Below are 72,089 nucleotides of genomic sequence, written 5' to 3' on the forward strand. Positions count from 1 at the left end.
GTTTGAACGCGAGAGAGAGAGGGAAAAATGGGGGGGAAAGGGAGAGGGGATCACGGGGAGTAATTCCCCCCACTTTATTGCACGCGGGGACGGCGAGAGGCGGCGGGATTCGCGGCAGCGGCAGCGCTAGGGCGCGGGGGAGGCGGCGGGAGCGGCTGGAGGAAGGGGATGACGGGTGGGCCCCACCTGTCAGCGAGGGTGGCGGGCGGGCCCGCCCGTCAGCGGCGTGCGCGCGGGGAGAGGCCGGATGGGCCGCGGGGAGAGGAGAGAGAGAGGGGGGGGAGGAGAGATGGGCCGGGCCGGCCCAAGGGAGGGAAGGGGGACTTTTAGGGTTTTTCTTTTTATAAAATCATTTTAACTTTGTTTATTTCTTAACAATTATTATTTGTGCTCTGAAAATTCCACTAAAATTTATTTACGCATTTTAGGCTTTTAGGAAATGTACAAAAATCCTCTAAGCCTTATTTGACTTTTAACTTTGCACATTTTAATTGTTGGAGGCTTTCACACGGATTTTAATTATTCTAGGCATAATTTAGAGGATATATTTTAGGGTCGTTTTGGGACGTGACAAACCTACCCCCTTAAACGGAATCTCGACCCCGAGATTCGGAAGAACTGGCGAAGAGATCGGGATGGGCTGCCTTCAGCTCGTCTTCACGCTCCCAAGTAGCTTCTTCCTCGGCGTGGTTGCTTCATTGGACCTTGCAAAAACGGATTACCTGGTTCCTGGTCCTGCGCTCCATGGTGTCCAGGATTTTCACTGGTCTCTCCACGTAGGTCAAGTCTTCGCGAACTTCAATCTTCTCTGAGTCGGCCTGCTCGGACGGCACTCGAAGGCATTTCTTGAGTTGCGACACATGGAACACATCATGCACGTTGCCCAAGGAGGCGGGCAGCTCTAACTGGTAAGCGACTTCTCCGCGTCGAGCAATGATACGGAAAGGACCCACAAACCGAGGTGCGAGCTTCCCTTTCGTCTGAAACCAGTGTACGCCTCGCAACGGCGTGACCCGGAGAAACACAAAGTCATCCACTGCGAATTCCAGGTCACGGCGTCGGTTGTCTGCATAACTCTTCTGCCGAGACTGGGCTACCTTTAGATTCTCCCGAATGGTCCTGACCTTCGCTTCAGCTTCTCTCAAGATGTCGGTCCCGAACACTTGGCTTTCCCCGACTTGGTCCCACAATAGTGGTGTCCGGCATTTGCGGCCATACAACGCTTCGTACTGTGCCATCTGTATGCTGGCTTGGTAGCTGTTATTGTAGGAGAACTCGGCGTAGGGGAGACTCTTATCCCATGTCTTCCCAAAATCTAGGACACATGCGCGAAGCATATCTTCTAGGATCTGATTTAGACGCTCGGTCTATCCATCTGTCTGCGGGTGATACGCGGTGCTGAAATTTAAGCGGGTACCCAACTCTTCTTGGAGCTTCTTCCAGAAATGAGAGGTGAATTGGCTTCCCCTATCAGATACAATTTTCTTAGGAACGCCATGGAGACTCACGATCCTAGCGAAGTAGAGTTCAGCTAGTTTGTTCCCTCCATAGGTGGTCTTCACGGGAATGAACCGAGCTACCTTGGTTAGTCGGTCCACGACTACCCATATAGAGTCATAACAGCCTTGGGTTTTTGGAAGTCCGGTGATGAAATTCATCCCAATTTCAACCCATTTCCATTCTGGTACCTGTAGAGGTTGGAGAAGTCCGGCCGGTCGTTGGTGCTCTGCCTTGACACGCTGGCACACATCACAAAGGGCCACGAACTCTGCAATTTCCCGCTTTATACTAACCCACCAATATTTTTCTTTCAAGTCTAAGCACATCTTCGTACTGCCAGGGTGGATGGAATAGGGACTTTCGTGAGCTTCCTGAAGTATCAACTGTTTAAGTTCCTTGTCGTTCGGAACGCATACCCGATTTCCGTTCCATAGGGTTCCGTGTTCATCTTCTGTGAAACCAGCGGCTTTACCCTATTTCATATTCTTGAGGATCCCATGCATATCTGGATCATTCTTCTGAGCCTCGCCAATTTGATCGAGCAAGGTAGGCTTGGCTTCCAGCGTAGCCAAGAATCCACGACCAACTATGCTTAGGTTCAGGGCTTCCATCTGTTGATGAAGTTCCGGTGGAATGCCACGGACGCCAAGAGTGTTGCAATAGCTTTTTCGACTTAGAGCGTCGGCGACCACGTTGGCCTTACCAGGGTGATAGTGGATTCCCACATCATAATCCTTGATGAGCTCTAACCATCTTCTCTACCGAAGATTCAGATCCGACTGGGTAAAGATGTATTTCAAACTCTTATGATCGGTATATATTTTGCAGCGATTCCCAATGAGATAATGCCGCTAGATTTTTAGAGCATGAACCACAGCGGCCAACTCCAAATCATGGGTAGGGTAGTTGCCTTCATGAGGCCATAGCTGACATGAGGCATAGGCTACCACATGACCTTCCTGCATAAGCACGCACCCCAATCCTTGGCGCGAAGCATCACAGTACACCATGAAGTCCTTGCGAGTATCCGGTAAGATTAAAACTGGCGGGGAAACCAGCTTTTCCTTGAAAGTTTGGAACGCCTTCTCGCATTGCGGGCTCCACACAAATTTTTCTTCTTTCTTCAACAACTGTGTCATGGGTCGAGCGATTTTGGAGAAGTTCTCGATGAACCTCCGGTAGTATCCTGCCAAACCCAAAAAGTTGCGAACCTGGGTAACTGTCTTGGGTTGCTTCCAATCTGTGACGGCGGTCACTGTTTCGGGGTCCACAGCAACTCCTTTAGCAGATATCACGTGCCCTAAGAATTTGACTTTGGACAACCAGAACTCACACTTGCTAAGCTTGGCATACAATTGATGTTCCCGCAACTTTCCCAACACCAGACGGAGATGTTGCTGATGGTCTTCCTCTGATTGTGAGTACACCAGAATGTCGTCAATGAAAACCACAACAAACTTATCCAAGTATACCATGAACACTTTGTTCATTAAGTTCATGAAGAAGGCAGGAGCATTGGTTAGCCCGAACGACATCACCGTGAATTCATACAGTCCATAACGCGTGGTGAATACGGTCTTCGGGATATCTTCTTCACGGATACGCAATTGGTGATATCCGGAGCGAAGATCAATCTTGGAGAATACCGTGGCACCTTTAAGCTGATCGAACAGATCATCGATCCGGGGAAGAGGGTACTTGTTTTTTGATAGTAACTTCATTGAGAGCTCTGTAGTCAACGCACATCCTCTTTGTCTTGTCTTTCTTCTCCACAAAAATCACAGGAGCACCCCAGGGGGAAGTGCTCGGCCATATGTACCCCTTTTCTTTTAACTCTTCCAACTGTTTCTTGACTTCGGCCAGTTCATTTGCTGCCATACGGTAGGGTCGCTTGTACAGAGGAGTGGTTCCTGGAGCAAGATCTATCCAGAACTCAATCTCTCGCTTGGGCGGCATACCGGGTAGTTCTTCCGGAAACACATCTCCGAACTCACTGACGATGGGGATTTCTGACAGTCCTATCTGATGAAGTTCTGAACTGCCGACAGAGGTTGGGGGTGCAAAGAAAACAACCGGTTGTTCCGGCCCTCGGTACAGAGTGACAGTGCGTCTTGCGCAATCCACTACTCCTTGGAATTGAGCCAACCAATTCATCCCAACGATCACATCCAAGTTCTTGGTGTCTAGAAGAATCAGATCCGAGGGAAAAGGAATTCCCTGGATTTCTATAGGAACGGCAGGGCTATAATACTTTGCTGTCATAACCCCTCCAGGGGTGGTGATGAGCAGAGAGTTCCTAAGCCTTTCTACCCCAACTGATTTCTCCCCACGACTGGCACAAATATAAACAAGTGGGAAGCTCCAGAGTCGAACAAAATGGTAGCAGGGATGGAATGAATGAGGAACGTACCAACGATGACGTCTGGAGTTGTCAGCACATCCTCGGCAGTCACGTGGTTCACACGACCCCGAATGACATCCTTACCACCGTTGTTGGGGCGGGGAGGCGCTTGGCCTTGCTGGCGCCTCGGCTTTGGGCATTTATCCGCAAAGTGCCCGGGCTCGAAGCAGTTGAAGCACAGACGCTGCTGACCTTGAACGTCTCTGCGGCCTTGACCAGGCTGCACAACGGGCGCAGGAGGACGGGGTGCACGGGTCCCTTGCTAACTCTACTGTTGCTGCGGCTGTGGGACGCTCACCAAGAATTGAGGTCGGGGCGCGGAGCGTGGTTGCTGCTGCTTCTGCTGCTGCGAGGAGGATCCCCCTGGATAGGGATTGGCGTAGCGGACCCTTTGGTTAGCCCCCTTGACCCTAGGACGAGCCTTAGATCCAAAGCCTTAGCAATATTTTCGAAATAAAAATCCTTTCTTATTTGTGAAAATCCTCTAGTCTCTCTCTATCCTGCTGCTTCATTTATCGTCAAAATCTGACCTTTAAAATGTTGCTTTTCTCTTTTGTTTTTGTTTGTAGATGGCCGGCAGCATCAACCGTCGTGGTCTGGACTTGACTGGTAGCACAAATAATAATTGTTAAGAAATAAACAAAGTTAAAATGATTTTATAAAAAGAAAAACCCTAAAAGTCCCCCTTCCCTCCCTTGGGCCGGCCCGGCCCATCTCTCCTCGCTGACGGGTGGGGCCCACCCGTCATCCCCTTCCTCCAGCCGCTCCCGCCGCCTCCCCCGCGCCCTAGCGCCGCCGCCGCCGTGAATCCCGCCGCCTCCTGCCGTCCCCGCGTGCAATAAAGTGGGGGGAATTACTCCCCGTGATCCCCTCTCCCTTTCCCCCCATTTTTCCCTCTCTCTCTCGCGTTCAAACGGGCGGATTTGCCCCCGCAAATCTCGCCGGCGCCATTGATGGCGGCCGGACCTCCCGCGCCGGTTTCCTTCCCCTCCGGCCACTCTCTCTCCCTTCCAACCCTATTTAAAACCTCCTCGCACCTCCTCCGTCCGTTTCCGCCTCTCGCCGCCCTTCCTCCTCGCCGGATTCGAGCTCGCGACGTCACTCTCTCTCTCCGCCGTCGCCGCCGAGCTCCGGTCCGCCGCTGTCGTTGCCCCGGACCACCTCCCACCTCGGCGCCGCCTCCTTCGGGTTCGCCGCATCCTCGCCAACCTCGTCCACCTCTCCGTGTCGGTCGCCGACCGCCGGAACGTCGTCGACCCCATCGACCCGAGCCGCGCCGCCGCCTCCCTCCGCTCCGGCCGCCACCTCCGTCGCCGCCGTCGCCCCGGGGTGAGCCGTGGACCGTTGCCTCCTTTCCCCCTTCCCTCCCCTCTCTCGGCCGCCGCTCCGCCGCGCCGGTGGTCGCCGGCGGCGACGCGCCGGCGTGGCCGCCCTTGGGCGCGCCGAGTGGCTGCCGCGTGGGGCCCGGCCGTCAGCCGCCCGCGCCCTCGGGTGCGGCTGACGCGTGGGACCCACGGCGCCGGCCGGTTTGAGCCCGGGTGCACCCGGTCCACCGTGGACCGTGAGGCTGCCGCGTGGGCCCCACTCCCGTGGACCCGGTCCCCGCGGCCCCTCCCCTCGGCTGACGCAATAAACCCTTTTTAAATTAAATTTTAAATGAAGAAATTCGCAAATATTCATTTAAAGAGCATATAAACTTCAAATGACCATAACTTGGCCATTTGAACTCGGAATTGGACCGTTCAAGTCTCTAATTTTTCCTTATGAAGTCAAGAACCCATTTTTGTGCTTTGTTCCTGCTTGTTATATGGAGTTTATTAGAGTAAAAGCCTTTTCTTTTCCGTTGGTCGTGTAGACGCTGCAGCTTCGGAAGATCCGCTCTTCGTGGAGGTTGAAGCCGACGTTTGGGAAAGCGAGCAAGGCAAGTCACATCACCCTTGAACATATTGAATCCCAGTTTATAAAATTATTTTGATTTAAATTATTGCATTATCGCTTTATTTAAATTCCCGCGTTATCACTGTTTTATCTAGCCATGCCTATTTACCTTTGGTATGACCTTATTATTGTTATTGTTATTATTTCCTTGTTCACCCTAGAATAAACAAAACCCCAACTAGTGGACACTCTACTCATGGTACCACTAGTATGATTTTAGGTAGATGCTTCGCTGGTTAATTAGGCAACATTAGGTGGTTTTACAACTCTAGACTTTGGGAATACTCTTATCACCTGGACACTATGGAATGGTTGGATTATTGTGGAATTGGATTCACACCTCCCCCTCTATTCAAAACCCTCAAAATGGTTTTAGGCTGGGCTCGGGGTGCATGGTTTTGACAGTAGCACCTCGGCCATATAAGGACCGGTCTTTGGGCCTCTGTTGCAAAGCACTACTGTACTTCCACATGTCTAGTGGGTAAGGCTTAGTTTGTGGCTCAGTCTGGTTATAAACAAAAGTACACGGATGGAGATGGACGAAGTCGGGGGTCGATGGACATCTCTAGGGCAAATGAAGGCTACACGAGCTGCGGCCCGGTAGTCGAGATGTCATGGCACAGGGCCGGTATCCTGCTGCTAGGGGCTCAGTCCTGCCTACCTGTCCCGGGGGTTCCGGCCGTAGGTGGGGTTGGGTCGGTACTCTTGTTTATGGCTAGGATAGGTTGGAAACTATGTCATGTCTTCCGTCCGTATACCGTGGTGGTATGTGGCACGTGGTTACACGTGAGGAAGATGTGTCTTGTGGGTAAAGATGTACACCTCTGATCAGAGTATAATCTATTCGAATAGCCGCGCCCTCGGTTATGGGCAAGCCGAGCAATGTACCCAAGTTAGTGTTTTTAATTCTTAAAACCTGCTTAACAACTAAAATGTGGAATGGTAGGCCTGGGTTGGCTTGGGACGAGCTGAGACCCAGGGTCGGGTTGCCAGTTCGGTCTGAATCATCGTAGGCCTTGAGTTAAGGCAGGTTCGTGTGGGTTTACGGCCTTGGTTAATAATATTGTATAGCTCTAGGACCGTGTTCACAAAATAGCTTTGAGCAAATAAGTTTCTTTTAATGCTGTTTACTGCAAACCCTAACCCTTATATTATAACTCCCTTGTACTCCCTTGCATTTATTCTGCACTTGTGGGTGTGTCTTGTTGAGTACGGTGGTTGTACTCAGTCTTGCTCAATTTTTCTCAAACCCAGAAGAGGAGTTCCTGGAAGATGAAGGCTTTGGTGTCTAGCTCGTGCCTGCCGTCAAGCGCCTGTGGTCGTCGCCCTAGTCTTCCGCTGTTTTTCGTTTGTCTTTGTGTGTGCTGGGTCTTCGCCGCCCATGTAATAAATTAATTAATTACGCTTCCGCTTGTTAAACTCTGAATTGTATCAACTTTGGTCTACCTTGCCTCCTGGGACAAGGAATAATGCACCCACGTAAGGAACGCCCATTGGGTTATTTCCGGTCGTGGCATAATTCTTAAATAAAATAAAACATGCAAATGCTATGTTTAGTTCACCGATTGAAATCGCAAGACTACAACCAAGTTTGATCACCGATTCACAAGATATGCAAAGCAAACGCTTATTTAGATGCTTAGCTTCGACTTGGGCTTTTGCAAGGCCCAACGAGATGGATAATCACAACGGAACACGAATAGATCACGTCGCTTACGTCGCATACGCCGTGGTCGTATGACAGTCAGACATCGTAGTCGTGTGTGTAGCATTTTCCAAAAAAATATTCACTGGCTATAACAATGAAGGCGCGCCAATTTTCTAGTGTGTTCCGAATCGGACGTGGTGTTTGTGTAAAGGGAAGGAGACAAATTCGAGTCTGCCCATGCGAACGTGTGGGCGGCAGCAATAAAAAGGAAACTCACTGTGGAGATTATGGGTACCTCCACCCATACCCACATGGCATGGTTATCCGACTAGTTATAGAGGATAGTTTATATCTATGAAATATGTAACATATCATGACTTGTATATTATGGAATGGCCTAAAGTATTGGTTAAGGTTTCTATCTTGTAATCTTGCCCCCCATCCTATATAAGGTGGGCAGGAGGCCCTCTAGGGGGCATATGAGCACACATGATCGTCAGATCTATACTACACCCGGTGGATTCAAATCCTCAAAAAGGAGTAGGGTATTACCTCTCATTGAGAGGGACTGAACCTGTCTAAATCCTTGTCTCCGCATCCATCCACTTTTAGGTCTCGTGCGCTACCCCCTTTTATTATTACCGAATTCATGTTTCGACAGTTGGCGCGCCAGGTAGGGGATGCGCTGAGTTTTCTGTCGACGAGTGTGATGGAACCAATCTTCAAATCGCTGGGTTGGTCGTTCCAATCTATTGCTGTTAGATTAATTTTTTGCATCAGATTGATCCGTTTTATTGTCTTTTGGCGTGCATATACTGGTGCCTGATGCTTTTGTCGATCCAATGAATGACACTATCATCTACAATCTTCACGCACGATTCTGCGCCTGTGTGATCTCGCGTCGGCCTCGTGCATGTGTAGATGCATCTTGTGTTCATGCATGCCTGGGATTGATCAGCAGAGAAGCGGGCATGCGTGCATTGCTATATGCATCTAATCTTCATGCTACGTGCTAATTAGATTGATTTTGGATTATAGATTATTAATCCTAATTTTGCTGGTTATTTTTGCCTGCATGTCTACGCTGGTTGACGAGGACTGATGATCATGATCACTGTCGCATCACCTTGCCGATCGCAGGAACCGCTGCGAGCCGCTGTACGTCAAGAAGCCGTCCACGCAGAGGACGCGCGAGACCACCGGCCGACAGCCGCCGCACACGACCTCGCGCGATTTCGCGTGGTCTGGCATGATCAGGCCGTCCGTCTTGGTTGCATGCAATGCAAGGCATTCAGCTAACGATTGGTCTACATGCATGACATGACCAGTGATAATCTGGGAGCAAGCAAACACTCCAAGCATTCTTTGACTTTGCATCTACGTATATACATATGTATTTAATTCATTGATGCTGCTGAAATTGTTTCCCCTTTTTTGTTTGCACATATACTCGGGGAACGGCGCCGCATGCCCGGGGGTTCATCCTTTGCGTGGCTGACGCGGCCCGACTACACCCGTGGCGCATGAGTCCGGGGCATCCCGCCGCATGCTCGGGGGGTCTCACCAACCGGCCGCCTCGCTGCCGCCGACTGGTGTCTCCACCTGCACGGCTGGCCTATTATGCTGCCGTTGTTGGGCGTCTACGCCTTCACCGACCGGCCGCCTCGTCCGCCGCCGACTGGTGTTCTCGCCTACACGGTTTGATGGTCACACCACTGTTGTTGGGCATCTACATCTTCACCGCTGGCCTGTCTCCGTCGCTGCCGACTGGTGTCCTCGCCTATATGGTTGGTTGGACACACCACCATTCATGGGCGTTCACGTCTTCACCAACCGGCTTGCCTTCACCGCCGCCGACTAGTGTCTCCGCCTATACGGCTGCCTCCGTTGCTGCCGACTGGTGTCTCCGCCTGCACGGTTGGTCGGTCACACCATCGAAGTTGGGCATCTACACTTTCACCGCCGGCCGCTGTCATCACTGCCGTTTGGTTTCTTCGCCTCCATGGTTGGTGTTCTCCGCCGCCATTGCTGTTGGCGACCATGTCTTCACTACCGGCTATAGTCATCGCTGCCGACTGGTGTTTTCGTCACCATTGATGGACGATTTTGTTTCCACATCGGTCACCTTTATCGTCACCGAGGAAAATATCAAAAAGCTAAGTCATCACTAATTTTCTTTTTTTATATGATATTTTCCTTTTCCTCTGCCTCACTACGTCAACTGGTTCGCCGTTGCCTAGTGAGTCGGGGGGCTACAGATGTTATATCATATTTTTTCAACAAATTTCATAATATTTATCTTGATTGCTCGCGACATAATCTGAGTACAAAAGTGCCTATCGAGTTATGGAGTTCCATCTTCCTATGCTTTCCGTTTGGTTTGCTAATGGATAGTTGCCTTTGGGCCGATTCCTAGCACCCGGGTGCTCGTTGGATGGACCGAATAATACAAGGTGCTAAGTATTATTCGGATAAATCAAAAGCATAGAGATAAGATAATTTATTTTATGCTCTTAATAATTGCAAAAGTACCAGAGTAGTAAACTCCGATCTGTGAAACTTTGTTCCATTAATGACGAACTCATGTCACTTGTATGCATGTTTGGGAAGTGCCTATGCTGACTCCCGGTGCGCGGGGGCTATGATTAGTCAGGTAGAGTGTTTAAACGTAAGGAGTCATCTGCTCGGGGAAATCAAAATTGACAAGAGGAGAATACATATTTATAAACATTTTAAAATACTTGAATTTTCCTTGAGTATTATATTTACATCAGGTACTACTCATCCTATATGTTTGTTCTGCAAGATTCAGATCCGGATATGCATAATAGGGATTCATGGCTTTAAGCTTATCTCCTACGCTTCAGGAATAGATCAGTCAGAACACCATCACCGGCTCACCGTCGTCGCCGCCGACTGGTGTCTTCGCCTATACGGTTGGATGGTCACATCACCGTTGTTGGGCGTCTATGTCTTCACAGCCGACTTGCCTTCGCCGCCGCCAACTGGTGCTCTCGCCTATACGGATGGATGGTCACACCACCGTTGTTGGGCGTCTACGCTTTCACCGCCGGCTTGCCTTCACCGCCACCGACTGGTGTCTCCGCCTGCACGGTTGGCCTATTATGCCGCCGTTGTTGGGCCTCTACGTCTTCACCGCCGGCTGCCTTCGCCGTTGCCGACTGGTATCTCCGCCTGCATGGCTGGCCTATTATGCCGCCGTTGGTGGGTGTCTACGTCTTGACAGCCGGCTACCTTCGCCACCGCCGACTGGTATCTCCGCCTGCATGGCTGGCCTATTATGCTGCTGTTGATGGGCGTCTACGACTTCACCACCGGCCTGCCTCCGTCGCCGCCGACTGGTGTCCTCGCCTATACGGTTGGTTGGTCACACCACTGTTCATGGGCATTCACGTCTTCACCGACCGGCTTGCCTTCACCGCCGCCGACTGGTGTCTCCGCCTACACGGCTGGCCTATTATGCCGCCGTTTTTGGGCATCCACGTCTTCACCGATCGGCCGCCACGTCTGTCGCCGACTGGTGTCTCCGCCTGCACGGCTGGCCTATTATACCGCTGTTGTTGGGCGTCTACGTCTTCACCGACCGGCCACCTCGTATGACGCCAATTGATGATATAGTCTTCATGGCTGGCCACGTCGCCGTCACCGCTAATAGGCGTCATCATCTTCAACTCAAGCTATCTACGTTTGTTGCCGACTGGTTTCTTCACTTCCATGGCCGCATGATTCTACTAGTGTTGATTGGCCTTATCGTCTTCATCGCCGGTCGTCTCGTCTGGTGCTGACTAGTGCCCTCACCACTACGGCTATTTTATACTGCAACCACTACTGATGGATGTCATCATCTTCATTGCTGGCCGCCTTGTTTGACACCAACTGGTTTTTTCTGGAGCTGACCGGAGTATCTATCTTCACAACTACATGTCTTTGCCACCGGTTCGTTTCTGTCGCCGCCGACTCGTGTTCACTTCATCACGGCTATGCAACTTTGTCACCATGGTGGAGCTACTTCATCTTCATTGTCTTCGGCACCGACAAACTTTATTGCTGCTACTTCGCAAGTTTTGCTACTTTACCAGCCATGACGTCTACAGGAGCTTCGACATCTCAGAATATGATGCCGTAATATTTTACTACAACAAGTGGTGTTCCAATATTCAAGATTTATACCTGGACATCCTCAATACATATATTCACTCAAGTGATGGCTACTCGACGATGAGAAGCTACAGTTCTCGACTCTATGATCAATTGCTTTCCAATTAACCAAAGAGTCGGGGGCTACACAAATACAAGACTCAAAATTTGACAAGTTTTTTTTTTGTCAAGATGAAGCAATCAATCAATCAACGAGTCAACTTTGGGAGTTATTATCTCCGTCTGCGCTTCAGAGCCGGCATTTTACTTCAGCGACTCCAATTATTACATCGGCAGGTCAAGATTAAATTTACATGTCTGGGAGTTTGGAGTCATCAACCAATCAACTCAGATCAGATTCAATGAGTTGAACAACAGCATATACTTTCCTCTAAGTGAACCATCTGCAAGAGCTATAGCACCAAGTTCTACTGCCATCTTCATAAATCAAGAGGCGTTGCATCAATCTTCGTCGCACACATGCCAACATTAAGAAAATACTTGAGCATGGATTTCTTCTCAACAGTTTGATGGATTGTTGTTACTGACATCATCACCTGCACATCTACTTCAACGGCCCTGATGTCTCCGCCATTGCTAAGGGATGACTACGTCCTCACCGTCGGTTGCTTTTGTCATCACCGACTTTCATCACTGACTTGTTATTTCGTCTTCACGATTGGCCTACTACGCAACTGCCAATAGAGGATCTCATCGTTATCATCGGCTGCTACACCGCTATTGACTGGATCACCAACATCATCATCTTCATCAACATCCTGTCAAACCTCTTCAACATAGCCCACTCTACTGCTATTGATGGGCAACTTCGTCAACATATTTGATCATATCTATTGCTGCCAATCGTCATTACCATCGGTTGCATTTGTCGTCGTCGACTATTTCATGCATTTTCATGATTGGAGGATTTCGCTATCGTTGTTGATCTGTCTCGTCTGTCTCCGACTGATTATTTCGTCACCATGGCTACAAAACTCTGTCGCTATTGCTGGGTGCCTTCATCTTCACTGCTAGTTGATCTGACTGTTGCCAACTGATTTCTTTGCTTCCATGCCGATTGCATCAACTATCACCGATGGACAATTTGAACTACTCCAAAAGGATAAGCTATATGCTTAGGGGCTTATGAGCTCAAGCACAAGGATCATACCTTCAAGTTGGATTTTGTTCTAGATACAGGCAACATGCACTCGTAGTCCTGAAATTATTTTCTATGCTCGAAGACTGGACCAATCATTATTCCCCGTAAGGGCTATCAACCGAATACTTGCGCCAGTCGGGATTCAATTTTTATATCTATTTTTGAGTATCCCATAAGGGATAATCACTCAGATCAGAAGCTATTCATATGAGCTACACTTGGTCTATATCACCCGGAAGATTTATTACTCGGGAGCATGTTACATGCGTCATCCTTTAAAGGGTGTCGAAGGCCTAGGCCTAATATGTCTGCAGCCCATATGTTCAGGTGTGGCCTATCACGTTCTTTTAAGGACTTAGACACTTTTTGATTAGGCCAAAGTGCGCGTGATCAAGTGCCCAATACCTTAAAATCATTTTATACCGCAGTTACTCAACTTTTTAGGAGTTGGTACAATGCATTTTAAAAGGTGCCCAACAGTGAAGTTTTTCATAGCTGTCCCGCTGACTTTTTTATATAGTCAAGGCGCTGTTTGGGTTTATCAAGCAATTGATTGGATACAATATCGTTACTTTTTGCCACGTAAGTGTGCATTTTTATTGACCAATATTATGGCTTAGGCTGATTATATATTTTGGTCATTTTCTAGGCGGTTGGTAAATCCTTTATGAGTTTATTTACTCGGATTTTATACCACATATGCCATATATTTTCAGGTGTGGTGAAACCATGTGTCTTTTAGGGACTCAAGCACATTTGTTAAATCAGTGTGTGCATGGTGTATGCCCAATACTTTGGAAATTTCTTTATTCACAACATTCAAGCTTCTTTTTAGCTATTTTGCTATGTGAATTTTCAATGATGTAGTCAACTTTAGGTTGCAAGCATCATATTTTACAAAACAGTCGGTATATCACTCGGATCATATTATTCAGGGATTCACACCACATATGCTATGTATTGATATCAAGTCACTTGGTTGACTACAATTATCAAAACCGCTCGGTTGGTTGGATTATTTACTCCTTGACTATATGTTTAGTTTATTCGACTAATCACATAGTCGAGGGCTACACCTATTAGGTGCATCTAGTCGATGCACCTAAGTTTACATTCAATTATTTTTTAGCCCTCCACAATCTTCAGATTTGGTAAAAGTACTCGGGAGACCATGGCAAAGATGATTGAAGCACTCGGCTTTGGAGTAATCTAGTTCGAGAGAAGATTATCTTTTCGACTGTGAAGGTCTCAGGGGCTACTGTGGAGATTATGGGTACCCCATACCCACATGGCATCGTTATCCAACTAGTTATAGGGGATAGCTTATATCTATGAAATATGTAACAGATTATGACTTGAGTATTACGTTTCCTTGTATATTATGGAACGGCCTAAAGTCCTGGTTTGATAATATTGTAAAGTAGATTTAGGAAATCGATACCGTATTGGTTAAGGTTTCTATCTTGTAATCTTGCCCCGCATCCTATATAAGGTAGGCAGGAGGCCCTCTAGGGGGCATATGAGCACACATGATCGTCAGATCTATACTACACCCGCCAGATTCAAATCCCCAAACAGGAGTAGGGTATTACCTCTCATTGTGAGGGCCTGAATCTGTCTAAATCCTTGTCTCTGCATCCATCCACTTTTAGGTCTCGTGCGCTACCCCCTTTTATTATTGCCGAATTCATGTTTCGACACTCATGCAGCTCAAGTCGTTCTTGTTTTTGGGAAAGCTCGATTCGATATCTCCGCGGGGCGCGCCGATGTGTTTGATTCGAAACGCCGCCGAGTAGTTTCGTGAGATAGATCTGCTGGCGGCCATGGCAGCTGATCCTCCATGTAAGGAGGTGGAGCAGGCGGTGACGCCATGGGAGGTGTCCGCTCCGGGGGGAGGGCGGCACCATCGACTACGAAAAAATGGTGGACCGCTTCGGCTGCAACCGCCTCGACGCCGCGCTCATCGACTGCATCGCTCACCTCACCTCCCGCCTGCCGCATCGCTTCCTCCGCCGCGGGATCTTCTTCGCTCACCGGTGTTCTTCTGCAGCTAAATTGGAGGAGTTGGCGACTGAATTGCAGATGGTTTTTGTTTGTTGGATAGGGATTTGAGGAGGATACTGGACCTGTACGAGGCGGGGGAGAAATTTTACCTCTACACAGGGAGGGTGTTAGTGATATGCCCTAGAGGCAATCATAGAGATAATTGTATCACACACTCTGTTTACATACTTATCCGACTTTGTTCCTTGAAATAGATAAACTCATTATTGGTTAATGAATATGTGATTCTTTCATGAGACTCTTTATGTTGTGTGTTGCTATTTCTAAAGGATCCCTGATCAAATATCATATGTGGAACAAATATGTTTAGATGATCAGCACATGTATTAATTGATGATCATGTCTCATGGATCATGGTATAGAGATACCAAATTAATAATGTGGACACATGTTAGTGAACATGTTGTTGGATAGATCCAACATGAGACACTGCAAGAGCCATATGTGTTGTGTCATCAATGATCTCATTTAGTGTTGGTGTTGAATCCTTAGACTTGAGATTATCATGGTTCCCAACATGTGAAGCAGCTTACTTAGGGACTGCTAAACGCTACGCCGTAATTGGGTAGTTATAAAAGTACTTTTTGGGTATGCTATGAAACATGTAGTGGGATATGAATAATCAAGATGGGATTTGCCCCTCCTATGGAGAGATATCTCTGGGCCCGTCGATGTTGTAGATTATGGAAGTGCATGGCCATGTCAAAGGTGATTGAGGAGTCAATCACAAGTTATATAATCTGTCAACAGGTCGAGTGAATGATTGAGCTATTAGAGGATGGCACATATCTAGCCTTGAGCTTAATCGATATCGTGAGTCAAATGGTTCATACAAGTATACACTACAGGTTCAGCCGATTTGATCTTTATGTATGCCTGGTGGGTCAATACGTTCTGCTAGGGGCCGCTGTTGACACGTGGACCGAAAAGGAGTTTTCGGGTTACAGCTGAATATACATGAACCTACAGGGTCGCACGCTTAATGGGCTGGAATAAGGGGATTGGATGGAGATCCAATATGAGCTTAATTCGGATAGGCATCCGAATAGGAGTCCTACGGGCCTTGGAGGCTCGAGTGATGGATCCTATATATTCGTGAGGGGTGTGACTGGCGGAGGCATTGCATCACGTGAGAAACCCTAGCCGTCACTGTCACGTCCTGATAAATTCATCCCAAAATAAAAATCATTTTCTAAAAGGAATAATAGAATTAATTAAAATTCAAATAGAAATTGGCAAACATTAAAATGCGTACAAGAAAAATTATTTTGTGGCCCGGAGAATTTTTGTTAAATTCCCCTTGGTCTAAAATGAGCCCTCAAATTTTACTTGAATTTTCAGAGCATCGAAAATAATTATTAAGCAACAACAACAATTAAGAAAGTTTATTAAAAAGGAAACTAAAAATAATCCTCCTTTTTCTTTGGGCCAAGTCCAGCCCAAAGTTCCTTTCCTCTCTCTCTCGGCCCACGGCCGAAGTCTCTCTTTCCTCCCTCTCTTTTTCCTCCCCTCTCTCTCCCAGGCCTCCCCTCCTCCTCCCGGCCCATCTCTTCCCTCCTCTTCCGCTTGGGCCGCCCCTGCCCTGTCCCGGCCCAGCCGACCAGCCGCCCCAGGCCGCCTCCCTCCGATTTTTTTTCATTTTTAAATTTTTTTCTTTTAATATTTACAGAAATAATCCATCGGCGCAAAAAATTACAAAAATAGACCCTGCCGCCCTCCACTAGGGCGGCAAGCTGACGTGGCAAACGGGGGAGGGACGGGCGGTGACGGCAGACGGGAGAGGAAGGGTTTTTTGCACGAAAACCCTTGCTGCCCTTTGTTTGGGCGGCAAGGGGGCCCCATGCAAAAAAGCCAGCCCGGGCCTAGTACTTTTTGGCCGGTACTTTTTTCATCTGGGTAGGGCGGCAAGGGGCTCAGATGCAAAAAAGTACGAGCCAAATGCTCTTTAGGGCTGCGAAAAATGCATTTAGCCCCAGAGGGCGGCAAGGGGCTAAATGCAATTTTTGCAGACGGCGGCAGACAGCGTCGTCGAGCCGCCATCTGCCACGTTAGCTTGCCGCCCACCACTAGGGCGGCAGGGTCTATTTTTGTAATTTTTTGCGCCGATAGATTATTTCTGTAAATATTAAAAGAAAAAAATTTAAAAATGAAAAAAAAATCGCCTCCCTCCTCTCCTTCGAGCCCCTCTGCACGCGCGGCGCATGTGCACGCCTTGCGCCTGACCGGTGGGTCGACCCACCCGGTCGTCTTCAACCTCCAGCCGGCCGCTCCTCTCTGTCCCTCTCCCGAACGGAAAAAAATTCTATGCGGCAGCGTCGCACCAAGCTTCTCGTGCGGCACTGCGTGAACTGGCGACGCGTGTCCAACTGCCTCCCGCGTGAGGCGCGTCTATCGCGATTTTTAGTGGAGCCGAGCCGACGCCTATCACTATGGTGGAGCCGAGCCGAGCCGTCGCTCTCATCTGCTATGGCGACAGCGGCGGCGGCTGCTGCTGCTGCTTCTGAAACGGCGGCGGCGCGCTTGAGTCCCCCTACAGCGGGCGACGGCGCATCGGCGCAAGGCCACGAGGCGCGAGCGGCATGGCCTTGCTTTCCTTTCAATAATTCATTTAGCTGCACTTGGCCTGAATAATTTCATTTTTTTATAAGGTCTCTTTTGATGCAAACGTTGATGATAATATGCATAGAGATTTTTCGAACATGGCTGCTCCTCCTATCCATGGAGACTATACAAGTCTTTTGTTTCGACTTGATCAAGATGCCTTGACTTTTCTGCTGCTGCTCCCTGCAGACCTGCTTGCTCCTGCGGTGCTGCTGCTGCTCGGCTGCTCCTGCTCTCGCGCAGCGCGGTCCCGCGCGCGCCGCCGCCAGCCTGCTGCATTGCTACTCCTGCTCACGTGCTCCCGCGGCTCCACGCTGCCGCCGGCCTGCTGCTCGCGGTTCGCGCGGCCGCTCTGATGCTCGGCTGCCCGCCTGCCTGTCGGAGTGTCGGTTGCCGCCATGCAGCCATGCCGCTCACGCCTCGCGGCCTTGCACTGACGCGCCGTCGCCCGCTGTAGGGGGGACTCAAGTGTGCCACCGCCGTTTCAGAAACAACAGCAGTTGCCGCCGTCGTCGCTATAGCAGATGAGAGCGACGGTTCGACTTCAAGGTGTGGGCCTGCGGCTTGGACTCGTTGTGATAGGCGTCGGCTCGGCTCCACCAAAAATCACGATAGACGTGGCTCGCACGGGAGGCAGCTGGACACGCGTCGCCAATTCGCGCAGTGCCGCACGAGAAGTTTGGTGCGGCGCTACCGCATAGAATTGTTTTCCCTCCCGAACCCTAGCGCTGCCATCCTTCGATCCCGCTCCACTGCGCAAGTTCCGGCCAAATAAATTGCAAAAACGGAATCCCCATCCCTTCCTCATTATTTCCCCCAACTTTTCCCCTTTAATCCCGCCCCCAATCACCAGGATTTAATCCCTCTTCTTTGACCGCCATTGATGCCGCCGGCCACGCTCTCCGGCATCGTTCCCGTCCCCTCCAGTGGTCGGCACTCCCCTCCATTGCCTATAAAACGGAGCCCTAGTCCACCTCTCCTTCTGTTTTCCCCCTTCCCGACCTCCCTAGCCACACCGTCGCCGACCTCCTCTCTCTCCTACGCCGCCGGCCAAATCCAGCTACCCCTGCCGCCGCGTCAGCACGCCGGCCAGCCGTGCCGTCGCCTCCCCCGGCATCGTAGTCGCCTCCCCTTCCCCGGCCTGCTCTCCGTTTCCCGCGAACACCTCCGGAAGTGCATCCCCGCCGGCAACAGTGGCGTTGCCGCCACTGTTCCGCCTCCGGCCGCCTCTGCCGCGTCTCCTGTGCGCTGGCCGACGTCGCCACCACCTCTCCCGGAACCAGAACGCCGTCATCTTCCCCGTCCAGGCGTCGCCCGTATTTCGCCGGAACACCGCCGTGCCGCGCCGGCCTCTCCATCCGCCTTGCCGGAATTTCCCCGGTCGGCCCTTCCTCCTCCCATGCGCTGTCGGCCACGCCACCACCACCTCCAGCATCGCAGCGGCGAACCGGCGACGTCGTCCTCGGCATCGCCTCCCCTCCATCCGAACCCCACCGCCGGTGTCCGTCATCGTCTTCACTGTTCATCCTCGCCGGCTTGTCGTCCCGCGGTGCTGCCTCCATCGTCGTCATCACAGCGGTGTGTTCCGCGCCGTCCTCGCATCCGTGCAGCTGCTGCCGGCTGCCCTCGTCGCCTCCTCGCCGGTTCTGGTTGTCGTCCTCCCGTCGTTCTCGATCGTCGTGGCGTTCGTCCCTCCGTCAAGCCGCGTTCGTTCGTCGCCCGCGTTTCGTCAAGTCTGCTGCAGCCTCGTCGTTGTCTTCGTCCTCGGCTCCACATCGTCAAGCCCTGAGTTGGCCTCGTCCTGCCTTCGTCCAAGGATCGCCGGAGAAGTGTCGTCCGTTCGTCTCCGTCGTTCCTGTCCATCTCTGCCGCGCCGTTTGTCGTCGTCGTTCCCACGCCTCGTCGCGTGGTAGTAAGGATCCGTCCTCTCACTGCCCCGTCCTCGTCCTTTCGTTGTCTCCCCATGCCCATTGTGTGTTTGTCGACCCCGGTACCCATGTACCGGTGTCGGTAGTCATTCGTGGGTGCGTGTGGTGACCGTGTTTGTGTGTCCACTCGGTAGCCACGTGGTTTGCACGTGTGCAGCCCGCGTGGTGTCTAGTGGAGTCCGTTTGTCTGCCACTCGCCTCGGTTGGCACACGGCGTCTGCTTCCATCGTCCCGTGGATCGTCTCTGTGTACTTGGTCTACCGTCGTCCATTAGGTTGACATGTGGGGTCCGCATGTCAGCAGCGCAGCCTTCCTGTCTTTTCCAGGCTAGCGCTTGCACATGTTTTATAATTGCAAAACCTAATCATAATAATCCGTAAATCTCCATATAACAGCATTAAACTTCGTATGATCATATCTTTATCATACGAATCCCGAATCGACCCGTTCAAGTCTCCTAATGTTTGTTATAACCTAAAGAACCGTGTGCTTTCTTCTTATGTATTGTTATTACTTCTTTATAGGTTGTAGCTTTGCTTGTTTGCTTCGTGTAGCTTCTGTCATTCCGGAGGTTTCGGAAGCGTGATTCGCGGTCGTCACCGAAGGTTCGGAAGGCTGTTCTCTCTGAGCAAGGCAAGTCTCATCATCCTTGAGCATATTGAATCCCAGTTTTTAAAATTATTTTAATTTAAATTATTGCATTACCATTTTATTTAAATTCCCGCGTTATCACTGTTTTATTTAGCACTTCCTATTATCACCTCGTTCACCCTAGGAAAACAAAACCCCAACTAGTGGGTACTCTATTCATGGTTCCACTAGTATGAACTTACGTAGATGCTTCGCTGATTAATTAGGCAACATTAGGTGGTTTTATAACTTTAGACTTTGGGAGTTCTCATGTCATTTGGACATTATGGAATGGTTGGCTTGTGATGGAACTGATACACACACCTCCCCTGTCACGCCCGGAAATTCACTAGTAATTTCCGAACTTATTTGTGCATAAAACCCTCGTCCAGGAATCAGCCGAGGTACACAAACTGACAATTTAATATACAAATCCATCATAATAATAACTTTACATAATTACAAAAGAAAAGAAAACAGCAGCGGAATTACGGTCTAGCGAAGCTCCAGCTCCACTCCCACAGGCAGCTCAACTGGGGTATAAACCATACGTCTTCTCCTTTGCAACTTGTCTTCAACTGAGGTTTGATTGATTATTGCAAGGTGAGCATATGACATACTCAGCAAGCCACACAACAAATATGCAAGTGCACAAGGATACCAAAAGGATGGCATAATATAGGGCTCATTTGCAAAAGCAGCATTTAGCAAACATTTGAGAGTTGTAAAACAGTAGAGTAATTAATCATCAATATTAATCAACACTGAACAGCACACCCATGCTGCTCAGGCCCAACCATCCTGAACAACCATACCCGGCTGCACAGATCTATCTCCAAACCAGGAATGTACCATTCCAAACCAGGAGCTAAATTAATTACCATCAATTACCACATTATTATTAATGAGTAGTGTGGGACTAATCAAGAAAGACATTGTTCGACCCGCCCATAACCACGGGCACGGCTATTCGAATAGTTTTACTCTGGCCAGAGGTGTACCACTGTACCCACAAGACACAACTCCACAATATGTCACCATATCATCATGTGCCCATGCTGAACATGTCACCATTAGTGTAGTTGTGACAAGACCCCTCGCATAACTCAACCAAAAGCAGTGCACCGTTCCTGGATCGTAGTCACCCCCTCAAAAACCAGAGGCATGGACTCCCCAGCGACCCTTGTGGGCTTATCTCCGCCACTTCTCAGTCTGGTGCTCCGTAATGAGCCTTGTTATACAAAGTGTCCAGCCGTTGCCCATTCTGGCTTGTGGTTGGCACGGGTAATGTTTCACAACCGAAACTCGTGAACCGGTCCTTAATTGTCATAAGTACGACCATCAAAACCATGTGCTCACAACCCACCATTATCAAGTTTTAGTTGGCACATTAATTAACCAATCACGATTGACCAACGATTGACCATCGTGAGCTATCATTAAATATCCATCATTAAGTAATAGTGAAACATTAGTTATCCCAATTGTGTGCTAATGTTTAACATCTAGCTGAACCAATATATAAAGCTCAACTAGTCAAATTATAATAACCCAAGGTATGAAGGAATAGAGTAATTAATGCAAATTGGCCATACAAAGGAATAATTCACACCACACGGTGACATTCGAAAATAAATGCACAGTTGAAATAAATAGAGAATTTAATTATAGGATCAACATGCTCAAAGGAATTGTGTTTGGGATCTGTGTGACTTGTCTTGCAATAACATGTCTTCAATTAATCTTCTTGAACACTTCTGGCGCACTCGCGAACCTTCGAAACGACGGAAACGACAAGCTAACACGCAAAACAAAGAAAAAGACTAATAAAAACCAAATAAACAATACATATAAAGTAAGCAAACATGTAGGTCATAATTTTAGATGAATTATGAGACTTGAACGGCCTCATTCTGACTTCATATGAATTAATTATGAATTTTACAAGATTTAATCTAATTAAAGCCTATTTAAAAAGGATTAAATAAAATTAATTCAATTTATGGATAATTTAATATGTAGATGTTTATTTTATACAACTTTTGCAACTTGAACCACATTAAACCAAGTTACAATGATTATGAATTTATAAAGATTAAACTGGATTAAAGCATTTATATGGATTTTAATTGAATTATGACGCAATAAAGAATTATTTTTGAAAGGAAAAAGGGATTTATTGCGTCATCAAAGGCGGTCCACGGTAAACCGGGTTCAAAGAGACGGTCTACGAAACCAACGGCCGAGATCTAATCTAAGCCGAACGGACGGCCGAGATCGATCCGGTCCACCACGGGCTATGGATGACGTCAGCAATGACATCAGCGATGATGTCATCGCCGGCGGCGGCTCGAGACCACGGGCTCGACGGCGAACGGCAGCGAGGCGGCGCAAACGGAGGACACCAACGGGTAGAGCTCGACTCGGCGAACTCACCAGCGGCTTGGATGATGGCAAACGACGACGGATGACGACGTTGGCGAGGTTGAAGCGGCGGCGGTCTTCGGGTCGGCGGTGACGGCGGCGCTCCGAAGGGAAATGGCAGCAACGGAGGGGTGGACGAGGTGCTGCTCCTCCTCGCGATCCTGATGGTAGCAACGGCGACCGAAGGCGGCGGCTGCAATAGCAGTGCGGCGCGGCTGCAACAGCGGCCGGAGGTTGAAGACGACTGACAGGTGGACCCCACCTGTCCGTGGCTGAGAGAGAGGAGGGAGGGCGCGGCGGATTGGGCCAGCTGAGCCGGACGCAAGCAGGCCGAGGAGAGGGAGGGAGAAACTTGGGCCGACTTTCGGCCCAAAGCCAAAAGGGGACTTTTAAAACCTTTTTCAATTTAAATTATTCATGAAATGATATTCCATTGATTAAAAATACTTCCTTGGCTCAAATAGATCCCAGAAAAATCTAGGAACTATAGAAACAAGAGAAGTATTTAACAAAATTTTATCTAGCCCACTTTTATGTTGAGATTTAACAAATTAAAATTAGATCTTCTCTTTTAGGCTTTTAAGATCATTTCTAATAATTCCTTTTAAACAACAATTTATAATTTAAGGATTTTTAAACAAGAAAAGCACTTAACATAATTATAATTAGATCATTAATTGATTAACTAATTACTGAATTGTTCTTTGTATTATTAAAATTAGAAATTGAGCTCCGAAAAATCCGAGAAAATTCCAGAGAGTATAATTAACCTTGGAGAATTTAATAAAAATTAAATCCATCCATGCTTTATATTTAGGAAATTTTATTTCCCACATTTAACTTCACTTGTAAATTAATGAACATTTAATATAAATTCTATTAATAATTTATTAAATAAATTATAAATCCTAAAACAAAAAATCAGGCTGTGACATCCCCCTCTATTCAAAACTCCCAAAATGGTTTGAGGCTGGGCTCGAGGTGCATGGTTCTGCTAGTAGCACCTCGGCCACTGTAAGGACCGGTCTTCGGGCCTCTGTTGCAAAGCACTACCGTACTAACCACATGTCTAATGGGTAAGGCTTAACTCGGTGCTCAGTCTAGTCCTGGCAAGAGTACACGGATGGAGATGGACGAAGTCAGGGCTCGATCCTGCCTACCTGTCTCGGGGGTTCCGGCCATAGGCGGGGTTGGGTCGGTGCTTTTGTCACGGCTAGGATGGGTAAAAGGGTTATGCCACATCCTTTATGATGGGTTCCACGGCCGTGGAATGCGGAGTAAAGATGTGTCTTGTGGGTAAAGATGTACACCTCTGATCAGAGTATAATCTATTCGAATAGCCGCACCCTCGGATATGGGCAAGCCTAGCAATGTACCCACGTTAGTGGTTTAATTCTTAAAACTTGCTTAACAACTAAAATATGGAATGGTTGGCCTGGGTTGGCTTGGGACGAGCTGGGACCTGGGTCTGGTTGCCAGTTCGGTCTGAATCATCGTAGGCCTTGGGTTAAGGCATGTTCGCGTGGGTTCACGGCCTTGATTAATAATATTGTGTAGCTCTAGGATCGTGTTTACAAAATAGCTTTGGGCAACTATGTGACTTTTAAATGCTGTTTACTGCAGAACCTAACCCCTATTATTATCCCCTTGTACCCCCTTGCATTAGTCATGCATCTCCCGGTGTGGCTTGCTGAGTACTATGGTTGTACTCATTCTTACTCTATCTTTCCCCTCTTCAGTAAGAGAAGCTTTGGAGAAGAAGTCCTGGGTGGAGTCCTGGCTTATACCCCAGTTGAGCGCCTGTGAAGATGGAGCCGTAGGCCCGCTAGTCCGCTGCTGCTTATTTTTGTTTGTCAGGCCTGAAGTGCCTTTGTAATAATGTAAATATTATCGATATAATAAAGATGTGCCTTTTGTATCCTGTTTGTGTGGTGTACCCCGGCTTTTCCTGGGATGGGGATTAATACACTTGTGTTTTGGAAAAGGTATTTTTCCGGGCACGACAAGCTAATATCAGAGACATCTCGACTGTAGGATAAGCCAAGTGGATAAAACCTAAGGACATATTTTATAAACAAGACTATTTGCAAAAGTTCCTTTTTCCTCCTTTCCCTAATGCTATTTGCAAAATGTTTACTCTCTTCTTCCTCCTTCGGATTTTCAACTAGTACTAGATGGTCAGCTTTGCGAAGAAGAAGATGTCGCTAGTGGTCTGCCGAAGTTCTAGAAGGCTGCAGGATCCACTAGCGAAGCAAAGGAAGCAGTGAAGCCAGATGTGAAGCAGGAGTGAAGATCTTGGAGAACCCGTCGCAGAACCTATACCACCCTTTAGGGTTTTGTTAGTCGTGTGTTTCCTTGATTGTGTGTGTAGCACATGGTTTGCATCAGTGGGGTGTGATGTAACCATGCTAGGTTGTTTGCGTAATCAACCTGCAGAATAAGCCTAACATATATCATAACAGAAAAAGATTAGATCTGTTAAGGTCCTATCCTTAGTTTCTGATCTCTTTCTTTCCTCCAATTTTCTCTTTCCCCCTCTCTAAACCTTGTAACAGATGGCTGACAATGAGAAAGGAAGTAAGGTCAGAAATCAGAACAAGGGTGCCCCAAGCTCCCGAGTGAATGAAGCACCAGACACCAGTTGTGTGACAGTGGTCTAACACCTGATTAACTAGAACGAATTGCTTATAGAGCTACCACAGCAGCATCAGATGCCAATTCTAGACCCGAGTCAGATGCAACCTCAAGTGCAGTTGGAGGCAGTCCAATCACTCACACCACAAGTTAGCGCACCGCCAGCATCCCAACAAGCCCATCGTGCCATGCCACATGTGGACTCAAAAGAAGCAAGAATCATTTGTTTTATCTATGTTGAACAAGGGCACTATGCAAGGAACTGTCCTTAGCAGAAAAAAAAAGCACCAATGCGAACCGAAGATGAGGTCCGTAAGATGACCATTACCGGCACAGAATGGCCTCCACCAGGAATGACAAAACGTCAAAGAAGAAATTTCTTCCGAGGTGCACCATAGTTGACGGAACATCTTTTAGCTAATGGAGGTAGAGTGTCTGATAGCGAAGATTCAGATCAAGTCTCCTCACGGGTTGAAGATGAGAAGTCTCTCCAAGGTTTCAACCAGAATAAAAAGGAACATATGGCATGCTCTCGTTGTGGAGAAATCGGTCACTTTGCCAGCTCATGTGTCACCACTTGCGTTCATTGTGAGGAAGACCATCCACCCGACGAGTGTCCAACAAGCAGGATTACTTATTTCTTGTGCGAATGAGCTGATCATGTACGAAAAGATTGTCAATTCAGTTTTCTGCTGATGAAGAAGATGGCCAACCAACCCGCCAGTTACAACAGACAGAAGCATCAAGGCAACCCAAATCCTCGACAAGACTACAGTTTCAGCCTAACTCCAATGCCAGGACAGAGGAATCAAAATGGGAAAAGAAAATGCCGAGTCTGGAAAGATATCTGTTGTTTCAATTGTCAAGAAGTGGGTCATTTCGCCGACAAGTGCTCGAAACCGAGAAACATATTTACCAACACGTCAGTCCATGCAACTCCGCGCAATCAGAAGCTTGCTCCTCAGCAAATTGTCATCCATGCATCCTGAAGCAGTCCTATAGCCCAAGTTGCAATAGCTCCCACTCCAATGAGTGCACTACCACAAGGTGTCAATGCTCAATTTCAGCCCCAGCCACCAGTTGACAAGACAGAGGCCAGTATCAGTGTTGTACCTTTGGATGTTCCAGGACAACAGCCAAGAAATCAAGTACAAGATGAAGAACCTGAGAGTAAGAAAGTTATTGTTTGTTACAACTGCAAAGAACCAGGGCATTACTCCAGGGACTGTCCCTAACCAAGGAAAAAAATCGGCCTCCACATTTTCGCCAATTTACAAGAAACAGACATGCCAATCGCCAAGTGGTCACTGGAGAAAATGCAGTACCTGTCAAGCCTAGTGCTAGTCAGAAGCAACCATAACACTCTTGTATCGATGTTCAAGTACTTTTGTTTTATAGTTGTTCTCTACCAACCGTGTAATAAGGAAGAAACGGGAAATAATCAATGAGTTTGGCAAATGTATGAAGGATCCATATTGAGACTGCAAGTGTTGTGAGTTGTGTACATTTTGTTGATGATTAAGGAGACCTAGGGTCTTATTTCCGTAAGCTCATAATCTGTTATGAATCAAATAACCTAGCGATTGATGGCGAAGAAAATCAAGTGATCAACCAAAGAGACATTTGTTTGGACTAAGAGTTTCCGATGTGTCCTTTTTCGGATCAAAGGCAACGACAGTCAGTATAGCTTTTGACGAACTACTTCAAGGTTTCTCTGAAAGGCAGCAGGCCCAAGGACTGCATTGCCCCAGAAGCACCCACAACACCCGGAGTGAAGAGTACCTGGTTGAGAAAGGTCAAAAGGTGATTGATGGAAGAGATCGGAAAAGATGTTTGGTTGCTAGGAAAATGTCACGTCCCAAAACGACTCTAAAATATATCCTTTAAATTATGCCTAGAATAATTAAAATCCGTGTGAAAGCCTCTAACAATTAAAATGTGCAAAGTTAAAAGTCAAATAAGGCTTAGAAGATTTTTGTATATTTCCTAAAAGCCTAAAATGTGTAAATAAATTTTAGTGGAATTTTCATAGCACAAATAATAATTGTTAAGAAATAAACAAAGTTGAAAAAGTTTTATAAAAAGAAAAACCCTTAAAGTCCCCCTTCCCTCCCTTGGGCCGGCCCGGCCCATCTCTCCTTCCCCCCCTCTCTCTCTCCTCTCCCCGCGGCCCACTCGGCCTCTCCCCGCGCGCGCGCCGCTGACGGGCCGGCCCGCCCACCACCCTCGCTGACGGGTAGGGCCCACCCGTCATCCCCGACCTCCCGCCGCTCCCGCCGCTCCGCCCGCGCCCTAGCGCCGCCGCCGCCGCGAATCCCGCCGCCTCCCGTCGTCCCCACGTGCAATAAAGTGGGAGGAATCACTCAACGTGATCCCCTCTCCCTTTCCCCCCATTTTTTCCCTCTCTCTCTTGCGTTCAAACGGGCGGATTTGCCCCCGCAAATCTCGCCGGCGCCATTGATGGCGGCCGACCTCCCGCGCCGGTTTCCTTCCTCCCCAGTCGCTCTCTCCCCCTTCCAACCCTATTTAAACCCTCCCCGCACCTCCTCCGTCCATTTCCGCCGTCGCCGCCCTTCCTCCTCGCCGGATTCGAGCTCGCGACGTCGCTCTCTCTCTCCGCCATCGCCGCCGAGCTCCGGTCCGCCGCCGTCGTCGCCCCGGACCGCCTCCCACCTCGGCGCCGCCTCCTTCGGCTTCGCCGCATCCTCGCCGACCTCGTCCACCCCTCCGTTTCGGTCGCCGACCGCCGGAGCGCCGCCGTCCCCGTCGACCCGAGCCACGCCACCGCCTCCCTCCGCTCCGGCCGCCTCCTCCGTCACCGCCGTCGCCTCGGGGTGAGCCGTGGACCGTCGCCTCCTTTCCCCCTTCCCTCTCCTCTCTCGGCCGCCGCTCCGCCGCGCCGGTGGTTGCCGGCGGCGACCATCGGGGCGCGGGGGTGCCGCCTCCCGCCGACCGCGCCGGCTTGGCCGCCCTCGGGCGCGCCGAGTGGCTGCCGCGTGGGGCCCGGCCGTCAGCCGCCCGCGCCCTCGGGTGCGGCTGACGTGTGGGGCCCACGGCGCCGGCCGGTGTGAGCCCGGGTGCACCAGGTCCACCGTGGTCCGTGAGGCTGCCGCGTGGGCCCCACTCCCGTGGACCTAGTCCGCACGCCCCTCCCCCTCGGCTGACGCAATAAACCCTTTTTAAATTAAAATTTAAATGAAGAAATTCGCAAATATTCATTTAAAGAGCATATAAACTTCAAATGGCCATAACTTGGCCATTTCAACTCGGAATTGGACCGTTCAAGTCTCTAATTTTTCCTTAAGAAGTCAAGAACCCATTTTTGTGCTTTGTTCCTGCTTGTTATATGGAGTTTATTAGAGTAAAAGCCTTTTCTTTTCCGTTGGTCGTGGAGACGCTGCAGCTTCGGAAGATCCGCTCTTCGTGGAGGTTAAAGCCGACGTTTGGGAAAGCGAGCAAGGCAAGTCACATCATCCTTGAACATATTGGATCCCATTTTACAAAATTCTTTTGATTTAAATTATTGCATTATCGCTTTACTTAAATTCCCGCGTTATCACTGTTTTATTTAGCCATGCCTATTTACCTTTGTTATGACCTTATTATTATTGTCATTGATATTATTACCTTGTTCACCCTAGATTAAACAAAACCCCAACTAGTGGACACTCTACTCATGGTACCACTAGTATGAATTTAGGTAGATGCTTCACTGATTAATTAGGCAACATTAGGGGGTTTTATAACTCTAGACTTTGGGATATTCATATCACCTGGACACTATGGAATGGTTGGATTATTGTGGAATTGGATTCACACCTCCCCCTCTATTCAAAATCCTCAAAATGGTTTTCGGACGGGCTCGGGGTGCATTGTTTTGATAGTAGCACCTCGGCCATATAAGGACCGGTCTTCGGGCCTCTGTTGCAAAGCACTACTGTACTTCCACATGTCTCGTAGGTAAGGCTTAGTTTGTGGCTCAGTCTGGTTATAAACAAAAGTACACGGATGGAGATGGACGAAGTCGGGGGTCGATGGACATCTCTAGGGCAAATGAAGGCTACACGAGCTGCGGCTTGGTAGTCGAGATGTCATGGCACAGGGCTGGTGTCCTGCTGCTAGGGGCTCAGTCCTGCCTACCTGTCCCGGTGGTTCCGGCCGTAGGCGGGGTTGGGTCGGTACTCTTGTCTATGGCTAGGATGGGTTGGAAACTATGTCACGTCTTCCGTCCGTATACCGTGGTGGTATGTGGCACGTGGTTACACGTGAGAAAGATGTGTCTTGTGGGTAAAGATGTACACCTCTGATCAGAGTATAATTTATTCGAATAGCCGCGCCCTCGGTTATGGGCAAGCCGAGCAATGTACCCAAGTTAGTGTTTTAATTCTTAAAACCTGCTTAACAACTAAAATATGGAACGGTTGGCCTGGGTTGGCTTGGGACGAGCTGGGACCCAGGGTCGGGTTGCCAGTTCGGTCTGAATCATCGTAGGCCTTGGGTTAAGGCAGGTTCGTGTGGGTTCACGGCCTCGATTAATAACATTGTATAGCTCTAGGATCGTATTTACAAAATAGCTTTGGGCAACTAAGTGTCTTTTAATGCTGTTTACTGCAAACCCTAGCCCTTATATTATAACCCCCTTGTACTCCCTTGCATTTATTCTGCACTTATGGGTGTGTCTTGTTGAGTACGGTGGTTGTACTCAGTCTTGCTCAATTTTTTCCCAAACCCAGAAGAGGAGTTCCTGGAAGATGAAGGCTTTGGTGTCTAGCTCGTGCCTGCCGTCAAGCGCCTGTGGTCGTCGCCCTAGTCTTCCGCTATTTCCCGTTTGTCTTTGTGTGTGCTGGGCCTTCGCCGCCCATGTAATAAATTAATTATTTACGCTTCCGCTTGGTAAACTCTGAAATGTATCAACTTTTGGTGTACCTTGCCTCCTGGGACAAGGAATAATACACGCACGTAAGGAACGCCCGTTGGGTTATTTCTGGTCGTGACAGAAAAGAATTAGGTCGAAAGGTGATTGATAAAGGATAACGAGGAACATGATTTGTGTCACTCGAGGAAGACTCCCGATAGCAATTAACCCTACAACTGTCACCATGTCATTTAAGCAGAAGAATTCGCGAGTAAGCAAGATGACCATAGGTAGAAGTGATTCTATGAGGACAAGGATGGAAACTTTTGTGACATGACCAAGAAGTCAAGAAGTTAACCTGAACAGCTAGAAACTAAAGCTCGGTTCAACCTTGGGCTGTGTATCAGATGCTACCAGAGTAAAAGCAATTGCACTAGTATCGTTCAACGCACTTTCCTAGCGATTGATCCATCTGGAAAGAACACATCAAGGATGAAGGTGTAAAGGAATATGTTGAATGCTAAATGACGACAATATGAAGAGAATAGTGGAAAGTAAACCGATTGTAAAGAAAGTGAATCCGAGATGTCTGTTCGTGGGAGCTATTCCCAGTTATGAACCAAGTGATATGTTCAAGGATAATCTACAGAGGTCAGATTAAAATCACATCCAATAAAGAAGCTTCAGATTTGGCAGGATAACGATCAGACAATAACAAGTCTAGCAGTAAAGTTATTTGGGAAGACGTCAAAGCATGTCAAGTGGGATAAGTTGGTTCTCGTGGGAAGCATAATTCAAAGTTAGAGTGATCGACCCTCGCATTGAATAGCGTTAGTATCTAGCACCCGGAGACTAGGAAAGCTAATATGAGGCAGTTAGTGGCAAGTTGTCAATCATGGTATCCTTGGTAAGCGGGATATCATAGTCTAAAGCATTTGGTGGTAAGTTGGAAGGAAACGCCAAGCATGGTATTCTCATGATGACAAGCTGGTAATGACAAGCATGGTATCCCAGTAATGACAAGTTGGTATCGACGCATAACGTGAAGTTGGTAACTTGTATGAGATTGACACCAAGGGTATGAATTATGAGAAGTCCCGGAACTGAAGCCCCGTCTTCAAGTGCCGCATCCCAGTCGAAGTCAGCTCAAGGTGCAACCAGGGACAAGCCAGGTGAAACGAAGATTCCATCTGCAACAGGAGATCAAGCCAAGCAGTTCAGAGTGGGGAAGTTTTGCTGGGCAAGTTTGTTAAAGAAAACGCAATGGAAGAAGTCGGACCAGAAGAGAAGACCGCCCAACCTATCTTCTTGCTAGCCTTCTCGAATCTCGGGGGCGAGATTCCTGTAAGGGGGTGGATTTGTCACGTCCTGATAAATTCATCCCGAAATAAAAATCATTTTCTAAAAGGAATAATATAATTAATTAAAATTCGAATAGAAATTGGCAAACATTAAAATGCGTACAAGAAAAATTCGAATGTGGCCCGGAGAATTTTTGTTAAATTCCCCTTGGTCTAAAATGATCCCTCAAATTTTACTTGAATTTCCAGAGCACCGGATATAATTATTACGCAACAACAACAATTAAGAAAGTTTATTAAAAAGGAAACTAAAAATAATCCTCCTTTTCCTTTGGGCCAAGTCCAGCCCAAAGTTCCTTTCCTCTCTCCCTCGGCCCGCGGCCGAAGTATCACTTCCCTCCCTCTCTTTTTCCTCCCCTCTCTCTCCCTGGCCTCCCCTCCTCCTCCCGGGCCACCTCTTCCCTCCTCTTCCGCTTGGGCCGCCCCTGCCCTATCCCGGCCTAGCCGACCAGCCGCCTCCCTCCTTTCCCTCGCGCCCCTCTGCACGCGCGGCGCATGTGCGCGCCTCACGCCTGACCGGTGGGTCCACCCACCCTGTCGTCTTCAACCTCCAGCCGGCCGCTCCTCTCTATCACTCTCCCGAACCCTAGCGCCACCATCCTTCGATCCCGCTCCACTGCGCAAGTTCCGGCCAAATAAATTGCAAAAACGGAATCCCCATCCCTTCCTCATTATTTCCCCCAACTTTCCCCCTTTAATCCCGCCCCCAATCACCGGGATTTAATCCCTCTTCTTTGACCGCCATTGATGCCGCCGGCCACGTTCTCCGGCGTCGTTCCTGTCCCCTCCTGTGGTCGGCACTCCCCTCCATTGCCTAAAAAACGGAGCCCTAGTCCCCCTCTCCTTCGGTTTTCCCCCTTCCCGAGCTCCCTAGCCACACCGTCGCTGACCTCCTCTCTCTCCTACGCTGCCGGCCAACTCCAGCCGCCCTGCCGCCGCGTCAGCACGCCGGCCGGCCGTGCCGTCGCCTCCCCCGGTGTCGCAGTCGCCTCCCCTTCCCCGGCATGCTCTCCGTTTCCCGCGGAGACCTCCAGAAGTGCATCCCCGCCGGCAACAATGGCGTTGCCGCCACTGTTCCGCCTTCGGCCGCCTCTGTCGCGTCTCTTGTGCGCCGGCCGACGTCGCCACCACCTCTCCCAGCACCGAAACGCCGTCCTCTTCCCCGTCCAGGCCATGGCGTCGCCCGTATTTCACCGGAACACCGTCGTGCCGCGCCGGCCTCTCCATCCGCCTCGCCGGAATTTCCCTGGTCTGCCCTTCCTCCTCCTGTGTGTTGTCGGCCACGCCACCACCACCTCCGGCATCGCAGCGGCGAGCCGGCAACGTCATCCTCGGCATCGCCTCCCCTCCATCCGAACCCCACCGCTGGTGTCCGTCATCGTCTTCACCGTTCATCCTCGCCGGCTCGTCGTCCCGCGGTGCCGCCTCCATCGTCATCATCGCAGCGGCGTGTTCCGCACCGTCCTCGCATTCGTGCAGCTGCTGCCGACTGCCCTCATCGCCTCCTCGCCGGTTCCGGTTGTCGTCCTCCCGTCGTTCTCGGTCGTCGTGGCGTTCGTCCCTCTGTCAAGCCGCGTTCGTTCGTCGCCCGTGTTTCGTCAAGTCTGTTGCAGCCTCGTCGTTGTCTTCGTCCTCGGCTCCGCATCGTCAAGCCCTGAGTCAGCCTCGTCCTGCCTTCGTCCAAGGATCGCCGCTGAAGTGTCGTCCGTTCGTCTCCGTCGTTCTCGTCCGTCTCCACCGCGCCGTTCGTCGTCGCCGTTCCCACGCCTCGTCGCGTGGTGGTAAGGATCCGTCCTCTCACTGCCCCGTCCTCGTCCTTTCGGAGTCGCCCCATGCCCGTTGTGTGTTTGTCGACCCCGGTACCCGTGTACCAGTGTCGGTAGTCGTTCGTGGGTGCGTGTGGTGACCGTGTTTGTGTGTCCGCTCGGTAGCTGTCACGCCCAGAAATTCACAAGTAATTTCTGAACTAATTTGTGCATTAAAAACCCTCATCCAGGAATTAGCCGAGATACAGAAACTGACAATTTAATATACAGATTCATCAAAATAACTAAAGCGATAAATACTTACATAAGAGGCACTTAGTCCTCACCATGAAGAAAATTGCAGCGGAAAATAAAATCTAGAGAAGCTTCAGCTCCCACAGGCAGCTCAACTGGGATATAAGCCAAAGGTCTTCTCCTTCTGGATCATTTTTCTTCAACTGAAGTTTGATGATTATTGCAAGGTGAGTACATGCAATACTCCGCAAGCCACACAGGAATTATGCAAGTGCACAAGGATACCAAAGGATGGCATAATATAGGGTTTATTTGTGAAAGCAACATTTAGCAAAGATTTAAGAGTAGTAAAATAGTAGAGTAATTAATCATCAATATTAATCAACACTGAACAACACACCCATGCTGCACAGGCCCAACCAAACCTGAACAACCAACCCTGGTTGTACAGATCAAACCTCCAAACCAGGAATTATCCATTCCAAACTGGGAGTCAAATTAATTATCACATTGTTATCATTAATGAGTAGTGTGGAACTAATCACGAAAAATATTGTTAGACCCGCCCATAACCGTGGGCATGGCTATTCGAATAGTTTTACTCTGGCCAGAGGTGTACCACTATACCCACAAGACACGATTCCACACATGTTGCCATGCCCCGAAGTACCACCACGGCACTGCAAAGGGGGAAATCGTGACAATACCCTTCGCACAACACAACTCACCACAGTGCACCATTCCTGGATCATAATCACCCCCTCAAAAACAAGAGGCATGGACTCCCCAGTGACCCCCACAGACTTCTCGCCGCTTCTCAGTCTGGCACCCTGTAATGAACCATGCTATACAAAAGATAAAGTCGTTGCCCACGTTGGCTTGTGGTTAGCACGGTTAATGTTTCACAACAGTAGCTCACGAACCGGTCCTTAATTGTCATGAGCACGACCTTCAAAACCATGTACTCACAACCAACCATTAATCATATTTTAATTATCAATTAATTATCATAACACGATTGACCATCGTGAGCTACCATTAACTATAACCATAAGTAATAGTGAAGCATGATTTATCCCATTAATGAGCTAATGTTTCTAAGCATGACTAAGCAACTGTCATAAGCATCTAGCTGAACCAAACCAATATATAAGGTTCAAGCTAATCAATTTATTACCCATAGGAAAATAAAGTCATATTCGGCCATAATTAATTGGGAAAGGCTCACTACCCGATGACATTCGAAAACAATGCATAAGTTAAAATAAAACAATAGCTTTAAACAGGTTCAACATGCTCAAAGGGTTGTGTGGGATCTGTGTGACTTGCCTTGCGAACAAGCGTCTTCGATTCGTCTTCAGGAACTTCTCCAACGAACGAACGATCCTCCGAAACAACGGAAAACTAAATCTAGAACGCAAAACGAGAAAAAACACTAATAAGACCAAATGAACAGTACAATTAAAGTTCATAAAAAGGTAGAGCTTGAATTTACATGAATTATGAGACTTGAACGACCTTATTCCGAGTTCGTATGAATTAGTTATGAATTTTACAAGACTTAATATAATTTAGCCTTATACAGAAAAGGAATTACGATTTATTTGGAAAGGAATAACAGCCGCTGACGTCAGCGATGACATCATCGCCGGCAACACACTGGACCACAAGGTTGCAGGCACTAGGAAGCTCGGCCGGGCTATCCGAGAACACCAACGCGGAGAGGACGACGAGACGCCCTCACCGAGGTCGGCACGACCACGGACGACGATGGGAGATGGCCGGCGACGAGATTGAGGCGGCGGCGTGGCTGTGTCCACGGTGACTGTGGCGTTTCGGCGAGGGGAGGCAGCAACCGAGGGGCGGACGGTCTTCACCTCGCTCCTGCGATCCCGAGGGTAGCGACGGCGAGCGAAGGCGGCGATGGACGGCGACGAGCGGCACGGCTGAAAACGAGTCGACGGAAGATTGCCTCGGGTTGACAGCGACGACGAAGCTCCGATGGTTTGCAGCGGTGGCGAAGGGGTGGACAGGCTTCGGCTTGGCGTTGCGATGCCGACGACAGCCTCGGGGAGGTCCGGCTACCACGGGAGAAGCGGCAAAGCTTCGCCGGAGATCAAAACATGGCGATGGTTCGGCCTTCACAGTGACGGCGAATTCCGGCGGGGTTCGGCGCAAAAGAACGGGTGGCCGGGGTAGCTCTCACCCTTGCGAAGCCGATGGAAGTGGCGGCGCAAGTCGGCGACGACCAGAGAAGCGGAAGACGGCGGCTGGAATTGGTGGCGGCGGTGGAGAGAGAAGGTAAGCGTGGCGGCGGCTCTAGGGCTAGGGAAAAAAATCGGGAAAAAGGAGGAAACGGAAGAGGAGGCCGAGGGGCTGCTATTTATAGCCAAAGGAGGAGGAGATCGGCTCGGATACAGGAAGAATCGGCGACGGATTAGTTAGGGTTCGCCGGAAAAATGGAGCTCGAAACCGCGTCGAATTCACGCGATATACAACGGTATTCAAAGGGGTTTCTTAGGGATAAGGTAGAGGAGATCGAGGGGACTCCGTTTTTACAACCAATTTTGGAAACTTGCTCTGTCCGGAGGTAGAAGATGGTACTGTAGCGAGGGGACGTAAAACAGACTTCTTGCCGGGCTTTTTTTTCTCGGCTTGATTAGAAGAGGGACCAAAACTGGACTTCCGCTAAATAAGAGAAAGAGGAAGAGAGGGCTGCTGCGGGCTAAGGAAGAGAGAGAGGAGAGGAGTGGGCTGAATTCGGCCCAGACTGAGGAAGAGAATTTAATTAACTTTTTATAATTTAAATAATTGCTGAAATGATGTTTCATTTATTAAAAATACTTCCAATGCTCAAATAAATCCAAGAAAAATCCCGAAAATACTTGGGCACATAAAGTATTTAATGAAATTTTATCTAGCTCAAGTTTAAGTTCAAATTTCTTATAGATTTTATTCCCACACTTACTTTGATTATTAAGTAATTTCTAAAAATTCCTTTTTCACAACGATTTATAATTTAGCGATTTTCAGGGTGTGACAGTAGCCGCGTGGTTTCCACGTGTGCAGCCCGCGTGGTGTCCAGTGGAGTCCGTTTGTCGGCTACTCGGCTCGGTTGGCACACGGGGTCTGCTTCCGTCGACCCGTGGACCGTCTCTGTATACTTGGTCTACCGTGGTCCATTAGGTTGACATGCGGGGTCCGCATGTCAACAGCGCAGCCTTCCTGTATTTTCCAGGCTAGCGCTTGCACATGTTTTATAATTGCAAAACCTAATCATAATAATCCGTAAATCTCCATATAACAGCATTAAACTTCGGATGATCATATCTTGATCATACGAACCCCGAATCGACCCGTTCAAGTCTCCTAATGTTTGTTATAACCTAAAGAACCGTGTTCTTTCTTTTTATGTATTATTATTGCTTCTTTATAGGGTTGTAGCTTTGCTTGTGTGTTTCGCGTAGCTTCTGTCGTTCCGGAGGTTTCGGAAGCGTAGTTCGTGGTCGTCGCCGAAGGTTCGGAAGGCCGTTCTCTCTGAGCAAGGCAAGTCACATCATCCTTGAGCATATTGAATCCCAGTTTTTAAAATTATTTTAATTTAAATTATTGCATTACCGTTTTATTTAAATTACCGCGTTATCACTGTTTTATTTAGCACTTCCTACTAATCCTTGTTACAGCCTTATCATTGCAATTGTTATTATCACCTCGTTCACCCTAGGAAAACAAAACCCCAACTGGTGGGTACTCTATTCATGGTTCCACTAGTATGAATTTAGGTAGATGCTTCGCTGATTAATTAGGCAACATTAGGTGGTTTTATAACTTTAGACTTTGGGAGTTCTCATGTCATTTAGACATTATGGAATGGTTGGCTTGTGATGGAATTGAACACACACCTCCCCCACTATTCAAAACTCCCAAAATGGTTTTAGGTTGGGCTCGAGGTGCATGGTTCTGCTAGCAGCACCTTGGCCACTATAAGGACCGGTCTTCGGGCCTCTATTGCAAAGCACTACCATCTAACCACATGTCTAATGGGTAAGGCTTAACTCGGTGCTCAGTCTAGTCCTGGCAAGAGTACACGGATGGAGATGGACAAAGTCGGGGCTCAATGGACATCTCTAGGGCAAATGAAGGCTACACGGGCTACGGCGTGGTAGTCGAGATGTCATGGCACAGGGCCAGTGTTCTGCTGCTAGGGGCTCAATCCTGCCTACCTGTCTCGGGGGTTCCGGCCGTAGTCGGGGTTGGGTCGGTGCTTTTGTCATGGCTAGGATAGGTAAAGGGGTTAAGTCACATCCTTTATGACGGGTTCCACGGCCGTGGAATACGGAGTAAAGATGTGTCTTGTAGGTAAAGATGTACACCTCTGATCAGAGTATAATCTATTGAATAGCCGCGCCCTCGGATATGGGTAAGCCTAGCAATGTACCCAAGTTGGTGGTTTAATTTTTAAAACTTGCTTAACAACTAAAATGTGGAATGGTTGGCATGGGTTGGCTTGGGACGAGTTGGGACCTGGGTCTGGTTGCCAGTTCGGTCTGAATCATCGTAGGCCTTGGGTTAAGGCAGGTTCGTGTGGATTCACGGCCTTGATTAATAATATTGTGTAGCTATAGGATCGTGTTTACAAAATAGCTTTGGACAACTAAGTGACTTTTAAATGCTGTTTACTGCAAAACCTAACCCCTATTATTATCCCCTTGTACCCCCTTACATTAATCATGCATCTCCCGATGTGGCTTGCTGAGTACTGTGGTTGTACTCATTCTTGCTATATCTTTCCCCCCCTTCAGTAATAGAAGCTTTGGAGAAGAAGTCCTAGGTGGAGTCCTGGCTTATACCCCAGTTGAGCACCTGTGAAGATGGAGCCGCAGGCCCGCTTGTCCGCTGCTGTTTATTTTTGTTTGTCAAGCCTGAAGTGCCTTTGTAATAATGTAAATATTATCGATATAATAAAGATGTGCCTTTTGTATCCTGTTTATGTGGTGTACCCCGGCTTTTCATGGGACGGGGATTAATACACTAGCGTTCTGGAAAAGGTATTTTTCCGGGCGCGATAGTCACTTCTCTCCCCGAGCAAAACCCTAGCCGTGCGCGGGTGCTAGCACATCTGCGCGTGGCGTTCCGTCCATGTACGTGTGGATACCGGTAGAGGCGGCGCTGGTTTGCGGTGCTGATTGGCTTGGGAGTACGGCGAGGAGAACGCACGAGGAGGAGAAGGTCAAGCTGGTGCGATTGACTACTTCCTCTACATCGACGCGCGCTACTTCGCAAGAGTTCCTTCGACTTCTTAGCGTCTTCTTCAACTGCGCAGCGCGTCGAGTGGTAACTATCTATGATCTAATACTTGCATGGTTCCTGGTTTACGTGATAGAAAATTTAATTTATGCTATCGTAGCCTACGCGTATCCCAACCGAGGGGACCCTCATCGGAGGCGCTACACCTCGGCCACCTCATCCCCTTCATGTTCACAAAATAAGCATTGCTCCCAGTCCCGGATACAAGTGAACTGAAATCATTTGTCAACTAGTATTTATTAACAATCAAGATATCTCTTGTCAGGTGCTCCCTCCATCCACAAAAGTTACACCTATTTCACATTTGAGTTTTTTCCAAATAAGTTGTTTCTATTTGTAGTCTTTATGCATTCAAGACTTAAATGAAGAGATAAATTAAATGTTTTATTAGAACCCAAGGAGTCATCTAAATACTCATTGGTTGCATGTTTACATTCACTCTTTGATCTTGTAACATCCAAGGTGATTTAATTTCTTCTTGGTCTTGGTGAGGGAGTACTTGCAGGATGCTTTCAAGGTGCCGCAGGTGATACAGCTAACTGACGATGAAAAGTTTATGTGGAAGAACTTGACTATTGCCGAATGTAAAAGGCTTGCCCATGAAAATGCCAAAGACATTATCACCTGTGGATTTGACATTGAAAAAACTTTCATTTTTACAGATTTCAGTTATGTTGGAGGGTAAGATTACTAGTACTCCCTCCGTTTCACGATGTAAGTCATTCTACCATTTTTCACATTCATATTGTTAATGAATATATATATATATATATATGTATATATATATATATATGTGAACATATATATATATATATATATATACACATATATATATATATATATATGTATAGAATCGTTAATATCGATATGAATATGGGGAATGCTGGAATGACTTTATTGTGAAATGGAGGAAGTACTTCCTAACTGTCGATTAAAATATAAATGTCTGGCTGGTCTTTTTTTTTTCACTCAGCTAGCTTCTATTCTATGATAAAGTAGTAACCCTCTATCTTTTTTTACAGGGCATTTTATGAAAGGGGCAATTGTGTTTTTGCCCTTGCTTTACGATTCAATTGTGATTTTACCCCTGTTTTTTAGGGTTTGTGATTTTGCCCCTGTTTTTTTAAATGAAGGAGCCGTCTGCCCCAGTTTTGACAGAAGTTTGGTGGGTCCGGAATTTCAGAATTAAACAAAGATAGAAAATGTTATTATCATTTATGAATGACCATTCTACCCTTGGTTCAATAAAAGAGCCAAATCCCCAATCCCTTACTGTCCCGATTTTCACTCCAAAACCCTAGCTGGGTTGCAAGCGGCGGCGGCGACGCGCGGCCAGCGGGCGGCATGGAGGAGTGGCGGTGGGGCCAGCTGCCGCGGAACAGCGCGCGGCGGAGTCGGGGCGCGGGCAGGGAGGCGCTGCGGCAGCGCATGGAGGCGCGGCGTGGCGGCCTCGCGGGTGCACGCGCAGGGAGGCGCGGCGGCCGGCGGCCCCGTGGCCAGCGCGGCGGCGGAGAGGAGCGGCGGCTCCGTCGGCCAGCGAGCCAGCGAGCAGCGAGCAGGTAGCTTGGCGGCGGGATGGCGCTGTTAAAGGATGTAGGCAGGCACGGCGGCGTCCTCGGTCTGGAGCGCAGGCTGGGGAATCAGGGAGGCGCGACTTGCCGCCGGCGGGCTGGCGCTCCTAACCTCTTGCCGGCGCAGGGACGGAGGCCTAACGCTATTGCAAATACAGGATTAGGAGACATAATGGAGTAAATCTTGTGCATGGTGGAAATCTGCTGCAAATCCCCTGTTTTCTTTCCCATTTTCATGTCTTGTATCTGCGAGAGATTTGTTTGGTGAATGGTGATTTCTTCCTGGTAAATGTGATGAATCTTTTTGGTGAATTTTTGCACCCGATGCAAGTTCTTTGAAAATGCTGCAGAAATGATGTTAAATTCTTCCAAAATTTGTCAAAGTTTGGTCAAATTCGAAATATATGCACATTATATCAAGAAAGGAGAGGCAAATGTGTAAAGGGTATACAAGTCCTTCTACTGCTAAGTTGACGCTGTTAAGTGATGCTAACAGAATAGGGGCAAAACAGGGACAGAACAGAGCTTCGTTTCAAAAAAGTGAGGGAAAAATCACAAACCCTAAAAAGTTAGGGTAAAATCACAATTGCAACTCAAAGTGAGGACAAGAACATAATTGCCCCTACTAAATATGCTTGAAGTTTCCAACCGTGTGACATATAACAATGTGAGAACTATTCTATTAAGATTGTTCTCTGCTCTTGGTGTTCTTGCTTAAATATTTGTGAACACCATGGAGATTCATTACTTATCTTTAAGCGTCATGTTTTCTAATACTCTTACTCTTGGATGACAGCTTAAAGGGATATTTGGAATTAGTCCGGAAGATCAAATTGGCAAGGTCAGCTTTCCTCCTGTGCAGGCTGCTCAATCATTCTCATCATCGTTTCCACATCTCTTTCATGACAATGATGACCATCTGCCGTGCCTTATCCCATGTGCTATAGACCAGGTATGATATCTCTGGTCTGATTATCTCGACAGTACAACATAATTGCTTTTGTATCTACTTGCTAGTATACTGATAATATATAGATTTTTCAGCACAAAATTTGGACTTAGTTTGTTTCTTCTTGTTCTTTTCCATCTCTAAATTTGAATTTGACCCACTCCCATACGCAAAAGCCAAGTTTAGAGCCTTGACTTGTAAACATTTGCATTTAAAGATACCAAAATGTTCTACATGTTTGTATATAGCCGTATCATCCATGCATCGAATATGACTGTCAACATTCGGAAATATCAATCATTAATGTTGGAAATAACCCAACTAGCGTTATACCACATGTAATAAACCAGTAAAAAGAACTTCCACGCAAGGTGGTGTCTGAGAAAGGGAATTTCTAGGCAGCCTGCCCTTATCTGACATAATTGGTTGTATATCTTCTTATTGGCATTAAAATATGTAGAGAGATTTATCTGGCAGCTCTAAATTTGTACTGAGTGCTTGTCAAGTAAATATTTTTCCAATACTTGATTTAGTGATCTACTATCATGAAAGCATATCCGATATTTCTCATTAAAGGTACTGGAGTGTTGGTACATATATGTATTTAGTTTGGCATATTTTGAGTTGCCTATTTAATCTTAATTTATATTTATGCAGGATCCTTATTTTAGGATGACTTGTGATGTTGCTCCCAAACTTGGTTTTCAGAAACCTTCACTGATTGAGTCAAGATTTTTCCCTGCACTTCAGGTATTTCTTTTAGGGAGAGCTTGGATGTAGGACTGAACATTAGAGCTGGTGCAATTTGACGACTTGTAATTAACTTGCTCAGAATTTTTTTTGGTTTTACTTCGAATAATCATAATTTCACGTGCATTACTTTATGTCGATTGCTTGATTTCCTTTTAACAGGGGGAGAGCACTAAAATGTCGGCCAGTGACCCAAACTCTGCAATATATGTGACAGATAATTCTAAACAAATAAAGGCAAAGGTTTCATCTGGAATATTTACTCAATCACACGCTTTAGTTCGGCCATTTAAATTATGGTATCTTGTAGTTCTATTATTTCATAGGCTTATAAAAGCTATTTCCATTATTTTCCAGGTGAATAAATATGCTTTCTCAGGTGGCCAGGACACCGTGGAGCTCCATAGGGAACTTGGTGCTAATCTTGATGTAAGCTCTTTCCCAAGTATTGACCACTACTGAACACCAAACTACTATGCTAGAATTATGCACTGTATTCTGAGTTTTGCTTAGAAAACAGAAGTTAGATTTAAGAATCAACACGATACTCGAATTTGAATGATCAGCAGAAGCTACCAATTCTAATGCATGTAGTTAGAAGCCCTTTGTGTTTCTTGAAGAAGCCTTCTATGTCCACATTTCAGTGCTAATATGCTGAATATTGTGATCTTCATTTCTATAATCTGCCTGTAATATTCCAGTTAATTCCTGTATTTCTAAAGAAACACCAAAGTGATCTGTGAATTCTTGTGTTGTTCAGGTGGATGTCTCAATCAAGTACCTAAACTTCTTCCTACAAGACGATGATGAGCTTGAGCACATAAAGAAGGTGCATTTCTTATTGTGGAAAACTAAGTTGCACTACCATTATATATGAAACTCATTATCCATTATAAAATTTATTTCCCAATACCAGGAGTACAAGGCAGGAAGGATGTTAACTGGCGAAGTGAAGCAACGACTCATCGAAGTTCTATCTGAGCTGGTTGCTAGACATCAGAGGGCTAGAGCTCAAGTGACTGAGGAGGTAATGAAAATAATTCATGTTTTGTTTGATCTTGTCATGCTTTACAATTGGGTTGGTTGCAAGTTCTAATTCTTGTTTCTATTGTACACACACATACATCCGTATGCAAAGATTATAACCAAGTATTCTGAACGGGACACATACAAATTTCCTTGTTTGTGTAGATGGTTGATGCTTTCATGGCAATAAGGCCTCTTCCCAACATGTTTGGCTGAGCATCAAGACAAGAAGAGCATGACATTTTCGTTGATCAGCACATGTGTGTCCCCCTGGTTTACTTGTTGCTGGACTCTTGTGAACATAATGACAAAAAGACAAGAAGTCCTTAGGTTTAGTTTTGGAGGTATCACTACAAGAATCTATTTAATCAGTGACGAAATTTGACGAAATTTTCGTGATGTTTTCAGAGATCGTCACGGATATGCAACTATGGATACAAGGCCCATAATCCGTGACAGTTTATCGATTTCGTCATAAACCGGCCCAAAACCTGTAACGTTATAGCAATTTCGTCGCGATTTAAATACTTCAAAACCATATAAGAGATATGCAAATTTTGCAAATTTTGTGAAGAATGTTACTATCACTTTATCGGATGAAGAAATGACCAAAATAAAAGTTATAGATATTGATGAGTTATACAACTTTGATGTTGATGACTTTTTCAGGTGAAATAATTTAGTATTTGAAAATGTTGTTTGCAGTTGTCATAATTTGAAATTCAAATTCAAATTATTGAAACAGAGTCATATACCAAAATGACCAAAACAAAAGTTGTAGATATTGATGATTTATATAACTTTGTTGTTGATGACTTTTACTTGTAAATGTTATTTGAAATTGTTATAATTTGAAATTCAAATTCAAATTATTGAAACAGAGTCATATAGCAAAATGAAAAAAACAAAAGTTGTAGATATTGATGATTTATATAACTTTGTTGTTGATGACTTTTTCAGTTGAAATTATTTAGTATTTAAAAATATTATTTGAAGTTGTCATAATTTGAAATTCAAATTTTATATAGTTCAATCAAACTCGGATGGAGAAATGACCAAACGAAAAATGGTAGACTAAATGATTTCTACAACTTTGTTTTTTATAATTTTTTCATACGAGTTCATTTAGTATGACTTTTGTGTGTTACTTCACAATGGTATAATAAAAAAAAGAAAAAAAATGTTAAACAGAGAAGGAATGAAAAAAAGGCCTGTTATGGGCCAGTCCTTTTGCTCCTCCCAAGCCGAGAAGTCCATTTTGCCTCCCTCCTTTCCATTAATTTTAAAATATTAAACCTTTGAATCGAATTTTATCATACTAAATGAACTTATGTGGAAAAGTTGTCAAAAACAAAGTTGTATAACTTATTGAGATAAACCTATTTTATTTTGGTTATTTCTCCATATGAGTTTGATTTACCTATATAAAATTTGAATTTCAAATTATGACAACTTCAAATAACATTTTTAAATACTAAATGATTTCAACTGAAAAGGTCATCAACAACAAAGTTGTATAACACATCAATATCTACAACTTTTGTTTTGGCCATTTTTCTATATGACTTTGTTTAAACAGTTTGAATTTTAATTTCAAATTATGACAACTTCAAACGATATTTTCAAATACTAAATGATTTCAACTGAAAAAGTCATCAACATCAAAGTTGTATAACTCATCAATATCTATAACTTTTATTTTGGTTATTTCTTCATTTAGTAAAGGGATAGTAACATTGTTCACAAAATTAACATATCTATCTTATAGTTTATAAACTATATAAGACATATGTATATTTTGTGAATATTGTTATAAATCGTTTTGTCGGATGAAGAAATGACCCAAATAAAAATTATAGATCTTGATAAGTTATACAACTTTGATGTTAATGAACTTTTCAGTTAAAATCATTTAGTACTTGTAAATGTTGTTTGAAGTTATCATAATTTGATATTCAAATTCAAATGGAAAAGTCTACACTTACGAAACTTTTTGTTACGAAACATGTACGAAGAGCACATGCAACCTGTCTTTTCGGCTTGTATGCTCTATAATCATCTTGCAAGTACCTAAGCCCGTAACAAATACAGGCCCACGTATGGTGCAAACGAAAAAGCAAGAGTTATATCTCTACTTGTCTGTAAAACCGTGTGCTACGAAAATCTATACACAGGTTGCATATGATTAAACTATAAACAAGCAAATCGTGTTCAAATCATATTGAGGAATTACTACTGCATGCTCATATCACTATCGACTACCACACAACTAATATATATTGTCCTTTGCAGCATCGAAGTAATCAGCTAGCATATCAAACAAATACATCGGTGCATCAATGTATGATTTATTATTGGCAAATTTTGCTGCAGGACACTGCAATTTCATGGTTTTAGCTGTAGGACACTGCCCGAACTCAATTTTAGGGAAAAACACTCCATAAACATGGTAATTTGTCAATAGACACCGTACCGATTAAAATAATATTTTCCGGTTAAAGAGGGGAGAGAAATCACGTGAAAGTTCTAAAATACCCTTGGGCCCACATGTCATATCTTCCATCTATAGTTGGCCATATGGGCCGCCCGGCACGGCACGGCCCAGGCACGACCGGGCCTGGGCCGAGGTCAGTCGGGCCGGCACGGCCCGACGAACAAGCTGTGCCGTGCCGTGCCAGCCCACGGGCTACAACCACGGCCCAGGCACGGCCCAAGTAGCCTCGGGCCGTGCCGGGCTGGCCCGACGGCCCGGCAAGCCCATCGTGCCCGTGCCGGCCCAGGCACGCCCTGGCAAAAAACCCCTTCAAAGGTTCAATTCAACACAACAAATTGACATAACACATCAAATTCATGAAATTCACATGTAATTCATCAAATAAGTCAAAGAATCACAAACAATTCATCAAGTCACCAGTTTATCAAATCATGCATACATCAAGTCACAGATTTACAAGCACAGATTTACAAACAAATGAACAATTCTTCAAGTCACCAATTCATCAAGTCACAGTCTCACAGATTTACAATCAGTTCAAATCAATTCATCAAATGCATACATCAAGTCATCTACTATTTTCCATCAAGTCCATCTCAGAATCACAAACCTTAGAAAGTTAGAATATAAAAGGGGTTTATATAAGCTGTGATTGTGCAATGGCTGCCTCATTAAAAACCTTTCTAGGTAAAAACTCACACCTCGTGAGAAAACCCTAGAAAGGAAAAGAGTACAGCCCATAGCTAAAATGTTCATATCAATTACAATCATCCAGTTCAAGGGTTTACATCAATTTCATCATCAAGATACATATTCTCATAAGCATTTTGAAGCTCCACATTCTCAGTAGTATGCTGACTTTTTGCATCTGCTAGCTCCCAGTCCTTGATCACTGCCAGAATTTCCACCAGCCTAGGGTTTAGACGCCGCCGACGGTCCTCGATGATCCTGCCAGTTAAGCTAAAAGTAGACTCGGACGATATAGTAGAAACAGGAACAGTCATAACATCTTTAGCTAAGATTGAAAGAACAGGATAAGTTAGTTTGTGCTGTTGCCACCAACTAAGGATATTGAAGTCATCATCATATTGGTTGACAGTGTCACTGTCAAGATATGCAGACAGTTCAGAAGAATTGAGATTAGCAGTTGAAGAAGCTGCCTGAAGCAAAGCAGTAGCAGATGTCATCCTGGATAATGAACCAACACCAAGCCCAGCACCTGGACTGGCACCAGCATTACCAGCACCAAGCCCAGCACCTGGACTGGCACCAGCATTACCAGCACCTGGACTGGCACCTGCATTACCAGCACCAAGCCCAGCAGCAACAACAGAACCAAAAATCTTCCCCCATGCAGTCCTTTTCTTACCAGTGGAAGGGCCTGGAATAGTGGAACTATGCAATCTAACAGAACCAAACTTTCTTTCATACTTAGCAAAAGTATCAAACAATGAAGCTCTAACAGTTGTTAAATAAGCAGAATAATCATCACCAATGAGTTGAGCCATAATCTGAAGCACTTTACTAAACCCCCTAATCTTGGCCCTAGGGTCCAAGATAAATGCAAATGAATAAAGAATTGGAATTTTAGACCAATAGTTCATAAACTTAGTTTTCATGGGACCAACAACATTTGCGATGTTTTGAACATTGCCATATGTGTTTAGATGTCCAGCAATCTCTAAAATGTGATGCATGATTAATGGAGATGTTGGATAATAAACACCAGACAAAACAACAGTTGAATCATAAAATTGTTCAAGGAAACACAAAACAGATTCAGCACATGTCCAATGTAAGTCTGTGAGTAATGGATGGTCATTAACAAAAGGATGTTGTGTACTAATAAATACTGTGAATGGTTCCCTATGTGGTATGAGATGCTTAAGCATTAGATAAGTTGAATTCCATCTAACATCCATGTCCAAACCAAACATACGAGGACGATAACCCGCAGCAATGCAAACATTTTTATATGTAGCAATGCGCTGATTAGATGCATTCAAGAATGAAATGGCAGCTCTAATGTCATTTAGCATGGGCTTGAACTTGTCAAGTCCAGCCTTAACAATCAAATTGATGATATGACATGCCCAGCGTTGATGCAAAAATAAATCACCAATATAACCAGACAGAGCAGGAGTAAGGGTGATCATAGCTTTAGAATTAGCAGAAGCATTGTCTAATGTAATAGAGAAAACCTTATCAGTAATACCATATTCTTCAGCAACAGCAATCACACGCTCAGCAATATTAGCACCAGTATGTGACTCATCAATAAGCCTAAGACCCAAGACCCTCTTTTCTAATTGCCAATCAGAATTAACAAAGTGAGCTACAACACTCAAATAATCTTCCTTAGCATGACCAGACCATATATCAGATGTCAAAGCAATAGAGCTAGCAGAATTGAGACGATCAATAATAACAGAACGACGATCCTTAAACAACTTATAAAAATCTCTGGTAGTAGTTTGTCTAGAGACAGGAACAAATCTAGGGTTATGAGCAGCCTTAATATAGTTCACAAAAGCAGGAGATTGACCAAAACTGATTGGAAGATCCTCTCTAGCAATCAATCTACACAATTCAAACCTAGCATCTTCAGGACTATATTCCCATGGAATAACAGAACCATTTGCACTAAATCTAAGCATGGACTGAGGCAAAGCATTAGACCCAAGCTTTCTAGGTTTGCATGACTTAATATGCCTAAGCAAATGTCCAGTGCCAGCAGAAGAACGAGCACTCAAAGTTTTATGACAGTAATTGCATTTAGTAGAGACTCGAACCCTATTACCATTGGTCGTTTCATAAAGTTCCTCAAAGTCATCCCATACCTTGGAGGTTTTGGTCTTCTTGTTGGTACAAGTCGCACTAGAGCCAGTCGACGTCCCATTGCCACTGTCGTCGACCGGCGGGTCGTCGTCATCGACATTCACATGGATCGGGATGTCGGAGGTATTGCCGAACACCTCCACACGATCCTCCTCCACATCATCATCGTCATCACCGCGCATCCCCATAGTCCTCAACTCGTAGTTGACAGAGGTAGGATCGTCATCCATCGCAGGCACTCTGGTCCCTCAACGGCGGCTGCCGCTAAGCAACGGGCTTGTGACCTGCAAGCAGCCAACAACACTCAAGGTTAGGGTCGGAAATGGAGAAAAAAAAAATAAAAACAATGGTTCCATGCTTGTACCTGCGCAGCCGGAGCACCGGAGTTGCCGTTGAAGACGATAGGCTCACGGATCTACGAGAAGACCAAGGGATCTGGCGAAGAAGAACAAACGGGAAAGAGACGAAGAGGAAGGCTGGATTTGGAAGAGTGGAAGGACGATGACTCAGGCGACCATGCGTGGCCGGTGGCCCCCATCCTCATGCGCCCCTCATGCGAGTCAGGCGAGGCATCGATCGGAGACGAAGAGGAAGGCTGGATCTGGAAGAGTGGAAGGGAGGCGACTCGGTGAGTCTCACCGGTGCGCGCCTGAGGCCCTGAGCGAGTGAGCGGCGGACGGTGGAGGACGAGATCTGGTGGGCGGTGGAGCGTCGGAGGCGGATCGGCGGAGGCGGTTGAGCGGTGGCGGCTAGGGTTAGGGTTAGGCGGAGAGGCGGAGAGCGAGAGGCGAGAGGGGACTGGGGAGGGGAGGGGCGGCGACGCGGCGTTCGCTGGCTTATATATGCGGGCGCACGCGGTGCGGCCTGGCTGTCTGTTGGGCTGGGCCGTGCTCGTGCCTACCGTTGGTACGGGCCGTGGTCGTGCCGACCGTTGGGCCGTGCCGTGCCGGGCCGGCCCATCGTGCCGACCTCGGTCCGTGCCGTGCCGGGCCGGCCCACCGTGCCCAGCCATAGGCCCAGGCACGGCCCAATAGTCGTGCCGGGCCGGCACGGGCCCGACTGCTACCGGGCCGTGCCGTGCTTGGGCCGGGCCATCGGGCCTCGGGCCATATGGCCAACTATACTTCCATCTCTCTATCCTCACCTCCCACACTTCCATGGCCGATGCCGTGGCGGTGGCCGGGTCAGTGGAGATGCCGGTGAATCTGCTCCCGGCGCTCCACTCCGCGGACACTAGCGCTGCAGCAGCGTCCACTACGGCGCCCTGCAGCAGCGCGACGAGCAGCGGCATCCGTGTGTCGTCGGCGAGCAGCGGTCCTCCATGCCCATCCTCCTCCGCCGCCAGCCCACCACCACACGTTGTCAGGCTGTCGTCATCGCCGGCGCCGCGGCGGCGTTGATGACGGCGCCCTGCAGCAGCGCGTAGTTGGCGAGTAGCGGCAGCCACGTGTCGTCGGCGAGCAGCGGTCCTCCATGCACATCCTCCTCCACCGCCACAACACGTCGTCAGGAGGCCATCGTCGCCGGCGCTGCCGCATAGTCGATGACGGCGCCCTGCAGCAGCGCGTAGTCGGCGAGCAGCGGCAGCCGTGTGTCGTCGGCGAGCAGCGGTCCTCCATGCTCATCTTCCGTCTCCGCCGCCACGCGTCGTCAGGCGGCCGTCGTCGTTTACGAGCTGCCGGCGGCGGCGGCGGACGTGACGGTGTGCAAGGTGGAGGGCGGCCAGCTCATGTTGCCGTCGACCTTCCCGTACTTCATACTCGTCGCGCTGGAGGTCGGGGGACTCTTCCGCGGACTTCTGCTGCTGCTGCTGTACAGCCTCTACCCCGTGCTGCTCCTGCTCGGCCATGGCCGGGCGACCAAGCTCATGGTCATGGTGAGCTTTGCCGACGTCAGGAAGGAGGATGGGTCGTCGTCGTTCAGGGTGGGCAGCGCGGTGATGCCCAAGCTGTTCCTGGAAGACGTCAGCGCTGAGGTCCTCGATCGAGGCGGCGGCGCAGCGGGGATAGAGATAAGAGATGGAAGATATGACATATGGGCCCAAGGGTATTTTAGAACTTTCATGCCATTTCTCTCTCCTCTTCAACCAAAAATTATTATTTTAATCAGCACGATGTCTATTGCCAAATTACCATGTTTATAGAGTGTTTTCCTCCAAAAGTGAGTTCGGGCAGTGTCCTACGGCTAAAACCACGAAATTACAGTGTCCTGTAGACAAAATTTGCCTTTATTATTAGTGTGGGCATGGTAGATCGTACCTATTATGCAGGAAGCAAAGCAATACTGCTCGTATTGTGGCCAGGGTTTACGATTCCAACAAAGTCCGGTCGGATTTCGCGAAATTTCGACATTCCGACGAGGCTCGAAAGTAGAAACCGTATGAGATTTCGAGGAGTTTCATCCAAATTCAAATTTGAATTGATAAAAAAAAGAAAAAAACAAATAAAATCTTATAAATACTATGATATTCATAGAACATATTGGGATATAAATATTCTAAAAAAAATGATGTATTGTGTGTATTTACTAAAACTTACACCAGGAAAGAAAAGAATAAAGAATTAAAAAAAAGAAAACACTTACATGGCCCGAATTGCATGTACTAGGCCCAGTTAGTAGTTGGTCCAAATTACAGGTTACAGATCGAAATTTTGATCAGAATTTCGCTAAAACCGACAGGTTTTCGAGAACTTGTCAACAAACTCAGGGAATTTGCATTCAAATTTTGGTTTATGAAATTTGTTCGGAATTTACCGGTTTTCCACCGGATTTCGCGAAATTCCAAATTCCGCCAGTGCCCGAAATAGAAGGGCCTGTCGGAATCGTAAACCCTGATTGTGGCGGCAGCTGAGGCGGTAAGGCCTAGACATATAGCCGCCACCTAGCTCATATGCTTGATTGAATTGATTTTTTTTAGAACTGATTGAATTTATTCTATCCTTGCTTTCTGCATCTCCACTCAAACGAAGCTCTGAAGTCTGAATGAGTAGCATGATATTGAACCTGTCAATTTGATATGGGCTTTTCTTATTGAATAATCTAGAGTGTTGTAGGCCTGTGATCTTGTGTGGGCTTCTAGTGTTCTAGCCATGGAAATCACGTAAGCAGGTAGTTTTCGTACGAATTTCGTATAGATTTCTTCGTGTGTATAGCAAGGTTCAATTCAAATTATTGAAACAGAGTCATATAGCAAAATGACCAAAACAAAAGTTGTATATATTTATTATTTATACAACTTTGTTGTTGATGACTTTTTTAGTTAAAATTATTTAGTATTTGAAAATGTTGTTTGAAATTTGTCATAATTTGAAATTCAAATTTTATATAGGTCAATTAAACTCAGATGGAGAAATAACCAAAATAAAATTGGTAGATCTCAATAAGTTATACAACTTTGTTTTTGACAAGTTTTTCACATATGTTCATTTAGTATGCTAAAATTTCGAAGGTTTAATATTTTGAATTTAAATGAAAGGAGGAAGGTAAAATGGACTTCTCGGCAAGGGATGAGCAAAAGGGCTGGCCCGTAACAGGCCTTTTGCTCCTCCCTCGCCAATAAGTCTATTTTGTCTCCGTCCTTCAATTAATTTCAAAACATTAAACCTTCGAATCGAATTTTATCATACTAAATGAACTTATGTAAAAAAGTTGTCAAAAACAAAGTTGTATAACTTATTGAGATCTTCCTATTTTATTTTGGTTATTTCTCCATCTGAGTTTGATTGACCTATATAAAATTTGAATTTTAAATTATGACAACTTTAAATAACATTTTTAAATACTAAATGATTTTAACTAAAAAGGTCATCAACAAAGTTGTATAACTCACCAATATATACAACTTTTGTTTTGGCCATTTTTCTATATGACTTTGTTTAAATAGTTTGAATTTGAATTTCAAATTATGACAGCTTCAAACAATATTTACAAGTACTAGATGATTTCAACTGAAAAAGTCATCAACAACAAAGTTGTAGTACTCATCAATATCTATAACTTTTGTTTTGGCTATTTTTCTATACGACTTTGTTTAAACAGTTTAAATTTGAATTTCAAATTATGACAGCTTCAAACAACATTTACAAGTACTAGATGATTTTAACTGAAAAAGTCATCAACAACAATGTTGTATAACTCATCAGGATCTATAACTTTTATTTGGGTCATTTCTTCATTCGTCGAAGTGATTTGTAACATTGTTCACAAAATGTACATATCTCTTATACGTTTATAAAAAATAAGAGAGATATGTAGATTTTGTGAACAATGTTACAAATTACTTCGTCGGATGAAGAAATGATCAAAATAAAAGTTATATATATTGATGAGTTATACAACTTTGTTATTGATGACTTTTTGAGTTGAAATCATTTAGTATTTGTAAATTTTGTTTGAAGTTGTCATAATTTGAAATTCAAATTCAAACCGTTGAAACAAAGTCATATAGAAAAATGACCAAAATAAAAGTTATAGATATTGATGAGTTATACAATTTTGTTGTTGATGAACTTTTCATTTGAGATCATTTAGTTTTTGAAAATATTGTTTGAAGTTGTCATAATTTGAAATTCAAATTTTATATAGGCCAATGAAACTCAGATGGAGAAATAACCAAAATAAAATTGGTAGATCTCAGTAAGTTATACAACTTTGTTTCAAACAACTTTTTCACATAAGTTCATTTATTATGATAAAATTCGATTTGAAGTTTCAAAATTTTGAAATTTCCACGTTAAATGACCATTTTGTCCAAGTAACTTGTATAATAGGTTTCCAGATACCAGGGTTATTCTGGTAAAATCGCATCAACATAGCTTCTTATACATATATCCAAACCCTAGCCATCCATTCTTCACCTTCTCTTTCCCCACCCTCACACCGCCGCCTACCACGCCGTCGTCATCGTCCTCCTCCCTTCGCCCACCATCCACAGCCCCCTCGGATCTCGCCGCCCCTTCCGCCTCCCCCTCCGCTCCTCTCGCCGCTCCTCCGTCCCCCCCCTCTTCGGCAATCTCGCCGGCGTCCCAACTCTAGCGGGAGCGGCGGTGGCAGCAAGGAGGCGCGGCGGCAACGACCTGCGGCGGTGGATTTGGCGGCGCCGTCCTAGGGAAGGCCGGATCCGCCGCCCTAGGAAGGAGCTCGGCTCTCGGCGGCGGGCGGCGGGCACAGTGACAGCCTGCTCCGGCGGATCTGGTGGCGCCGTCGCAGAGGCGGAGGACAGCGGCGCGCCAGAGACGGAGGGCCCGTCGGGCAGGCCGGCAGCGAGGCGGTGGCGGAGCCGCGGAGGCGGGCCGGCGTGGATGGGGTCGGTGGAGGTGGCGGTGACCTGGTACGGCGGCGGAAGGGAGTCAATGCGAGGGGGTTCAGGCAAGGGAGTCAATGCGAGGGGGTTCAGGCGAGGCTGGCGGCGTGGCTCACACTGTGGCGGCTCCTCTCCTCCGGCGGCAAGGTGCTCGGCGAGGAGGAAAAGGCTGCCGAGAACATCTACATCAAGGTATATCCACCCTACTCGCTTCCCTAATCTTCCTTCCCCCTCGTGATTGTTGCTGTTCTTGCTGCGATAGATGGGCTACAGATGCAACTAGAGATGTATTGCTTGAGCTCTTCATAATTCATCAACACTTCATGACTGTTGAAACTGAATTGCATCTATACGTTATAAGTACTACTCCTAACCTGTAGAATTATCAATCTATGGCAATCAACCTCAATGAATTATCATCTGACCTGCAAGCAGAATGAGAAACCAATATAATATCATATAGCTGTAAGACATGATCTTTTGAACAAGAGACTTGCATTATGTAGTGTTTTATTTATCCATCACTTGAGCAGTTTTCACAATTCCTATATATCGAATGGTAAACTCTACTTCAACGTACTTTCAGAAAATATGAAATATATAAATGTTAACAGTAAGATGAAATCAAAAGTACTAATCTCCAATAGTCCATATATATCTGGATCATATCCACCTGAAATAAAAGATTACCACTTTTTTATGTACTGCAATTTGCAATTAGCAATTAAACATGTGCATGCTGCAAAAATATTCTACAAAAACAGGACTAGCCATCTTTCCTTTTCCTTTTAACAAACAGTAATAGCAAACTATCAGTAAACAGAGAACATCTACATCAAGGTATATCCACCCTACTCGCTTCCCTAATCTTCCTTCCCCCTCGTGATTGTTGCTGTTCTTGCTGCGGTAGATGGGCTACAGATGCAACTAGAGATGTATTGGTGTGCTGTGTAGAGGTTTTGGATGTGCTCCAAATTGAAATGAGGCTGTTTTTCCTGTGCGAATTGCTGAGTTTGCTTCAACTTTCATCCTTCCCATGGTCACTTTTGGTGAGTTCCTATGAGTCCTATGGTCACCTTTTTTTAGAAAGTAATAAGTGAAATCCTATTATGAATGTCAAATCTGATGACTCCTTTTATCTTATTCATGTAAAAAGGATTGGTTGCCACCATATGTGGTGCTCAGGAATGTCAAAACTGTAGTGGCATGTTTCTTCCTAACATGTGAAGTGGTTTTTTTGGCTATCTAGCAAACTTTTGGCTGTGCTTTCTCATGTTATACTATGCTAAGCAGTTGCATTGCAGTTTAAGATGCCTCAGTTTATACCCAATTTTTGGAAATTTGTGAGCATGATGTCAGTCTTTTCCTTTTAAATTAAGGGATAATAGGAAGAAACCAGGGCTGGCAGTTCTTTTTGTTTACCAATTTTTCCACTGTACAAGTGCAAAAGCATTTCAATATCTTTTCAGAGTTCACGAAAGAACTGGGCTATTTATTTGGTAGCAGGATCGGAAGTAGGGTTGTTTTTTTCACCTATAACTGTTACTTTAGTAAGGAAATTTGAGGGTGCCTCTCCCTCATGCGTGAAAACCATTATTTCCACAGTGAAAAGGGGTAAATATATATATATTGTTTTGCCTGATCTCTGAGCATGCTTAGTTTCTTTGTTACAAAATGCTGAACTGAGATGAACTGAAAATTTCAGAAATGTGCGAAGTGCAGGTGGAGATAACATACAGAGGGAGACAGCTCCTCCCGATCCTGACATTGCAGCATGTCCGTGACATCAGTAACTGCATGAATATTTTTTATTCATCTATTAAGTGCTTGAACAGTAGAAGAAACTAGGATGATATGGCAGTTATTGATGTTTTATCTTGTGCATATGCAGTGCTGCTAAGCTCACTTGGAAGATCTTGGTCATGCGACATCCGGTGAAATTTTGGTTACTGTGATTGTATTTGGATTGTGACTAGATTTGGCTGTTAACTGTGTTGTAAATTTTGTGTTGTATTGGATGTTTGTTGAGATGTGTTGGTTTGAATCTGAGATTGTATGATAAATTGGATTGAATTTGGTGGGCTCAAATTTAATGGGTCTGTTTAGTGGGCTTTGATCTGATAGTTGGTTGACAAAATAGGCTAGTTCTGAAATGGGCCTATTTTAAAATAGGCCAGTTAAAAAAATTAATGGGCTGTTTAAAAATTAATGGGCCGTCAAAAAAATAACGGGCCGTATAAAACAATTGCTGATGTCAGCTGCCACGTCATCAGTGACACGTTATCGCACATGTGTCAAAACAACCACGTCAGCTGCCACGTCATCAGTGACATGTCATCGCACACGTGTCCAAACGACCACGTCAACTGCCATGTTAGCCGCCACATGGCAACCATCCATGACGTTTAATTTCGTCACAAAGGTTGGGCCTGGGCTGGACTACACGAGCCCATAAGCATTTTATGACGGTTAAAAAACATCATAGATTGTGCTGATCTGTGACGATTTCGGAGAAAACGTCAGCAAATTTAATCTTTGACGCTCAATAGATGACGATAAGTATAATTGTCATGGGAAAATTCCTGTGACGAATTTTCAGTGATCCATGACGAATTTTTTCGTCATAGATTAAATAAATTCTTGTAGTTATATGATAGGATTCTGTTCGGTTTAGGGATAAGTTGTTAGGGGTGGCATGTACATAGTAGACGGTTGCTGTTTGCAGTATGGTCCCATATCATTGTATACAAGAGGCAAAAGTTGTTTGCAGGCAGTTTAAATGGCTCCCAATGGTTAAATGACACGTGGTAAAAATATAGAGGTGATATATCTACAATGGCGAAAATGCGGTCTTCAAAAGTTCTCTTGTGCTTTTACACCGTAATTAGGCCGGTATTAGATAAAAGTTCTTAGAGGTAAAAGTTCTCCTTGTTAGATAAAAAATCATGTGTGGCGGCACCTCTTTTTAATCTTTTGAATCCCAACATTCTGAGGGTGTTAAGGCAATATATGGAACCTACCACGTGGATGGGGTCGTCCGCCGCGCTCTAGAGGTCTATGCCTGTGTTTGCTGGGCATGGTTGGGAACCTTACCCTCCCACACGGAAAACGGAGCGATATTAGCTAAATTATTTTTCAAAAATAGATTAATTTGATTTTTTAAGCAAATTTCGTATAGAAACTTTTTTTTGCTACAAAAAACACACCGTTTAGCAGTTTGAAAAGCGTGCGCGCGGAAAATGCGGGAGAGGGGTTGGGAACATAGCTATAAGCTATGTTCAACCACCTCTCACGTCTCTCCCCTTTTTTTTTAAGAAACATAGTACTTCCTCCGTTTCATATTATAAGATTTTCTAGTATTGCCCACATTCATATAAATGTTAATGAATCTAGGCACATATATATATTTCTAGATTCATTAACATATATATGAATATGGGCAATGCTAGAAAATCTTATAACCTGAAATGGAGGTAGTACATAGTTAATAGTAATTTCAGAGGTAGTACATAGTTAATAGTATAGTTCACCGAAACGAAATCATTTTGAAGATTTCTAGCATGACAATCTCTATTAGGATAAGCAATGTGCGAGATGCAATGTGCGAGATGTTACAGTTGAGAAGGATCAGTGTTATGCTGAGTTCTACTCCCTCCAATTCATATTATAAGACTTTCTAGCATTGCCTACATTCATATAGATGTTAATGAATTTAGACACACATATATCTAGATTCATTAACATATATATAAATATTGGCAATGCTAGAAAGTCTTATGATATGAAACGGAGGAAGTAGCTTATTAGGCCATTTTATCAGCTACACTGTTGATTTTTCTTGAGATCCAAACCACATGCATAGGATTTTCTGGGATCACACTCTTAATTTGGCTTCAAAGAAGTCTAAGGGGTTGATTGGATGGTGACCATACTTTGCCACAACTTTGGCAAGCTACTTTGACCAATTTAGCCTAGTGTTTGCTTGATTGCCACATCTTTATCATGCCACACTTTTTAATTTTGTGACCCTACTTGTCATAGGCACATACCTTTGCCAACATTTACCTAACTTGTGGTCAAGAATTTCTTAGCCACATAAATTGTGGCATGCCACACCTTAGCTATAGAACTTTGGTAAACTGAAGCAAGCATCCAAACAGCCCCTAAGACTCCAATGACCTGTATCAAAATCATCCTTGGCACTGTCAGTAATTGTTGCATCGTTTGTGAGAAAGGTAATCCCTGTAAAGTTTAGAAAATTGGCCACCTCCATCACTACTACATGATTGACTTTTCTGGACGCCACCCTATTTTGTTTCCATACGGTCGTTGGACCGTACGGAAAAATAGGGGGAGCGTCGCCCACATTGATTTTCGTGTGTGGGTCACTTAACACGGCCGCACACAAAAAAAGCTCTATTTTCACATGCGGGCCTCCTAATCTAACCGCATAGGAAAATAGCACTTCCCTCCCATCCTATTCAAAAAAAATTGGACTTTTCTTCTCTCTCCCCCCGCCCACCTCTCTCCTCTCTCCCTCCCCCTTATCTTCTCAGTTTCCTCTTCTCTCATTTTCCTCTCTCTCTCTCACCTTCTCCTCCTCTCCTCCGGGCGGCTCTCGGCGGAGGGGTCGACGGTGGCTAGCGGGCGCAGAGGGCTCGCGGCGGGCTCACGGCAGCGGCGGGCGGACGTGGGGAGGCGGCTGGGAGCAGCGTGCGCGCGGCCGACGACGACGACAATGGCGAGGTAGCGGCCGGGAGCAGCGTGCACACGGCCGACGACGATGACGACGACGGCGAGGCGGCGGCTCGGAGCAGCGTGCACGCGGCCGACGACGACGACGAGGTGGTGGCCTGAATTGGCGTGCGCGCGACGACACCGGCGGCAAGGCGGCGGCCGGGAGCGGGCCGACGACGTGTGCCGGGAGCGGGAGGAGGCGGTGGCCGGCAGGGCTGGGAGCAGCGCCGCCCTCCCCGCGCCCAGATCCGGTGGCGGCGACTGCCCCCCGCCCGGATCTGGCGGCGGCGGCAGTCCCCCGCCCGGATCCGGCGGCGGTGGTGGCCGGCACGGCGGTGGGGTGCCGGATCTAGATCTAGGGTTAGGGTTTGTTTTTTTGAAAATTTATTTTTTTTTGGATTTTTATTTTCGCATAAGCAGCCGCACGCGAAAATCGGATTTTTCACGTGCGGTTGCGCCACCTGCACAAGAAAATCACGATTTTCCCAGACGCAATGTTCCAGACGGGCAAAACAACCGCACGCCAAAATCAAAACAACCGCACGGAAAAATAGCTATTGTAGTAGTGCATTGTCAGTTGCAAACCCACCAGTTCGGCTTGCAAAGATGAATGAGCCACAAAGCATGAAAAGAGCATTATGTGAAGACAACATGTGAAACAAGATTCCTGTGCCGGTGAAGCCATTTTCCCATGCAGCATCCACATAGCATCTGTTTCCATTGGGAATGTTTTTTATTCTTCTTTCTTGCTCCATATCCTGATGATCATCCTGCAAAGACTTATGAGCAGAGAAAATGGTGTATGTATTTGCCATAGCTTCAGATACAAAACAAACTTTAGTTGGCTCTTTCAGCTTTCCCTGAAATTTCAAGTCATTCCTGGCTTTCCACATCTGCCACATTAAGATGAGAGTTCTATTTAAACCCAACTGATGTGAGCTATTAGAGGCAATATAAGCAATAATATGAGCCAGAGGGAAATTATCAGTAAAGATGTCAGTAGATAGTGTTTACATCCAAATTTGGCATCTATCGACAAAATAGGGGAAAATTGCCAAAGTTTGGAAAGTGCCGGGTTTCCTTCACAGAGCCGGTCAGACCGCAAGTATGTAGGCGGTCTGACCGCGGCCTGAACTCCGGTCTGACTGTAGGTATATGGCCGGTCAGACTGTCAGGGTCCGAGTCTGAGTCTGTTTTCGTCGGGTCTCGGGTTTCCTTGCTCGGGAAAGCATGTTTCGGGATTCCTTTGGTTTCTATCCCGAGTTGGACGTGGAGAAGGGCCTATAGAGGGCAAGACCAACCCCTATTTAAGGGACAAGGCCGGTTCAATTGTAATACCCCGAACACACAATCTACTTGAATCACGTTTTCTACTTTACTCTAGTTGTAGTCCATTTTTGTCGATTTGCGCCGTAAATCGTCCGCTGCCGCTGCGAGAGTGCGACACCTATTTGTAGGTTTGTCCTGAAAACCTTCTGTTTTGCCCACGAGACGGATAGTTCTCATCATATAGATCTAAATCGGCCTAGAGGCTGATTTTGATATCTAAATCGGCTCCGCTTGCCGGTTTAGCTATTTTTCTACAAAACCCATCTTGATTTGGCCGTTTGGCTAGATCGAGGTAGTTGGCGACTCCATATCACCACAAGGCGTTTTGGTGCTGCGATCGTGCTTCGACTTGTCACAAAAAGTTGCCAACAGATAGATTAGCTTCAGAAATTCTCCAGGTTAATTTACTACAGGGACAACCAAAGAGAAGGTGGAAATCAGTTTCAGGTTGACCACGTCTACAACAAGCAGCAGCCAAAATATCAGAAATTCTAAGAGATTTAGCCATTGAGCTGTTGGAAGGGCCTCTCTGATAAGTCTCCAAGCAAAGACGTTGACCTTTGGAAGGGTGAGTTCATCCTTCTAAATTTTCTTGATTACGTAAGTAGTTTGAGCACTTACCTGCTGCAGATTTTGATTCTCCCCCTTTTTAATGATCTCCTTGTATGCACCTTGTATGCACTTTTTGTGTTGCATATGCCATTAGAAGTATGCTTCCAACACAGTTTCTCCCCTTTTTAATGATCTCCTTGTATGCACTTTTTGTGTTGCATGTGCCATTAGAAGTATGCTTCCAACACAGTTTATCCTCGTTGTTATTTTGAATAATCTCACTACTAAAAAAAGAATTTTCTGTACAAGGACCCCTTTAGGTTGCAGACGGACCGTAAGTGACAGCGTCTGCAAAAATTGATCTTTATTTTCACATACGACTCTTTAAGACACCTGTATGGGAAAATTAATATTTCCATAGGGGCCTCTTAAGAGGTCCGCATGCAAAAATGAGCTCATTTTTGCATGCGGCTTACTTAAGAGCCCACATGAAAAAATCAATTTTTCCATACGAGCATTTTAAGGAGCCGTCTGCAAAAATAAACTAGTTTATCTCAATCATATGAACTCCAAATTGGATGATTCTTTGTCACGCCCGGAATTTTTATCCAAAATTCCAAACGCTTACACGTGCGTTAAATCCTCGTCCAGGAATCAGCCGAGGCACACAATAACAAATTGATAATAGAGTACTATCAAATATCTAATTAATACTCGCGAAATAAATAATTATTACAGAGGTAGATAGTTCCTCTCAAAAGAATAAAATTCTACGCAGCGGAAATAAAAACAATAGACGGAACAGGTATGGCGACTCCACTCCACAAGCAACTTGACCCGAACAAAACCTAATCCTCCATATCATCACCTTCACTGAAGTACTCCTCCTCTGATGAATGAATATTGCAAGATTGAGCATATGACATACTCAACAAGCCACACAGCAAATATGCAAGTGCACAGGATAACAAAGGATGGCATAATACAGCTCAATTGCATAAACAAGATTTAATAAACATTTGAGAGAATAGTAAAACAGTTAAGTAATTAAGCAATATTAAATAAACACTATACAACACCCCCGTGTTGCATAGGCCCAACCCCATCTGAACAACCAACCCTGGTTGTACAAATTAAACCTCCATACCAGGAATATATCATTCCAAACCAGGAGTCAATTTAATTATCACAGTATTATCATTAATAATGAGTAGTGTGAGACTAATCATGAAAAACATTGTTAGACCCACCCATAACCGCGGACACGGCTATTCGGATAGTTTTACTCTGATCAGAGATGTACCACTGTTCCCACAAGACACAGCTCCACAAGATGTCACCATGCGCCTCGATACCACCACGGTACCTTGGAAAGGAGCTGTGACAATACCTCTCACACAACACAACTCACCACAGTGCACCGTTCCTGGATCGTACTCTCCCCTTCAAAACCAGAGGTAATGGACTCCCCAGCGACCCCCACGGACTTCTCGCCGCTTCTCAGTCTGGCACCCCATAATGAATCACGCTATACAAAAGGTAAAGTCGTTGCCCACGCTGGCTTGTGGTTGGCACGGTAAATGTTTCACAACAGTAGCTCGTGAACCGGTCCTTAATTGTCATGAGCACGACCATCAAAACCATATGCTCGCAACCCACCTTTATGCAGGTTTTAATTATCAATTAATTATCATAACACGATTAACCATCATGAGCTAGCACTAAATATAACCATAATTAATAATGTAGTATGATTCATCCCATTAATGAGCTAATGTTTCTAAGCATGGCTAAGCAATTATACCTATATAGCACTTAGCTAAACCAAACCGATATATAAGGTCCAAGCTAAACAATTTATTACCCATAGGAAAATAAAGTCATCTTCGGCCATTAATTAATTGGGAAAGGCTCACCACCCAATGACATTCAAAAATAATGCATAAGTTGAAATAAAACATTAGGTCTAAACGGGTTTAACATGCTCAAAGGGTTGTTTGGGATCTGTGTGACTTGCCTTGAGCTTCTTCAACCACTCCTGAACCTTCCTCGACGTAAACGCTCTCCTCTGGAATGTCAGAAACTAAAGCAAATAAACAAAATCAACAAAACAGTACAAAAACAAGCATAAAAAGTACATGTGGATATTTTTAACATGTAGATCTTGATTTTAGATGAATTTAGCAGCTTGAACCACTCGAATCCGAGTTACGATGATTTAGTTATGAATTTCCGAAGTTTAATCAATTTTCATCTAATACAGAAAATTATTACGAATTAAATAAAAGATTTATGATGTCACGATGACATCATCGCCGGCCATGGCACGGGACGACGCGACCACCGGCGATAGAGGGCTCGGTTGGGCTATCCGAGAACACCCACGCGAAGAGGACGACGACGTGAACTCACCGGCGCAAGAAACTACGACGGACGACGACGAACGACGGCCGGCGACGAGGTCCGACGGCGGCTCGGCTCGGGTCAACGTCGACGACAGCGCTCTGACGGTCTTCAGCGGCTGCGAAGGGGCGGACGGGGTGCTCCTCTTCCTCACGAACCCGGTGGTGGCGACGGAAGGCGGCGGTGACGGCTATAGCGGCGGCGCGGCGCGGCTGGAACGGCGTCGGCGGCGGCGGCGCTAGGGCAACGTGGCGGCGGCGCTACGAGCAACGGTGGAGCTTGGGACTTGAGGAGAAACGTAGAGGACGACTAGGGGATGCTTTATATAGGCTTGGATTAGAGAGATCGGACTCCAAACGAGAGGATTTGAGCCGGAAAAATCTAGGGTTAGTTTGGAGAGATAAACTCAAAACGAATTCGATTCGGTTTATCCGGGCAAAATTGATCTCCGAAACATTAGGGGAAAGGGAGAGGATAAGGATGAGATGATTTCCCCTCAAGCAATCGAACTCGGAGATGGCTGGCTAGGGCGGAATCGAAGGGGAGGCGGCGGCGCTTGGGCTCGGCTCGGCCGGCCAGAGGTGGAAGATGACCCCGACATGTGGGCCCCACATGTCGGCGGCTTGAGAGGAGAGGGTGGGGCGGCGGCTCGGCTTGGGCCGCACGGCCGCGCGCGAAGAGGAGAGTTGGGCCGGAAACGGCCCAACGGCCTAGGGGATGGTTTTAAAGACTTTTTCAATTAAAATAATTTGTGAAATGATGTTTCATTTATGCCTTATTAAAAATACTTTCCTTGCTCAAATAATTACCAGAAAAATCTAGAAAATAGATAAACAAGCAAAGTATTTAATGGAATTTTATCTAGCTCAATTTTATGTTGAAATTTTTCCTAGATTATTAGAGTTTAACTTGTAGGCTTTTAAAAATAATTTCTAAAAATGCATTAAAAATTGAATTATTAAATTAGGCGATTTTCAGGGCGTGACAAACCTACCCCCCTTAAATGGAATCTCGTCCTCGAGATTCAGAAGAACTGGCAAAAAGATGAGGATGAGCTGACTTCAATTCATCCTCTCGCTCCCAAGTGGTTTCTTCTTCTGAATGATTGCTCCACTGAACCTTACAGAACAGTATGACTCGATTCCGGGTGTTTCTCTCACTCACCTCACAAATTCTGACTGGCTTCTCAACATAAGTTAAATCTTCTTGAATCTCTATACGCTCAGGATCTGCTTCCTCCGTAGGAACACGCAAACATTTCTTCAACTGCGACACATGGAACACGTCATGTATTCCCGCCATTGACGGAGGCAACTCTAGTTGATAAGCTACTTCACCTCTCCGACTCACAATCTTAAAAGGTCCCACAAAACGTGGTGCCAATTTCCCTTTGGTCTGGAAACGATGAACTCCCCGCAGCGGCGTAACCTGTAGGTATACATAATCCCCTTCTTCGAAAGTCAAATCCCTATGACGATTGTCTGCATAGCTCTTCTGACGCGACTGGGCAATACACGACCTTTCTTGGATAATCTTCACTTTTTCTTCTGCCTCTCGCAATACATCTATCCCAAAAACTTGACGCTCACCAGTTTGATCCCAAAGGAGCGGTGTACGACACTTCCGACCATACAATGCTTCGTATGGAGCCATTTGAAGACTAGCTTGATAACTGTTGTTATAAGAGAATTCAGCGTACGGCAGATTCTTATCCCAACTTCCACCGAAATCTAGAACACAGGCTCTCAACATGTCTTCTAAAATTTGATTTACTCTTTCTGTCTGACCATCAGTTTGAGGGTGATAGGCAGTACTGAAATTCAAATGAGTACCCATCTCTTCTTGTAACTTCTGCCAAAACTTCGAAGTAAACTGACTACCTCTGTCTGACACTATTTTCTTGGGAACGCCATGTAAACATACAACTCTTGCCATATATAGCTCTGCGAGCTTATTTCCCGTGTAGGTTGTTTTGACAGGTATGAAATGAGCAACTTTAGTAAGCCTGTCAACCACTACCCAAATAGAATCATGCCCTTCTGATGTTCTGGGTAGATCGGTGATAAAATCCATTCCTATTTCCTCCCATTTCCACTCTGGTATCTTCAACGGTTGTAGCAGACCGGCTGGCTTCTGATGCTCCGCCTTGACTCGCTGACACACATCACATAGAGCCACATATTCCGCTATCTCTCGTCGCATGCTGGCCCACCAGAATTGTTGCTTCAGGTCTTGATACATCTTAGTGCTCCCAGGATGGATGGAATACAAAGTTTCATGAGCTTCTTTCATGATAGTATGCTTCAACTCCTTATTGTCGGGCACGCAAATTCTTTCTCCTAGCCACACAGTTCCTTTCTCATCTTCTATATAACCGATGGCTTTTCCTCTTCTCATGTTCTTTTTGATTTCTTGGATATCGGGATCATTCACTTGAGCCTCTCTAACTTGATCAAAAAGAGTAGGTTGAGCTTCTAAAGCGGCAACAAAACCTTTGTTGACTATTCCCAAGTTGAACTTTTCCAATTCCTGGCATAACTCCCAAGGTAGATGTCGACCTTCTGACATATTACAGTAGCTTTTCCTGCTGAGAGCATCTGCTACAACATTTGCTTTACCTGGATGATAATGAATTTCCATATCATAATCCTTGATCAACTCTAACCATCTTCGTTGACGCATGTTCAGATCAGGTTGAGTGAAAATGTACTTTAAACTTTTATGATCCGTATACATCTCCGTACGGTTACCAAAAAGGTAATGGCGCCAAATCTTCAATGCATGAACCACAGCTGCCAACTCTAGATCATGTGTTGGATAGTTATTCTCATGAGGGCGCAACTGCCTAGATGCATAGGCAACCACCTTCCCATCTTACATCAAAACACAACCCAAACCAAGTCTAGACGCATCACAATACACCTGAAAACCTTTCCTTGGATCAGGCAAGACTAACACTGGCGCAGTCACTAGCCTTTTCTTCAATTCTTGAAAACTCTACTCACACTCTTCCGTCCACTTATACTTCACATCCTTCTGAAGCAGTCGAGTCATTGGTCTAGCGATCTTGGAGAAGTTCTCAATAAACCTGCGGTAGTACCCCACAAGACCAAGGAAACTACGAATCTCTGAAACCGTCTTGGGTTGTGTCACGACCGGAAATAACCCAACGGGCATTCCTTACGTGCGTGCATTAATCCTTGTCCCAGGAGGCAAGGTACACCAAAAGTTGATACAATTCAGAGTATAACAAGCGGAAGCGTAAATAGTTAATTTATTACATGGGCAGCGAAGGCCCAGCACACACAAAGACAAACGAGAAACAGCGGAAGACTAGGGCGACGACCACAGGCGCTTGACGGCAGGCACGAGCTAGACACCAAAGCCTTCATCTTCAAGGAGCTCCTCTTCTGGGCTTGGGAAAAATTGAGCAAGACTGCGTACAACCACCGTACTCAACAAGACACACCCACAAATGCAGAATAAATGCAAGGGAGTACAAGGGAATTATAATATAAAGGGTTAGGGTTGCAGTAAACAGCATTTAAAGACATTTAGTTGCTCAAAGCTATTTTGTAAACGCGATCCTAGAACTATACAATATTATTAATCAAGGCCGTGAACCCACACGAACCTGCCTTAACCCAAGGCCTACGATGATTCAGACCGAACTGGCAACCCGACCCTGGGTCCCAGCTCGTCCTAAGCCAACCCAGGCCAACCATTCCACATTTTAGTTGTTAAGCAGGTTTTAAGAATTTAAAACACTAACTTGGGTACATTGCTCGGCTTGCCCATAACCGAGGGCGCGGCTATTCGAATAGATTATACTCTGATCAGAGGTGTACATCTTTACCCACAAGACACATCTTCCTCACGTGCAACCACGTGCCACATACCACCACGGTATACAGACGGAAGACGTGACATAGTTTCCAACCCATCCTAGCCTTAGACAAGAGTACCGACCCAATCCCGCCTACGGCCGGAACCTCCGGGACAGGCAGGCAGGACTGAGCCCCTAGCAGCAGGGCACCAACCCTCTGCCATGACATCTCGACTACCGGGCCGCAGCTCGTGTAGCCTTCATTTGCCCTGGAGAATGTCCATCGACCCCCGACTTCATCCATCTCCAATCCGTGTACTTTTGTTTATGACTAGACTGAGCCACAAACTAAGCCTTACCCACTAGACATGTGGAAGTACGGTAGTGCTTTGCAACAGAGGCCCGAAGACCGGTCCTTATATGGCCGAGGTGCTACCATCAAAACCATGCACCCCGAGCCCAGCCTAAAACCATTTTTGGGGATTTTGAATAGAGGGGGAGGTGTGAATCCAATTCCACAATAGACCAACAATTCCAAAGTGTCCAGGTGATGAGAATATCCCAAAGTCTAGAGTTGTAAAACCACCTAATGTTACCTAATTAAAAGCGAAGCATCTACCTAAAATCATACTAGTGGTACCATGAGTAGAGTGTCCACTAGTTGGGGTTTTGTTTATTCTAGGGTGAACAAGGTAATAATAACAATAACAATAATAATATGGTCATAACAAAGGTAAATAGGCATGGCTAAATAAAACAGTGATAACGCGGGGATTTAAATAAAGCGATAATGCAATAATTTAAATCAACATAATTTTATAAACTGGGATTCAATATGCTCAAAGATGATGTGACTTGCCTTGCTCGCTTTCCCAAACGTCGGCTTCAACTTCCACGAAGAGCGGATCTTCCGAAGCTGCAGCGTCTACACGACCAACGGAAAAAAAAAGGCTTTTACTCTAATAAACTCCACATAACAGCAGAAACAAAGCACAAAAATGGGTTCTTGACTTCTTAAGGAAAAGTTAGAGACTTGAACGGTCCAATTCCGAGTTTAAATGGCCAAGTTATGGCCATTTGAAGTTTATATGCTCTTTAAATGGATATTTGCGAATTGCTTCATTTAAATTTTAATTAAAAACTCATTTATTGCGTCAGCCGGGAGAGAGGGCGCGCGGACCGGGTCCACGGGAGTGGGGCCCACGCGCCAGCCTCTCGGTCCACGGTGGACCGGGTGCACGCGGCTGCCGCCGACCGGCGCCGTGGGTCCCACGCGTCAGCCGCACCCGCGGGCGCGGGCGGCTGACGGCCGGGCCCACCTGGCAGCCGCGGGGCGCGCCCGAAGGCGGCCTCGCCGGCACGGCCGACGGGAGGCGGCGCGCCCGCGCCCCGATGGTCGCCGGCGGCGACCTCCGGCGCGACGGAGCGGCGGCCGAGAGAGGGGAGGGAAGGGGGAAGTGAAACAACGGTCCTCGGCTCACCCCGGGTCGACGATGACGGCGGAAACGACAACCGGAGCGGAGGAAGGCGGCGGCGCGGTTCGGATCGACGAGGACGGCGGCGCTCCGACAGTCGGCGACCGAAACGGAGGAGCGGACGAGGTCGACGAGGACGCGGCGAAGCCGAAGGAGGTGACGCCGAGTCGGGAGGAGGTCCGGAGCGACGACGACGGCGAACCGGAGCTCGGCGGCGACGGCGGAGAGAGAGGAAGACGGCGCGGGCACGAATCCGACGGGGAGAGTGAGCGGCGAGTGGCGGAAACGGAGGAGCGAAGCACGAGGAACGATTATATAGCGTCGGGAGGGAGAGAGGGCGGCCGGAGAGGAAGGAATCGGCCGCGGAAATCTCGGCCGCCATTGATTGCGCCGGCGAGGATTGCGGGAGTAAATCCGAGCGAATCCGAGGGAGAGAGAGAGGGAAAAACGGGGGGAAAGGGAGAGGGAATCGCGGGGAGTGATTTCCCCCTCTTTATGGCGCGCGGGGACGGCGGGATGCGGCGGATTCGGCGGCGGCGGCGGCGCTAGGGCACGGGCGGGCGGCGGGAGCGGCGCGAGGTAGGGGATGACAGGTGGACCCCACCTGTCAGCGAGGGTGGCGGGCGGGCCCGCCTGTCAGCGGCGCGCGCGCGGGGGAGGGCCGATGGGCCGCGGGGGAGAGGAGAGAGAGGGAGGGAGCTGGGCCGAGCCGGCCCAAGAAGGGAAGGGGGGGGAAAAGAAGACTTTTAGGGTTTTTCTTTTTATAAACCTTTTTAACTTTGTTTATTTCTTCTCAATTATTATTTGTGCTCTGAAAATTCCACTAAAATTTATTTACGCATTTTAGGCTTTTAGGAAATATACAAAAATCCTCCAAGCCTTATTTGACTTTTAAATTTGCACATTTTAATTGTTGGAGGCTTTCACATGAATTTTAATTATTCTCGGCACAATTTCGAGGATGTATTTTAGGGTCGTTTTGGGACGTGACAAACCTACCCCCCTTAAACGGAATCTCGACCCCGAGATTCGGAAGAACTGGCGAAGAGACCGGGATGGGCTGCCTTCAGCTCGTCTTCACGCTCCCAGGTAGCTTCTTCTTCGGCATGGTTGCTCCACTGGACCTTGCAAAAACGGATTACCCGGTTCCTGGTCCTGCGCTCCATGGTGTCCAGGATTTTCACTGGCCTCTCCACGTAGGTCAAATCTTCGCGAACTTCAATTTGCTCTGAGTCGGCCTGCTCGGATGGCACTCGAAGACATTTCTTGAGTTGTGACACATGAAACACATCATGCACGTTGCCCAAGGAGGCGGGCAGCTCCAACTGGTAAGCGACTTCTCCGCGTCGGGCAATGATACGGAAAGGACCCACATACCGAGGTGCGAGCTTCCCTTTTGTCTGAAACCTGTGTACACCTCGCAATGGCGTGACCCGAAGATATACAAAATCGTCCACTGCGAATTCCAGGTCACGGCGACGGTTATCTGCATAACTTTTCTGCCGGGACTGTGCCACCTTTAGATTATCCCGAATGGTTCTGACTTTACCTTCAGCTTCTCTCAGGATATCAGTCCCGAACACTTGGCTTTTCCCCAACTTGATCCCACATTAGCGGTGTCCGGCATTTGCGCCCATACAACGCTTCGTAAGGTGCCATTTGTATGCTGGTTTGATAGCTGTTGTTGTAGGAGAACTCGGCATAGGGGAGACTCTTATCCCAGGTCTTCCCGAAATCTAATACAATGCGCGGAGCATATCTTCTAGGATCTGATTTAGACGCTCGGTCTGTCCATCTGTCTGCGGGTGATAGGCGGTGCTGAAATTCAATCGAGTACCCAGCTCTTCTTGGAGCTTCTTCCAAAAGTGAGAGGTGAATTGGCTTCCCCTATCAGATATGATTTTCTTGGGAACGCCATGGAGACTCACGATCCTAGCGAAGTAGAGCTCGGCTAGCTTGTTCCCTCCATAGGTGGTCTTCACAGGAATAAATCGAGCTACCTTGGTTAATCGATCCACAACTACCCATATAGAATCATATCCACCTTGGGTTTTTGGAAGTCCGGTGATGAAATCCATCCCAATTTCATCCCATTTCCATTCTGGTACTTGGAGAGGTTGGAGAAGTCCGGCCGGTCGTTGGTGCTCTGCCTTGACACGCTGGCACACATCACAAAGGGCCACGAACTCTGCAATTTCCCGCTTCATACTGACCCACCAGTATTTCTCCTTCAAGTCTAAGTACATCTTCGTACTGCCAGGGTGGATGGAATAAGGACTTTCGTGAGCTTCCTGAAGTATCAGCTGTTTAAGTTCTCGGTTATCTGGAACGCATACCCGATTTCCGTTCCATAGGGTTCCGTGTTCATCCTCTGTGAAACCAGCGGCTTTACCCTGTTTCATATTCTTGAGGAGTCCATGCATGTCCGGGTCGTTCTTCTGAGCCTTGCGGATTTGATCGAGCAAGGTGGGCTTGGCTTCCAACGCAGTCAAGAATCCACGACTAACTATGCTTAGGTTCAGGGCTTCCATCTGTTGATTAAGTTCGAGTGGAATGCCACGGACGTTAAGAGTGTTGCAGTGGCTTTTCCGACTTAGAGCGTCGGCAACCACGTTGGCCTTACCAGGATGATAGTGAATCCCCACATCATAATCCTTGATGAGTTCTAACCATCTCCTTTGCCGAAGATTCAGGTCCGACTGAGTGAAGATGTATTTCAAACTCTTATGATCAGTATATATTTCACAGCGATTCCCAATGAGATAGTGCCGCCAGATTTTTAGAGCATGAACCACTGCGGCTAACTCCAAGTCATGGGTAGGGTAGCTGCCTTCATGAGGCCGTAGCTGACGTGAGGCATAGGCCACCACATGACCGTCCTGCATGAGCACGCACCCCAATCCTTGGCGCGAAGCGTCACAATACACCATGAAGTCCTTGCGAGTATCCGGCAAGATTAACACTGGCGAGGAAACCAGCTTTTCTTTGAGAGTTTGAAACGCCTTCTCGCATTGTGGGCTCCACACAAATTTCTCTTCTTTCTTCAATAACTGGGTCATGGGTCGAGCGATTTTGGAGAAGTTCTCGATAAACCTCCGGTAGTATCCTGCCAAACCTAAGAAACTGCGGACTTGAGTAACTGTCTTGGGTTGCTTCCAATCGGTGACGGCGGTCACTGTTTTAGGGTCCACAGCAACTCCTTTAGCAGAAATCACGTGCCCTAAGAATTTGACTTCGGACAACCAGAACTCACACTTGCTAAGTTTGGCATACAATTGATGTTCCCGCAACTTTCCCAATACCAGACGGAGATGGTGCTGATGGTCTTCCTCTGATTGTGAGTATATTAGAATGTCATCAATGAAAACCACAACAAACTTATCCAAGTATTCCATGAACACTTTGTTCATTAAGTTCATGAAGAAGGCAGGTGCATTGGTCAAACCGAACGACATCACCGTGAATTCATACAATCCGTATCGCGTGGTGAATGCGGTCTTAGGAATATCTTCTTCACGGATACGTAATTGGTGATATCCGGAACGAAGATCGATCTTGGAGAATACAGTGGCACCTTTAAGCTGATCGAACAGATCATCGATCCGGGGAAGAGGGTACTTGTTTTTGATGGTGACTTCATTGAGAGCTCTGTAGTCAACGCATATCCTCTTCGTCTTGTCTTTCTTCTCTACAAAAATCACAGGAGCGCCCCATGGGGAAGTACTCGGACGTATGTACCCCTTTTCTTTCAACTCTTCCAACTGTTTCTTGACTTCGGCCAGTTCATTTGCTGCCATACGGTAGGGTCGCTTGTACAGAGGAGTGGTTCCTGGAGCAAGATCTATCCGGAACTCAATCTCTCGCTTAGGCGGCATACCGGGTAGCTCTTCCGGAAACACGTCTCCGAACTCTCTGACTATGGGGATTTCGGATAGTCCTATCTGATGAAGTTCTGAACTTCTGACAGAGGTTGGGGGTGCAAAGAAAACAACCGGTTGTTCCGGCCCTTGGTACAGAGTGACAGTGCGTCTCGCGCAATCCACTACTCCTTGGAATTGAGCCAACCAATTCATTCCAAGGATCACATCCAAGTTCTTGGTGTCTAGCAGAATCAGATCCGAGGGAAAGGGAATCCCTTGAATTTCTATAGGGACGGCAGGGCTATAATACTTTGCTGTCATAACCCCTCCAGGGGTGGTGATGAGTAGAGGGTTTCTAAGCCTTTC

General features: G+C 46.6%; 2 protein-coding genes, 1 long non-coding RNA gene and 1 pseudogene across 3 annotated transcripts in view; 2 read left to right on the forward strand and 2 right to left on the reverse strand.

The window, feature by feature from the left end:
• The first annotated feature begins 14,630 nt into the window (after window positions 1-14,630).
• LOC9267596 (tryptophan--tRNA ligase, cytoplasmic-like) lies at window positions 14,631-43,123 on the forward strand (annotated as a pseudogene).
• LOC136357167 (uncharacterized) lies at window positions 30,855-35,661 on the reverse strand. Its single transcript, XR_010742332.1, has 4 exons — window positions 34,902-35,661; window positions 33,397-34,714; window positions 31,223-31,311; window positions 30,855-31,133 (listed from the first exon to the last, which is right to left on the reverse strand). It is a non-coding gene; the product is annotated as an uncharacterized lncRNA (long non-coding RNA).
• Window positions 43,124-49,396: 6,273 nt separating the features above from the next.
• LOC112939669 (uncharacterized) lies at window positions 49,397-55,614 on the forward strand. Its single transcript, XM_066312657.1, has 6 exons — window positions 49,397-49,600; window positions 49,810-50,214; window positions 53,081-53,733; window positions 54,452-54,590; window positions 55,264-55,317; window positions 55,433-55,614. The coding sequence occupies exons 1-6, from the start codon at window positions 49,397-49,399 to the stop codon at window positions 55,439-55,441; spliced, it is 1,464 nt and encodes a 487-aa protein (XP_066168754.1). The 3' UTR covers window positions 55,442-55,614.
• Window positions 55,615-69,125: 13,511 nt separating this feature from the next.
• Window positions 69,126-72,089, reverse strand: part of LOC136357405 (uncharacterized) — a gene marked incomplete at its 3' end in the record, with an annotated part of 11,277 nt that continues 8,313 nt past the window's right edge. Inside the window, exons 3-5 of the mRNA XM_066312658.1 lie at window positions 70,283-72,007; window positions 69,768-70,120; window positions 69,126-69,389 (exon numbers count right to left, since the gene is read on the reverse strand). Coding sequence (XP_066168755.1) covers window positions 69,126-69,389; window positions 69,768-70,120; window positions 70,283-72,007 — 2,342 coding nt within the window. The remainder of the gene's footprint in view (window positions 69,390-69,767; window positions 70,121-70,282; window positions 72,008-72,089) is intronic.

This window comes from Oryza sativa, chromosome 7 (assembly GCF_034140825.1).
Source record: "Oryza sativa Japonica Group chromosome 7, ASM3414082v1".
Taxonomy (NCBI): Eukaryota; Viridiplantae; Streptophyta; class Magnoliopsida; order Poales; family Poaceae; genus Oryza; species Oryza sativa.

Coding starts and splice junctions, on each gene's coding strand:
- LOC112939669 (XM_066312657.1), top strand. CDS start 49,397: ATGGCCGATGCCGTGGCGGTGGCCGGGTCAGTGGAGATGCCGGTGAAT. Junction 49,601..49,809: donor CCAGCCCACCACCACACGTT/GTCAGGCTGTCG, acceptor AGCAGCGCGTAG/TCGGCGAGCAGCGGCAGCCG. Junction 50,215..53,080: donor TGGAAGACGTCAGCGCTGAG/GTCCTCGATCGA, acceptor TCCAAACCCTAG/CCATCCATTCTTCACCTTCT.